The sequence below is a fragment of the Miscanthus floridulus genome, chromosome 15 (assembly GCF_019320115.1).
Source record: "Miscanthus floridulus cultivar M001 chromosome 15, ASM1932011v1, whole genome shotgun sequence".
NCBI lineage: Eukaryota > Viridiplantae > Streptophyta > Magnoliopsida > Poales > Poaceae > Miscanthus > Miscanthus floridulus.
The window spans coordinates 16439875-16511234 of NC_089594.1; the positions used below are offsets into that span (position 1 = coordinate 16439875).

Sequence of the window (71360 nt, forward strand, 5' to 3'; positions counted from 1 at the left end):
GCCCCCTGACTGCTTGTTATATACCTGAAGATTATTTCAGATAAGCCTCGGTTACTTTATCTTATGGACTGATAAACAATGTTCAGAATCTGTCCCCATACATTATTGTGCATATAATATATTCTTCAGAGAAAAAACTATTATCCATATCGTACTAGCAAGACTTTTATCATTCTAATGGGCCCTGCAGGCATGCTGTATGCAAGCCCTGAATGAATGATAACAGAGACAGACTGCTCAACAGCTAAAGGATCCGTCTGTCCAGTGGCTAATTGTTAGTGACTTTTGAGATGCTTAAAATGGGGGAGTTCAGTAGTCAAAGGTGCTAATCACAGCCGCCAATGGGCATTTGATTGAAGCTACAAAGTGAGGCGATCAGGCGAGCCCCATGCATGCATGCACGCAATCTTTGTCTGGACATGATGCTAATGACAATCATTCTGCAGTGGTTGGTGCCCACTCAATTCATTTAAGCCCTGATTAGCCAGGGCGTTCTTATCCTAATTCAGCTAGTAAAGTAATCGGGATGTGAGTGTGACCCGGCCCCTCCACAATGTGTTGTTGGCGAAAAAAGCTAGGAGTATGTGATGTGAACTGCAGGTTGTTTATATCATGACAAGGTTTGATTAAGCTGCTGTCCTTGTTGCTCCTGTTTCATATTTGGCTAATGATTGGTATTAGATGCCCAGGGTATCTCTATCTATGCCTACTGCTGTCGCTGTCAGGTTGCATCAGGTTTGCTGGACGGTGTTGCTCACGCTACAGAAACAGAAGACTTCGTATCATTAGTACCTGCATTTATTTATCATTAGTCTACTGCAAAATACTAGGAATAATTCATTCATAGAAAGTGGATTCAGCAAATTCAGTATTAACAACTAACTGTTTCTGCTGATATTTGTTGTACTAACTGAATGAACAGTTCACCATGCTGGCGCTGCTCCTGAATTTGCTGCTAAAAAATGTTTACGATTTGTGATGTCTGAAGTTTCTTGTGAACATGATTGCATTGCACAGCGAATGCAGCTGTCTCGCCGTTCCGTCCAGCGCGTCCAACTTGTGTTGTCATGATGATTGCATGGAAACGGGGAGATTTGGGTGGATGCAATCAGGAAAGAAAGGCTGCTGCATGGTCAGGCTAACCTACTTCACTGAATGAATAAAGAGGAATCAGCCGCTTTTTCTCTGAAAAAAGGGTCAAGTTGGTCATGAACAGCTGCTCTGGCCCCGCCTTCCTGGTGAAGACCAGAAGATGGGCGCAGGCAACATATGTAAACTGCCACTTTAGGCATACTGCATGCATGTGCTGCAAAGGGAGTTAACAGTTAAGTAATTAGATTGTTGTTTGTTAATAAGCATGCATTCAGGTGTCTAGTTCTGAACTTGTGGTGCGGCAGCTGGAACTCTGAAAGAGTGGTCGTTGTTGAGCTTGAGGAGCAGCCAGGGAAAAGTGGCCCTTAGGGCACTCCCAATGCAAAAACCACTATAGTTTCTATGAACATTAATTGTACTGCCACCTAAGCATTTTGCTGATGTGGCAAGATAGTTATTGAAGAGAGAGAACAAAAATCATAGAAACCGGGTCTAAGATAGAAACCATGTCTACACGAGAACCAAGACATGAATGGATGTGATTGGTAGAGAATGGAGAGAGAGTGTATGTGATTGGATAAAAAATTGTTCCGTAGAAACTATCCATTGGAACATGATTTCTATATACAGTGTCTATGGAAATTAATAGGTATAGAAACTATATGTAGTTTCCAGCATTGGGACTGCCCTTACAACTCTGGATGTCAGTCACACACATCACATGCATGTGCGTTCGTGCAAATGATCGTAGGCAGACGGCCCGGGTTTCGGGCGCTCCTAAAATTCCTATCGCATTGAATGCACATGTACGAAGTATTAAATATAGATTAATTATGGAACTAATTACACAACTTGCGATTAATTTATGAGACGAATCTTTTAAGCCTAATTAGTCCATAATTTGACAACGCGGTGCTGCAGTAAACATGTGTTAATGACAGATTAATTAGACTTAAAAAAATTATCTCGCAAATTAGCCTCCATCTACGTAATTGGTTTTGTAATTAATCTATATTTAACGCTCTTTATTAATATATAAACATTCGATGTGACATAAATTTTAGGAGCGACTAAAGAACCAAGCAACCCCGAAGAGCTGGTGCTTGGATTCTTTTATATATATATATATATATATATATATATATATATGTGCAAATGATCATAGGAAGAAGATGATGGCACAGACTGACAGACCACGGATTTTGCGAGCACATGGAGAATGATGCTGTCGAGTGTGGGACTTTGGACAGGGAGATCAGTTGATGGACGGACGGGGACTGAAGAAGATGTCCATGACCTGTTTCGCTGATCGAGTCGCGCATTCGGAGAGATTTGGGTGGGCCCGGCCCACGAGATTAATTATAGCCCGTGGCCCGCCATGGGCGATATGGAAAGGAAATCGGCCCACCATAGTTAATACTGTAGTTACGGGCCTGTTTATTTTCGTCTTTTCCCTTAAGTTCTGGTTGGGTGGTTTCGATATGGGCCGACTACTTAGGTTTTTACTCTCATATATATATATATATAGGCTAAGCAATTACTCCGGTCTTTAAATGATCTCAGACGAACCAAACACGAGCTACAATTGCCGTATAAACTTCATCTATATGAAAAAGTTATGATCTTTTTTAACCGACAGAGTATAGAATAACTTGCTACTTTGCTAGTACAAATAGCGAGAAATCAAAATATCCGGGGCCTAACATTTCACCATTTTTGATTGAGATGGCGATTTTTAATTAATCCCGAATGAAATGGACCATGCATAAGTGCAGCTGAAACTCTGAAAGAGGGTCCGTTGATCTTGAGCAGGAAACGTAACTGAACGTGGGCTTAGACCGGGTGTAGTGTAGCATCAGATCCAAGCACAAAGCATGATAGTCAGGGAAAGCGGCGTCAGGAATCAGAGATGGTCAGATAGATGCTCGAAACGTGGATACTACAAGTGCATGCAAATGATCTTTGGCAGCCCAAGAGCTAGAGCTAGTTCTTGGATTCGCGAGGATGCACACATATACAACTGACGCAATCCGAATGAGAATCAAGATGATGGTGCAGATTTGCGAGCACTAGAAAGAAATGATGGGGTTTTTGTGATCGGGAATTCTGTTGATGGACGGACGGGTCACGCGCATTCCAAGGGACTTGGGGCGCTCCTCTGCCCACCAGGTCAATTGCCTAAAGAGGCTAGGTCGCCTAGGCCTCGTTGTTTCTACCCTAAACCGAGGGGTTGAAGTGGATTAAGACTCTGTTTGGTTTTTCCGGAACGGGTTGTTCCACGCCCGTAATGGTTCCCGCGTTATTCAAATTTGTGAAGAAATCGTTCGGCTAGGAGAATTGTTTCCATGTAACCGAACCGAGCCTAAGGGGATTAAATCCCCCCTACAAGTGAAAATTCCATCAAACCCCTCGAATCATCTCCAACTCCTTTGTTTGGTGCAGAGGCGAACAAGGCTTAAAGAGGGGGCAAACGTTTGCTTAGGTCAGGTAGACAGTTGGGTCAAAATATTCGGCCTAAGACATGATGTACCGGCGGTTGAATCGAGTTGGGCCATTTCTCGGATTTTTGCACTTTGGGTTGGGCCAGGCCATGGTTTAAAATCATGATCTGAACCCAACCCAATGCATTGGCGAGTCAAGTTGGGTCGGGTGGTCCATAGTAGATCTAGTCGTTAGCAGCATTAGAGAAATCCCCATTGTACTCTCGTCATTCAAATTCAAGACAAAATTTTTGTCTATACTACTAAACTTGTCAAAAATAGCATGGTTTAGCGAATGAGCTTAGTTGGTTAGATTTTCATGCGGTGGAAATGCAACTTGTGTATTAAGTCCTCGACATTGTATGTATATATGTCCATATTTTCCTAAAAAGGTTATTTCATATTCCACGATGATACTTTTCAGTGCTATAGGCGACGAGAGACCGGTGATATTACGGTTTAATATCTGAAAGAGTGGTACGTTGAACTTGTAGGTTGGGTGAAACAGCCAGAGAAAATGGCGTGAGGGAACAAAGATAGAAGAGACCCATGCAACTGTGGATGTCAGTCAGTCACATGTGCATTCATTCATGCAAATGATCATAGGCACATGAAGAACTAGTTCTTGGATACGTGTATATAGTATGTACAACTGACGCAAAGAGCTGAATGAGAAGGAAGAAGATGATGGCACTGGCACAGACCACAGTTTTTTTTTTGATCTCCAGAGACCACAGATTTTGCGAGCACGTGCAGAAGGAGAATGATGCTGTGAGTGGGGACTTTGGTTAGGGAAATGGACGGGGACTGAACATGTCCATGCTCTCGCTCGGCCTGCCCGGCCCACCACCTCAGTGTCCTGTTAAGTTAGTTAGGTGCTTTTGGTGGCCCGAATATTTCGGTTTGTTTTTACTCTCAACAATATAAGCTAAGCAATTATTCCTGTCTATAATAAAATGATCTCAAATCGAATGAAAAAAGTAGTACTATAATAAATACAAAGCCGAGTTACAGACAGTGGCGGAGCTCGGCCAGAAATTTAGGTGGGGCATAATTTGTTAATAACATCGTACGGCCACACATGAATGTCAAATATAATCTATCAATTCAACAAATACCGACTAAACAAGTGTAAAAAAAAAATCCAACTATCCAAGGGCTAAAAGACCTCTGAATTTGAAGAACAAATTAGTTAGTGTGTAATACGGAGTATATGATATATATGATTATCTAATATTAGCACCCAACAACGAGAGACATATCACCCTGTCAGTGGCGAATCTAGCGTTTTAGCTTAGGGTATGCCATCCAAAAAATTTCATATACAATTCGGTAAATCTATTTTATTAATTTGGTAATAATTATAAAATTGACAACGTAATTTGGTATATATGCACTAAGTAACACAATAAGGCTCAAATTCATGGATTAAGTTGAAACCATCCGGTAAATACAATATAAATAGTTCAAAAGCCATACCTAATTAAAATATAGGCATAATAGAGTACCAGACTTAAAATGTTTTTTTTGCTGACGATTTTATTCGGCGCTTTCGAAGGGATATAAAAGTCTTGATTATATCATCTTTATCAACTTGAAAGAAAATATCCCGCTCAATGGAAGTGACTAGACAATCATCCAAAAGACTATCTCCCATCTTATTTCGTAACTTTGTTTTCACTAAAACCATTGCAGAAAATACCCTTTCAATATTTGCCGTTGCCACGGGTAGAAGCAATACCAATTTGAGAAGCTCATAAATCATATCATTCACTTTGTGCCTCTTTGTTTCAACAAGCTTAACTGAGAGATCAACAATATTTTCTAGACCTTCGAAGCTATTATTCTATCTCATGTCATCAATATAATTATGCATCTGCAATTCAAGTTTGAGCAAATTATTATTTGAGAACTCTATTGGGTAGAACTCAGCTCGTCTGCGTAGCTTTTGTGCATTAAAAGAATCAAATGAATTAGAAGGATTGAAGGCCGCCATACAAGACAACAACTCCATATTAATCTTGTCAAACCGATTATCAAGTTCTTGACTTATTTGATCAACGACACCAACATATACTTCTCTTCTGAAGTGGTCATCATTGGTTTGCTTTCGGGCACGAGCTTTCCGAGCTGATTTTTCATAAGGAACATAATCACCATACATAGCAGGAACATCAACACCATGTTTATCACAAAATGGGGTGACCCTCTCAAGAAAATTATCCCAACCATCAGACCTCAATTCTTGCATTCTTTTCTTTGCCACATTAACAAGTGATATTGCATTAAGAATATCTTGCTCCCTTCTTTACAAACACTCGAATAACTCATTTGTGTATCCAATAATAATATACCTTGGGATTCTTAAAGCCAATGTATCTCTCTTGAGCTGCAATATATGCTCTTCGAATTGCATCTTGATTAACAGGATATTTCAGAATGGGCTGTCTTTCACCTGCCATGTGGAAAGCAATCGATGTCATAAACCGGTGGTAGTGAAGACGGTTGTGGCGGTGGTGGCAGTGGCGGTGGCTTAGGATTTACAATTTTCTCAATTACTCTCTCACGAGTCTACTCTTCCACCACATGTTCAACCGGATTAGAGCAACTATTAGAAGTTGCAGCATCAGCCGCCGCCTTCTTTGCTGCATGCTTTTCAAAAAGAGACGCAATATCCAAGTTTCGCTTCATAACTGCACAAATATTAAAAAACATGAGGCTAAATAATTAAATATTTTATTATTTGTGATGTTGGCAATATTTTTCTAAACAAGACAAATAGCATGAGAGATTACATCGTACTCACCACATCTCTGCGATTCTGCGTCTCTGCTCTGCCCGCCAGGCCGTCAGGGAGTTCGGCGGCGCCATGACCGCTTAGATAAGGGGAACTGGGAAAGTTACGCCTACTCGGCGTCTGGCTACTCGCGTGGGGCGCGGGCAATCTGAATCTGCGCGTGCGTAACTGCTGTGTGGGGTGACCAGGGCGTTCATTTCCTGGTCCTTTCGTGCACTTGCCAAGTGGGCCGCCTCACGTAGGCCTTTCATGGAGGGCTGGAGGCGTGATCCAGGATTCTAGATAAGTTTTTTTTCTTTTTCTTTTACAAATACACATGCTTATGCGTATATATAATAGTTTAGTCGCCACTGTCGTAGGGGATTTTTTTAATTTTAACACTTTTTGAAAACTAATTTTAAATCTAACACGGTCGGGTTTTTTTAAAACTAACACTTTTGGCCGCGCCTATTGCCCTGGCGCGGCCAAATGCCTGTGCCGCGCCACGCATGGTGGCGCGGCAAAGGGCTGACGTGGCGGCGACCGGAATCGCTGACTGCTGACGGGGCAGGGCCTACCGTGCCATCGATCTTGGTGTGGCACTGCCGCGCCCTGATCCGTGACGCGGTATAGCTGAATAAATATCGCGAGCGAGCCCCCCACCCGCCGCCAGCCGCCCGCCCGCTCCCAGCGCCCGCACGAGGCCACGCCCGCCCGCGTCCGCGCCGGCCCCGCCCGGCCACTCCCGCCGCGCAGCGCCCGCGCCGGCCGCCCCACGAACGCCGGCGCGTCAAGGCCGCCCGCTCCTAAGGTACCTCCCTCTCAATATCATGTTATTTTGATTATTATTGTTTTAGGATAATTAGTGATTTAGGATAATTAGTAATATAGGATAGTTAGGGTTTTATGATTGTTATTGATTTATGATAGTTAGTGATTTAGGATAGTTAGTGATTTAGGATAGTTAGGTTAGTGAATTTGTTTGTGATTTACGTAGGTAGTTTTAAGGTTTGAGGTTAGAATTTTTGGTTTAGGGATTGATTAGGTATTTATTATTTAGTTTATAGTTAGTTATTTAGTTAGGGATTTTGGGTATAGATACTAGTTTACAAATGTCGGTACTTACTAGTGCGTGATACGTCGATTTTGATTACTTTATGAAGTTTTGTTAAATGCTTATATTCCTAGTGAAGTTGTTTATGTTACTAGTGCGTGATATGTCTGTTAATTTTACTTTGAATATATACATGTGCTTTCATATTGCATAACAAGTAGTTCAAATTTTGCAAAGCTACATAATGTTAATTTGAATTTTGTTAATTTGAATACTCTAACGTTTTGTTTATCAATTTGTAACAGGATGACTCCTCCCACGCAGCACCCGTTGTATCCCATTCTTGAGGTGGAGTACGACGACCAGCATCGAGCACACATCTTGAGTGACAACGATGCAGAGGTGGCCTTGCCTACTTTGAGGCCCCGCACGCACACCAGGGCGCACCAGTAGGACGAGCATTATGCACCGTACATACAGCGTGCTGACTTTCTTGGTGCTTTCCTCTTCCCAGATGCCTTGAGCAATACCATCAGCTGGATCTTCCTTGACATACTACGCCAGCCGTGGGAGAACATAGCGGCGTACAGCTGGGGCAGCATAGTCCTGGCATGGACATATCAATAGCTATGCATTGCCTGCCATTGCACCTCAGGGTATGCGAACCTTGGAGGTTGCTCGTACCTACTCCAGGTTTGGTGTTGGGAACGATGGCCCATTGGGAGGCCACTTAGTACTGATTTACCGGTAAGTACTTCGGTTCATTATATTCTTCGATATGGTTACATATGATGAGTTTATTAATGACTAATTCATTATCCTGTTCAATGCAGCAATGGAACGGGCAGTATACACTCCCTGTAGCTCTGTTTATCTGGACATAATCATAGTTAGTTAGAGGGAATGCGAGGCGCAAGTATAGGGAGTACACGGACGGTCTCGACGTCCTGACACAACACTAGGTTACACTCTCTTTACTATCATACCTGTGCCTTGTTCGATCTACACTATATCACAACCTAACTCAATTACAAAATTTCAGGTGCATTGGTGTCCTTGGGATGCTCCGGAGCTCTAGTACTATCTTAGTCCTGTCACTAGGGATGAGACAGACGAGTATCACTGCGACGTCCCTCTTATTTTCTTCCATGTGGTCGAGATTCACTTGCCCATCAGGGTCTGTAGACAGTTTGGAAGAATGACAGGTTGCCCACCACCGCTTTACTCCACCAACCAAGGATTGCACGGGTGTGTTATCGATTAATAACAAAGCTACAATTCAGAGGTGTGTGTGGTACAACTAACATCGTTTTGTTACAGGTATGACCGCAGGAAGAGGTGCAAGACCAAGGATTGGCTCGTGACACACAGCGTGCACATCCATTTATGGCAGAACAGGGTACGACAGCCGGTCCATGCGGGTCCTCCACACGACCAGCACACCTTCAACGAGTACCTACGATGGCTTCACAGGTCTACGAGGACACATATCAAGCCCTCGTACACTGAGGAGGCGATTGGCGAGGACTCGGAGGAAGATGTCATCGAAGATGTGTACGACGTTACCACTAGGGAGGACACACAGCTACAGAGAGCCCCGCTTTAAAGATACGCGGTAAGATACTTGAATGGTACAATTTGTTATCCTTTTGGTATTAAGTATGTGTACTAAAACTGTCCAACAGTGTTTCTGTACCCAGGCGACACAATTGTCAAGGATGTCCAACGAAGCAGCATTTCGGCTTCACGAGTCTAGAGGGCAGGGGCTAGGCATTCTCGTGGCTTTTGTGGAGGTAAACATAAACTTGTCTGTTCCGAAAATATTTCTTTAGTGTATATGCGTTTGGGAAATGCACTAACTTTAACGTCTATTTATGCAGAAGGTGAAGAAGAGCTACAGGAAGCTAGCACAGAAGCTGAGCTGCATGGACACTCCTTATGAGGAACCGCCACTTCCGGTGCGGTCGGGTGGCACGTCTTCAGCCTCTTTGAGGACACCAGCCGGCTCTTCTCAGCCGATGACATGTGCCACTTCCGTGGTGCGTACACCACCACATCATAGCGTTGGGAAGGACCCTGCAACCGAGGACGACGATGACGACGACGACCCCCCGGGCTTCTGCAGACAGCACGACCAGTGGGACGATTGGCCGTAGGACGAGATCAGCATGTCTCAGCTAGGTGGTGCCCCGCTTGGTACCCAAGGAGCCTCACAGGTACTAACAAAGGTAGTTTCTTTAAATGCGTATGCTCCATGAACTAACGATCATAAATAATTATAAGTAATCGTGTGTATCATATACTTGCAGGGTACGAGCCGTACGCACCGTCGACGCTACCATACCAATATTGGCTACACTCCCAATGTTTTGCCAATAAATCCAAAGAGACAGAGGCGTCCAAGGGATCCTTACACTCCTGAGTCTTAATTTGTTAGGTCAAACGAATATTGGCGTCCGAAACTTACGTGGTTATTTGGTTATGTTATGTCAAACTTATGTTAAATCAATGAAAATGTTATATGGTCAACTTGCGCACGGACTTCATTTATTTGCTTCATATTCGTTTCTATGCGTCGCGGCAGCACTTCCGGTGAGATTAAGTAGCAACTACTTCAGGAACCGGCAGTCCCGCCGTATTTCGCCGCTGATCCTATAATATGGGGCCAAAAAGCCCAAGAAATAAGTTCCCTTAAAAAAATATTCGTTTCAATCCGATCTAATTTTTCGTCAAGCACTACTTAGAATAACTCCCACTATTGGCGCGACGCGTTCCGATTAAACCGTCCAGGTACCGCCGGGCGGGCGGCGGGCGCGACGGTCAGGCGGGCTTGCTGCTCGGGCAGGCGGGACTGGACGCGGGGTTTTATTCGGCTCTGCCGCGCCATAGATCAAGGCGTGGCACTGCCGCGTCAAGCTCGGTGGCACGACAGGCCCTGCCCCGTCAGCGGTCAGCGATTCCGGTCTCCGCCACGTCAGCCCTCTGCCGCGCCACCATACATGGCGCGGCACAGGCATTTGACCGCGCCAGGGCAATAGACGCGGCCAAAAGTGTTAGTTTTTTTTTAAAAAACCGATGATGTTAGATTTAAAATTAATTTTCAAAAAATATTAAAATTAAAAAAAAAATCTCGCAGGGCCGCTGCACCCTGTCCTAACCTGCTGGCCCTGCACTGCAGGACTGAACTGCTGAGGCAGATAGGTAGCAGCGGGCACCAGGCGGCAGCCCTGCAGGCTAGCTTGGCAAGGGGCGCCGGTGGGCCGCACAGGCAGCAAGGTCGTCGGCGAGCGGCGGCACCGTGGTAGGCGGCAGCAAGGGGCGGGTTGCAGCTAGGCGGCGGCGCGACGACTGGGGATCGAGAGCTAGGCAGTGGCCGGTGATTTTCTAGGCTGATGGGCTCTCTCCTTGTATTGGGCCTGTGGCCTTCGCTCGTTGCGTCATGCGCCCCTGGGTCCTCTGCCCCTCTCCAAAAGAACGCGTTACTGTTCAGTCTGTCAGTGTCCAGCCGCGCCGCCGGAGGCCGAACGCAACGAGGCCGCCCCTGGGCCTAACATTTCCCCATTAATTTTGATTGAAATGGTGATTTTTAGTTAATCCCATATGAAATGGATTCAAAAGATCACGTTTCCACAAAAAATGGCGAGAACTTGGTCGGTTAGATTGCGTCCGACCTGGTTTGTCACATGGAACACAATACATCATCGCCCGACAGTGAGAACCGATCAAGGATCGCGGAGGCACGCGAGAGGAAGGAGTCGTCATAGGTGCCCTTTATTTAAAAAATAAAATAAAATGAAAACAAGAAGAAAATATAGGTGCTGGTTCTACGCATTTTGATAGTGTCCCTAGCTATTTGGTACTTATAGTATTGTTCAATCTCTCCTGATGGATGATTCATATATTTTTTTATAACCACAGTAAAACTTGTATTTTGAGATATAACCGAGCAACATCTATAACTATTACTTTTGCTGCTTATCCCTTTCTCGGTGTTTCAAGTTACTCAATTAGGCCTTATTCGTTGATTCCAAAATTAAAGGCATTGGAAGGGACTACAGGAGGTTAAGAAAGATTTTGACTTGTAGAGGATTTAATCCTCTTCAATCCCCTCCAACCCTTTTTTATTATGACATGAAACATACATGCCCTTATTGTGTATCTACTATCTGCGGTACTTGAGGCAACGGTCAATAAATCTAGGGCTGCTTAGCAGAGTCCATCCATCTTGGCGGAGTTTGTACGTTTAGTAAAACACCGGTAAAACTATTGCCCTGTTCGCTTGACAGATAAGCCATGACTGAAATTACTGTTGGCTGATTTGTTGTGAGAGAAAAATACCGTTCGTTGGCTGAAAAAGTACGGCTTATAAGTCAAGTGAACATGGCGTATGTTAGATAAAAACTGGTATAGTGTTCAACTACATAAAGTTGTAGATCTCATCAAGCGCTATAATTTTGATATAGTATTTGTTTTAATTTGGCTTAATATGAAAAAAATATCAAATTTATATACGTATCATTTCAAATTGGTGTTTTAAATAGATTTGAGAACTTTAATGATATTTTGGAACATAAATGATGTTAAACGAAAAAAATTCAACTACAAATATACAGATCTACATCTTTGATGACCATATTTCCTGTGGTGTTAGTGTATATAACAATAACTTAGGGACAAATTTTGGACTCGTTATTAGTTCCTTACTAGAAGAATGCCCCGCGCATTGCTACCGAAATCGCTGGTGAAATTATACTACTTATATTTACTAATACACTAGTAGAGAAATGACCTTTCATCTACTTCGATTTTGGGCTTTAGTCTCGATATTTTTTGCGTCCGGGAGTAGAGGGAGAATTAGTCCCAGTTGGAGCTACCAACCGGGACTAAAGGCTCCTGTCCTGGCAGGCTTTCGCAGCATGCCACATTTAGTCCTGGTTGGAGCCTAAAACCGGAACTAAAGGTTAACCTTTTAGTCCCGGTTGGTGTTACCAACCCAGACTAAAGGTCCTTCAACCTTCAGTCCCGGTTGGTAACACCAACCGAGACTAAAGGGTGACCTTTTAGTCCCGGTTGGTATCACCAACCCGGATTAAAGGTCTTTCACCCGGGACTAAAGGTACCTCATGGGTCAATTCAAAAGGAGAGTGTCCAGGACTCTGTCACATGTGGTGTACAGCTGAGTTGGTAAGGAGTTTATGCGCGAGGAGAGAGGTCCTGAGTTCGAATCTCATACACCGCAAGAGAGGTCTCCCTAGTATTTCGTTTATTTTTTCTCCTAGGGATGAATCTTTAGTCCCGGTTATGTGCCCAGGACTAAAGGTCCCAACCTTTACTCCCGGATTGCTAATCCCGGTTGGGAAACCGGGAGTAGAGCTAGTTCCCAACCGGGACTAGATCTCATGTCTCCACTAGTGATATGATTGAATAAATATCATAATACAGGTTAGTAGTTGATTTTTAGTATTATGATGTGGACAACTAAATATATGTTAGTAAATGATGTGGTTTGCTAATGCGAATGGCTTGAATGAAGATATAATGACATGTGTTAGTTGGATGTGTTAGTGGATGCTGATGTGGACACTTTGCATGATGAGATAGTTGAATGTGTTAGTGGGATGTTCTAGTGGATGCTGATATGGACACTTTGCATAGCAAGATAAATTGTTGGTGGGGTTTCTCTTTATAAGATCTGACAATACATAATGACGTTCGACCCATACCATGCATGGTGTAGGGTTCCATAAGTTCAATAAATACTCCGAATGTCTGCCTTGCCTACTACTCGCTCTATCCCTGAATAAATAGGTTCATATCACAAAAATTTATCCACAAATAAATCAATCTCTAGGAGACTGAATGGTCCACTAACCCATTTATTTTTCTCGGAGTTCCCTCATATTTACTACACCCCTTATTTCTTTTTCACCAATTCAGGCTTGAGTTTCTGCAGTCGGATGTATTAAGGCCCTGTTTGGATCCATAAAACTAACAACTAGTTGACTAATTTTTAGTCCCTAAACATCCAAACAGGTGGACTAGTTGTTATGTCATAGACTAGTTGTTAGTTTACTAGTCCATTTATAGGACCTAATAGGACTAGTTGTTAGTCCCTGTCCATCCAAATAGACCCTAAGTGCTATAATTACCGTGCAACTTGAATGAGTGTGCAACTACTTTAATTAATGAAGGGTAGTATGATCTTTTATCTTTCATACTAATCGGTCCTAAATTTGCTAGGAATAGAGTACAAATAAATTTATTTGGTCGACCTTGCTTTGCCCATCCCTCCAGCGTGTTCTCCACCACTATCTCGCTATTTGATTAAGTTTTCTTACTGTGTAAGCAACTAAGTATATGTAATAATCAAAGCATATAACGACATAATTTGAGATATCGTTGGGATTTACACATCGTTTCTTTGTTTCTTCTTTTCATAAAGCACTCAGGACACCTCCTTCCTTCCTGCCTGCCTTTAAGCTGGACTAGAAAACACAAATAAGCTGCACGCGCGAGGAGTCTGAAATCCTTTGCATTGTGGTGCATGCAGCTCCTCGTGGTCGTCGTCATATCCGTCTTCTTCAAATAAATCACTAAAGAGCTTGTGATTTCACCCAAAAAGGAGTTTGAATTAGAAGGGTCCTGCCCTCATTGCCTGCTGGAACAAGGGAATTTCTCAGGAACCAAATAGTGAGTCACCGACATGATGATCCACCATTTACTCGTACTAGCGTACTATCTCTGTCGCACAAAGGATGCAATTCTGGATTTGGTCTTGTAGGTGAAACTACCTTTAGTTTGACCAAGTTCATAGAAAATAATACCAATATTTGCGACTCTAAATATAAGTATATTCATCAAGTTTATTTGATAACAAATCTAATGATACTTATTTGGTACGATAAGTATTGATATCTTTATATATATATATATATATATATATGATTATCCAATTAGCATATCATCTATAAGAAATTTAAGCCTAAAAGCAAAATTTTATATTTAATCTTTTTGAGATGGAGTACATATATATTTAATGTTTGTGCGATCATGAAAAATGATTCCTTAACCACTCTTATACTAATAATAACAATATAAAATTTTAAAATTATGTTTATATCCATGACAATAATTTATATATATTTGTTACTTTAGATAAATTTATACATTCTAACTGAAACACTACCAACTATTTAAATTCATAGTATAGTTGTGAACTATTTTTTTTTATACAAAAGGAACACTACATATACAATTATTGATAAGAAAATTCAACATATTGAGTAGTGGAGGTTAGTAGGTCTCTCTTGTTTTAATATTCTTGTGGAGAACATAGATTATTAGAGTTAAACATTAATATCCTCTTGAATTTATCCCAATGGCTCCTCCTAGATCTCCAATCTTCATCGCTTGAGGGCTATGGTGCAGGCTTAAACGACCATTTATGTTTGTAGTAATCAAGAGTACGTGCACTAAATCCTAAGAATTATTTTTTACACAAATTAAAAAATGGATGTTTTTTTTGTAAAAGGTACAATAAGCGTATGCGTTTCAACTTAACTTAAGAATAAAAAATTTAGAGCAACTAACCACACTCTTAATCTGGTAGGGCCGGACGGCTAGGGACTAACCAACAAGAAAGTACTACTAAGCATATGCGTTTCAATTCTTGGTTCTATGTAGCACCCGGTTTTAAAAACAAAACCAGATACGCACCATATGTGAGCCCAGAAAGTCAAATCTCATGTATAGCTACAAATAAGGGTAATATCAAAAGACATTGTTTAATATATAACGTACTTAGTATAAAGGATAAAACCTTAGACAACAAACAGCGGCAGGACAACTCCGATCTTCAGATGTAGTCTCCAACACCACAGGGACAACTGACTGGTTGATCACAAGCCTAATTGCTCCAAAATCTAGCAATTTGATACTCATCCGGTATTTTTCCAAAGAATTGAAAAGTAAAGTAAACGTAAGTACATGTCGTACTCAACAAATATAATATGGGGTTCATGGGGCTCAAAAGGCTGACACTAGTTTAACTGCGATTAGCTTTTAGTAAGTCATGATTTTAGCAACTGAGTAGCAACAAGTTTATCATAAGTCCATATAAACACATTATTAGGTAAACATGAATAATGAATAGCATAAACAATTAACCATTAATGATCACCTATTCCGAAAGAGTTCCAAGGCTGTTTGTGACCGTGAGTACGACTGATATATCAGTTTTACACTCTACAGAGGTTGTACATTTTCACCATGAGCCATGATTTATCCATTCGCCCGAGACGGCCAGCCTCTTGACCCACTACCAAGGAAGGTTGGTAGGATTTACTATGAAGCCTTTTAAAGGTTTGTCTAACAAGTTAGGGCCGCTAGGTTTCCAATTGACAAGCACATGTAGGAATCCCCTTTCGAATGGCACAATTCCTTCACGGCTATACAAACAGGAACAAAGGCTATCCTATACCCATCTCGTCAAGCCCTCCTTGCGCCGTAAAGGTAACCACTAACAAGTTAGAAAAGGTCCTTATACTTGACTAAAGTCAGAGCCATGTAGCACTCATGGTTGTACCATAAGTCCCGATGATCACTTATAGATAAGTCTTTAAGGAGAGGAATCTAGAGCACCATAATAACATCCCAATGCTCCCTCTTGAGCCATGTTGCTCAAAAGTATCTTTTAGTGTTTATTGCATACACCATTAGTCAAGTAACAAGATCATGGTCTTTAATTGAGCGCTAGCATCATACTACCCAATGCAATAAACCCATAGGTGACAAGGGATCCAAAATATCAAATAGCTAGAAAAATTACTATGGTTGTCAAGGTAGACACATGCATACAATTAAGTTATTAAGGATAATCTCATGCTATACTTGTCTTAAAGCTCAGATCCTTCTTCAGTCCAATCCAAATCTTCAAAGAATTACTTTTTAATCACCATGTAAAGCTCACCGACTGGACAAGTTCATAAAACACCACACAAGCATCCGAGAATACATGCATAACATACAAATATGACTAAATTAGAGCAGTACACCAATCAATAAAAAGGTTTGAAAGCTAATCTATGTTTTGCTACGAGCACACAGACACGAAAAACACTCTAATCGGAGCTATGGTCACAAGATCACGAGAAACACCGAGAACAGAGCTACGATTAAAAGAAACGACTACTGGAAAATTTATATTATAAAAAGAAAAGAAAAGCATACATGCTTTGTTTTATTTAAGCAAAACCATGTGAAACATATTAATTTAGATTACACAAATCATATCTTAGTTTAGAAACTGATTTAAAACTAATCAAGTTTTATTTACAAATATTGATGTACCATTTAAGCAAGTTAACTTTGCAAAAGATAGATTTATGTGAGCCTCTAATCGAAGTTATATAATTGAGTTTAAACTACAGAAATCATAATTAATGAAAACATATTTAAGTTGTCGTTAATCAAATTAATAAGTGTTTATAAAAGATTGATGTGAAAACCCTAAATTTCTTTTACTTGGAAAACTAATTACATAGATATTAATTAAATTAATATTTAATTAGAAACACATAAGTATGTGGCAAGGGGAACCTTCGCTTCTGGATAGAAGAGTACGTTGCTAAGCTTACATACTCATCAGCGCTTGCTAGCTTGCATTATTGACATGCATGCACGGTGCTATTTGCTTGAAGGTTTGCATATGTTGCAGTAGGAAGACAAAGGACGGATCGCAAAGCAGGCTTGCAAGGCAGGGAAGCAGTAGGTCGGCTGCAGCCATGGCCGGCTGTCATAGACACGGTCGTCGGTTGGACAGCCGAAAGCATCGCAAGCAGGGAGAAGACAAGGCAGCCTGTGAGGTACATGATTGGAGAGCTGGCTGGAGTTTCAGTCTAACCATAAGATCGGCGTAGTGGTAACGTCAAAGTCGAATTAAGAAACGAAATGTGGAAGGCGCAAAGTTTCTCACCGACGGCAGAGAAGCGGTGGATCGACGAAGCAGTGGATCAACGGTGACGCCCGGACTTGTTGAAAAAGACTAGCGTAGTAGAAAGGAGAAAATCTAGTTTACTATCTGGGATTGCCGAACTAGAGGCTCCCCTTACGATAGTTTTGATGTGCTTTGCCTAAGGGGTTGGTACATATATAAAGGGAGAAAAACTCCCCACCTTTACATCAACTAGCAATATGGTATTAATTGATGTTGCACCATCCACCTCCACTAATAGGCCTAAATAATTATTTAAGCCCATTAGTAAATAAAGGCATGGGCTTTGAGAGTCGATGAAAAATTAGGCTCGGATTTTTCTAATTTCAAAATTTATTAATATCATGAAATAAAAATAATTCTAGAAAGTCTAGAATTACCATTTATATCATGAAAAATACTCCGAAGCTTAGAAAAATCCTAGAGATAAATTGAAAGACGAGAAACTCAGACAAAATATTTGGAGCTCAAGAAAAGATTGTTGGGAACGTGGAACATAAAGATTAAGGTCAAAGAGGTACGAATCAAATTCTAGAAAAAAGCTAGAAAATTTCTAAAGATAGATACTCGTCTCATAAACGTATTTAATATATATATATATATATATATATATATATATATATATATATATATATATATATATATATATATATATATATATATATCTTAAGGTAGAAACATGTTGGTTGCAATCATGCCGGTGGCACCTTGTGTTTCTATATATATATATATATATATATATATATATATATATATATATATATAGGCATGATTGCAACCAACATGTTTCTACCTTAAGATAAATTTTAATTTAATAAAAAAATATTATTTCCTATGTTCTCATGAGCATAAAAATACAAAATTAAATAATTTTAGCTCTATTTCATGAGAAGCAAATTTTATGCTGTTACATTTTGTATAGTATTACTAAATATACAATTTATATATGTAAAGTTCAAATATACAAGAAAGTATGCACATTCAAATATACTAAATATACAATTTATATATGTAAAGTTCAAAAATATTTATACAAAAAACAGATTTTACTATTATTTAGGGACTAAACAACAAGGTTGATCATCATTTATGGTTTAAATATTGTTTAAATGGCCCAAATGACCATTTAGGCGAACCGTGCCTAAAATTCGACCCCATGTATGAGCACAACTTGATGGAATAGTTTGTCAAATTTAGATTTTAAAACGACATAATTCAAAACCAGTACTTTAAATCCTTAGATATTTTGAGTAACTCCAAATTTTCACAATTTTATTTTGGATATCAAACTAGAAAAAAAAATGAAGGAACCTGATTTTCAAAACTCTGGATTCTAGTTTTAGGACATTAGAGGAACTGAAGTTAGAGATCCAATTTTGATTTTGTTGAAACAACCAAGCTTTGAGATTTGAAAAGCATTACCAGATTTCAGGGCAGTAAAGCACCGTGGTGAAACCAAATGCACACAAAGGATTATTATTCCAGACAAGCATTTCAGTAATAAACTATACACCACGTAATCTCACATAGAAGATCACAGTGAAGCACAAGGCAAGGTATGTTGATTTTTTTAGTAAGCTGTTCGTAATAATCTGATTAATCTAACGAACGAAAGGCCTCCACTTTGTTCTGGAGCACATGATCCTTTTGGTAAAAAGACCCACCATGGAAAGCCAGAAAGACACATGCATGCATTTTTCTTAAAGCAGCTAATAAAGTTATTAAGGGAAAAATACATAATTAAACATGAACGTGCTATCCATGAGAGATTGGTGAAATGCTTGCAGAGCAAGTTATGTAACATTAGCATGAGCCCCTAAACTCTTTCGGAATATATGCTAACTATAACCTATAACGTAGAGGAGCCATGTGCCGATGTGTATTTAGATCCTTTTTCATCATTATTATTATCTTTATGGTGTTCATCATCTCGATTATTTGCGTAGGCACTGATCATACCAGCTGCAAGTTACACATGGGACATGGCTCATGGCTGTAACCAGTGAGGTCGTTGATGATTCCCACGTAAAAACCTCCCATGAGCGACAGTTTAAAAGTCCAGCAGGGTACCTCTTGGATGGACCGACAAGAGCACACAGGACTCAGTAGCAATGGCAGCGCCTGTGGCAGCAGTAGTGCTCCTCCTCCTCCTCCTGCAACTGGCCTCCTTGTACCCCAGCGCGATCCTTGCCGATGCGGTGCTTGGTCGGAAGGCGGGTCTCCTCGTCATGGACGACGCCGACGAGCCGGCGGAGAGTATTAATGCCCCGGCGGCGGCTGGGCCGCCGGGGAGGTACGCCGTGATCTTCGATGCCGGCAGCACGGGGACCCGGATGCACGTCTTCAGGTTCGACAACAAGATGGACCTCGTCGGGATTGGCCACGCCATCGAGTTCTTCGCCAAGGTATAGCCTCATCAGCACAACGACGAACCCGTTTTCTTCCCTCTCTCGTTTTCTTTTGGCCCGTTGGCTGATAGTACAAGAAAACCAGCTGCCAGTGCTTGTGTAGTTGTGTACACTGCAACCAAAGAGTATATATGTTATTGTTACTGATTGGGCAATGAGCATGCTGCAGGGAAAAATTGGTTGGATGGTCCTCACAATGTACCGTGAGCACCTACCACGGATTCACGACACGTGTCTATGTAAAATCATCCAATACACGTATGTGTTAGATAATTTTGCATGCACACGTGTCATCGATTAGTGGTAGGTGCCAACGGATGTCCCATGAGGACTGTCTCTATCGAAGTTTTTCCCTATAGGAGTATAGGTAGTACAAGTACAATACATTTATGCGTGGATTTAGATAGATAATGTAACATCATGCATGTCCTCGACCTTGTTAATTTGTTGGTGCAGGTGAAGCCTGGGCTAAGCTCATATGCTGGGCAACCCCAAGAGGCCGCAAACTCCATACTACCTCTCGTCAAGAAGGCCAAGAGAGTTGTCCCTTCGCAGCTAATGGAGAAAACCCCTCTTAAGCTTGGAGTACGTGAAAACAAATTCCTACCTTTTTCTTAAGTGAAACACTGTCAATATAATTGAATCATTTATGAAATGCATATATCCTCCTCTGGACTCTAGTCACCAGTTGACAAGGTACAGTAATAAGATTATAGGTGATGTGGTCTACTTACAAACAAATGGATCATCACACTCCTTTTTTTTTAAAGAAAATTGCGCACTAGAATAAATTTGAATAGTGCAATTTGAATAGTGGAAAAACCGAAGAAAACTAATCAAAGCAAAATTGGTGTGAAGCTATATATCCACCAGAATTAGCAATATCAACAGGTTCTTTGTGTATCCCTAATGTTTTCTTTTATTGTACCAATCGAATCTTTAGGCAACTGCAGGGTTGAGACTTATCGGAGACGAACGAGCCGACAAGATTATTGAAGCGGTAATATATTGCATCTTAATTACCTATGGGTTTTGTATCAGCACTTGGCACACACCATCATAGCAGACATGAACATGATAATATATATTAACCGAAGGACTAATTAAAGATATTCCAAATTACATACAGGTTAGGGATCTTGTCCACACCAAGAGCCAATTCCAATACAACCCTGATTGGATCAATGTTATTGAAGGATATCAAGAAGGGTCTTATCTATGGGTATGACTTAGTTTTTGGCAGCCATGCATATATTGACACCCCCTCCACATCATGCACTCACGCACACTCTACACTATTTGTTGTATGTATATATGTCTATTGTTACAATTTGCTAGCGTATGGCATTTGATGGTGTAGGTTGCTCTAAATTATCTGTTGGATAAACTGGGAGGGGATTACTCCCAAACGGTTGGTGTAGTTGACATGGGAGGTGGATCCTTGCAAATGGCCTATGCCATTTCTGCAAATGATGCCGCAAAGGCTCCTAAAGTACCGGATGGAAATGATCGCTATGTTACAAAAGAGTATCTTAAAGGGAAAGACTATAACATCTATGCTCACAGGTCTGAATTCATCGCATTAGCTTGGATAAAAGGCTAGTTTGTCAATTTTATTAATTATATAAGGCGATATATACAAGGAGTGGTCACCGAGAACCTTTAAATTTTCTTGCAGCTACTTGCACTATGGTGCTTTTGCAGCTCGAGTAAAGATTCTAAATGCAAAGTGTGGACAATTTAGTTTCTGCATGCTGCGTGGATTCAAAGGTGTGTATGTTGACCTTGCTCATACAAGCATTTTATTTTTATTTCAAGAATTTTATAATTTTTAAATGTAATGTTCCCTATGTTTTAAAAAAGGTAACTACACATACAATGGGCAGCAATATGATGCAACCGCCTCACCTGAAGGAGCAATGTATGCAAAATGTAGGGAAGAGATAACTAAGGCACTAAACCTGAGTGCCCCATGTAACACAAAGAGTTGCACCTTCAATGGTGTGTGGAATGGGGGAGGTGGAGCTGGCCAGGACAACCTCTACCTTGCATCAAGCTTTCACTTTTTGGCTGCACAGGTATTAATTAAAACTAATAATTCCTCAAATTATGATCGATATGTAATTGGAAGGTGTGCAAGCCACAGTATGTATGTTAACATTTTCTTCTCCATATGAAAAGGTTGGGATCATAGACGGGAAATTCCCCAGTGCAAAGTCGACCCCTTCTGCGTTTAGAGTTGTTGCAAAGAAGGTTTGCCAAATGAGTGTTAAAGAAGCAAAAGCTGCATACCCCAGTGTTCAGGACATCCATGTGCCATACTTGTGCATGGATCTTACTTACCAGTACACATTGCTCGTAGACGGCTTCGGTTAGTAGAGAATTAGTTCTGAATATTATTTACTCCACATGCAAGAAACTTTTTTGTAGTAAAATAGGATGTTACACATCATGCATGTATATATGTAATTCATGTGATTGTTGTGTGCTTGTGTAGGCCTAAAGTCAATAAAAAAGGTCACATTGGTATCGAAGGTGAAGCATGGAGAGTACTACGTTGAAGCTGCGTGGCCTTTGGGTACTGCCATTGAGGCATTGTCACCCAAAAAGGGGCATGGATCTGCATGAGATAGGCTTTGGGCCTACAGGCAACAGCACAACCTGAGAGCATGTTAACAAGGGGTCAACAACTGAAGTAGTGTGTATTCAAGTATAAATTGCTTTTATATCTTTCAATATATATGTGTTCTCCAACGTATTACAATAATTTCATTGTGAGGGGCAGCCATGATTCATGCTGACATTAACTTAGTTCCATCCCAACTCAATCATGATCATCTAATTTATAACTTTCGGACAGTTTTAATTTACAGTTGCCTACTAAGTGTTTTTAGAAGTGAGGCATATAGAACTTGTGGACCCCTTGCTTAATTTGCGCGAGCCCTCCTTGCCACTACGTTACACCAGCTAGACAACCACTTGTGACCAAGTATCGGTGGCCATGGAGGGGCACGATTAGGGGAGGAAAGGAGCAAAAGAGAAAGGTTGAGGTACCGACCGATATGATACTATATTTGTAACAGAGGTAAATCACATAATGTAGTACCGCTGTAGTAGGACTCTAACGATTGATATTTAAGGCCTATGATCCAATCTATGTAAAGCATGAACCTTTTAAAATATGATTTTCCTAATCAATAAAGAAAGAAATATTTTTTTATCAATCTTAAGTATGCGTCAGCCACTGATCTGAACATTGATATGCACTTGAAGCATAGTGGACCTCTGAGAGGAGGGCTCGACACACTGCTGACCATCAATGAGATGGCTACAGAATCGGCACAAGGCTGTTTGACAAAGAGATTCACCAAAATATGCCCATGGAGTAGGTCATTGAGGTGCCGTAAGTGACCTCTAATGTTCAACGGATATGGCTTCGGGTCGCCACTTCTGCTAAGGGTGTTGTTCTAGTAGAGGATACATCTGATAAGTTATAATGAGGAAGTTGTTCCAGATGCACAAGTCACAATTGAGGACACTATCTTTGTCACTGCCCACAAAGACGACCCTATCCATTGTACAATTAAGGTCAAGGCAGAAGAGCCTTGGTTGACAGAGGATTCATTGACAGAGGCAACATGTTCTTTTACCACTACAACTAGGATGGATGATGTGAAGGCCCTATCTTTGTAAACACCGCACATGCACATCAGAACCAACAAATTGTCTCCTTCACCATTGACCAACATAGCAAGATACCATCACAATTCCTACGATAGATCGCCATTTAATCAATGTGCATGCCTTGCACTATATGCGGTGTGTTAAAAGATTTGGGCATTGTTGGGAATGATATGAAGCTCAACAATGATACAATGCAAGACTATACATACCGCTTAATGGATTTTTTGCCACCGTGTCGGACCTTCTCAATCCATCGATAGGTTTAAAATGTCATGCTTTTTGGCGACGCGTGGTGACAAAAATTTCTTTGGCTCTTGGTTAGATGTTGCCTCTGTTGTGATTGTTGCTCATGGTGCAAGCATGTTGTTGTTGGTTCAGTTATCCTACTTAGTTTTTGTAGCTGTTGTTTTTCTGTTGTAATATCCTGTTGTTTGTTCGGTCTTGTCAATTTAATTGGCAGCTCTCATGCCATGTTCATGCCTTGTTCGTTTCAAAATGTCATAGCAATAAAAAACTGGAATAAACCAGATTGGGAAGACCAACAACAGAAAATGATAATGTGTACAACACCAACCAAGCATACTTAGTATTTAGAGAGATATAAATCATTCGGTTGGAAGATTATTTCACACAAGCACAATGACACAAACTCAGCTCAGGTACAGCTGACACGACACAAAGACGCCAGATATAACCATCGACGACCGGAATCGTTCTTAGAGCAAAACCAACGCAGGCAGGACGATTGTTGGCCTCACCTTAAAAGATGTGCTCCACGTAGATCCGTATAAATTGAGACAGTAAATTCTACGACGCAGACCAACATATCCTATTTACTTTTTGATCGCACTGCTATCTCTCTCTCTCCTCAAATGTCGTTTTCAAGAAATTGCTTTTGCATCTTACCCACCAGTAAGGGTCATCCTCCTTTCTCGTTTCTAGCCAGGCTAATGCTTTTTTCTGACGAGACTTTGGGTTCTTCTGCTGAGAGACTGCGAAGCCTCCATCATCCCATTACCTCTCTCTTCCAGATGGCATCCGAGCCTATGTGTCATTGCAAGGCCGCTTGCTATACATGCTGGTGCGTTGGGGACGGCCTAATGGAGGCTTGTCGACTCCTGTGGGACAATCGACTTTTGCATGCATGCGGCTGTTGCGGTGACGTGGTGGGCGCCCACGGGTAGGACTACTCACAGATCTGATGGAAACCGAGATACAACGGTCGACGGTCGGAAAGCCGCACTACACGCGCCGACGCCCACCCAATAAAGAATTGGACCAAGTACAGAGGCGTGTATAGGCAGTGGCGGAGCCAGGATGAGCACCTCAGGGGGGGCTAATCAATAGAGATTTAGAACAAATGTCGAAGATTAACGATGAAATCACGTTTTTTCTACAGTAATATCAAGGCAAAATCACTCTCCCGGGGGGGCTGCAGCCCCCCCCCTGGATCCGCCAATGTGTATAGGGCCACGTTTAGTTGGGCGAATTCGGCGCCGCCAGATTCACTGTTGCGCACTGTAGCATTTGTTTGTATTTGATAATAGTTATCCAACCATTGACTAATTAGGCTCAAAACGTTCGTCTAGCAAAGTAGAATCAAACTGTCCAATTAGTTTTTGATTTCGTCTACATTTAGTACTTCATACATGTACCGCAAGTTTGATGTGACGGGAAATCTTCTTTTTACATAGTGCCAAATTCAGGAGTTTGGGGAACTAAACATGGCCTAGATATGCCCGGCCGAGAAGAACCTCTTGCGACGCGGGAGAGCAGGAGGTTGTGGCCGGATAAGGTCAGAGCATCCGTCGTCAGCTGACAAAGTTCTATTTTTTTTTCTTATACTAGCAAATATATCCGTGTGTTGCAACGGAATCCGATACGCCTTGGAATAGTACTTCATACTATTATTGAACGTGAGTTGTTCTAACTCGTATGAGCACATATCATGAGTTAGATCACATATGGAACACATAGGGCGTAAGACATGGTATGTTTATCATATCGAATTTGGATTAGGTTTATTGACTTGTATGTGGAGGATGAACTCGAGCCCCGAAGTGAGTTTCTAAAAGCAACGGTAAAAAGAAATTTCTCATCTTTAATACTATATATATATATATATTATAGATTGGATGATAAATTATTTAAGATTTCAGCCACGGATTATTTATTATAGAGAAAGATAAATAGTTTAAATATACATAATACTATATATTTGTTATTTATTATTTTTGTTTATAAAAAATGGAGACAAAAACACGTACACAACTGAACGTGGGTTTCCATCTGAGGGAGAAAGACAGAAAGAAACAAAAAAGGAACCAGAAAAGAACACTCGGACGGAATCATATTCCATGCCAAAAAAAGAAGAAGATGGTTCCATGATTGTCGAAGCCGAGACACTTTAGGATTTTTAGGTTGGACGAAAAATTATTAGTAGCAGAAATTTTATCTCTTTGGTATTATGTATAGATATAGATCACAACGACCGAGATCACTTGAATCACAAGTTGAAACAACTGTGTACACAGTCACACAAATACTTGGTTGCACACCAACAAGGGAATTTATTTTTTAAGATACATTCAAGAGGGAAATAAAGTAGCAGTACTAGATACAAACATACACGGACAACCAATCTTGATATTTTGAACAGTAAATAAGGCGATACGACAAGACAATCACGAATATTTGACTGCAATTTGGAATTGGTTGGAGTTGGACCTCGAGGACCTATCATTCGCTGCCTTTAGCTGCTCCAGTATTGCGTGGCATAGTGCACGGTTGTCCTTGTCACCATCGACCGTAACCTTTTTCAGGCTGGTCAAGTGTTCAATGCCAACGAGATGCTTCCCTCCGCCACGTGTCTGGACCTGGAGTCGAAGCCCAGTTCAAGCATCTCAAGCATTGCCATGGATCCTTCCTCGAATTGGATAACTTTGGGTAGATAACCTCCAAGTATCAGGTCTGTGAGCCCCGGAAATTTGTGGATGGCACATGCAACCAGCTCATCACGGTCCTTATAGCATTCCCAACCCACGCACAAAGTCTTGAGGTTGGGCAGCATACACAGCACGCCAAAGAGGTCATCGTCAATAAGGGTTGTACGCACCATAGTAAAACTAATAAGATGTGCGAGTGACCCGATCCACCTGGGCAACCCATTGACGATGATCCAAAGGGTTCGGAGGAGTCGTGGTGGTGTTGGCAGGTGATGGAGAAAGTTCAGTATCTTGCCATCGTCGTCACTACTTCCAGGCCGTCCTATTAAGAGCCACCGAAGGGAGTGCATCTTACTTATGGACAGAGCAAGCTCTTCGAGAACCTCCTCATCAATGGTCTTGTTGCTGTCGATGGTCAAGTCTAAGGGGCCGTTTGGTACAGCTCCCTGGGCAGCTCCCGGAGCCATTTTTGCGCTTCTTCAACCAAACGGGGGCAACACAAACGGCTTCGCGCTTGGAGTCACGGATATTCCGCTGAGAGAAGAGGAGAGAGAGGGTGGGAGCTAGAAAATCGTAGCTTCCACCGGCTCCGCTTGCTCCTGTGGGCCCAGCGCAGGGCGACGGGCGGATTTGCCCTCGCTGGGACGTTCGGGCGCCGCCAAGCGCGGAGACGCCGGGGCCGCTGGAGTCGCCGAGGGGCGAGCCCTCGGGGGGCAGGAGCCACGCCGCTGAGCGCAGGGACGCCGTGCGGGGCCGCCGTTGTGCGAGCGCTCGTTGGGGGCGCAGGGACGCCACGTGGAGCCGCTGGGCGCATGCCACTGAGGTCACCGATGCTGTCGGGCGTGCCGCGTGAGGATGCGGATGCAGGCGGCCGTCGGGCGTCGGTGGTTGAAGAGATGCGGATGGCTGGATGCAGATAAGGTCGTGGGGCTGCGGATGGTTGGATGTGTCGATGGTTTGATTGATGAGATAAGGTTGGGAAAAGAAAAGGAAAAAGAAAAAGGGTATTATGGACATTTCATCCTTTTGGACTACTAGAATAAGTTGTTTTGCCAAACGGTCATAGAAACTGCTCCAGCTCTCTGATTGAATCTGCTCTACAGGTGAAGCCATAACTGAAGCTGTTTTGACTGGAGCCGAAGCTCTACCAAACAGGCCCTAACTCTTGCAGTTGATCTAGTTCACCTACATCTTGGGCAACTTTAGAGTCATTCCCAAGACATATCCTACATAACACACGTAGGGCCTTCATTTTGTTTATTCCTCAGGGCATAGTCCACACAGTACCCCAAAAATCATCCTTGTTGGAGAACCGTATGTCCTTGAGTTTGTCTAGCTTTGTGATAGTTTCTAGCAGCTCAGTAAGGAGCGTGTGAGCTAGATCAAGCATTTGTAAATGTTGTAGATTGCCGATCTGCCTAGGCACCTTGCTTACATTTGTGCGTCTCAAGCTTAGGAACCTAAGTAGGTATAAATTGCAGGCATAGCTCACATGCTTGTTTGATACTCCCTCGCAGTCTTCTAGGTCAAGCGCCCTCAAGAGGATGAAGTTGCCTAGATTTTTTAGGAGCTTGTGTTGCCTATGGAGTTGTAACAAGCTCAGTAATCGAACATGCTGCATGTTCAAATTATCCTCGCCTCTGCGGCCTTTAACATTTCTCTTTGCTACAGAATCAACACTTTCTGTGTCAGCATGGATCGAGAGGAAACAGATCTTGTCATACAACATCCCCTTATACTGCCCTGCATGCAAATACTACCGAAAACTTACTTCTTTGCCGAGTGTCACTAACGGACACTCGGCAAACTCCTAATGGCCGGCACACTAACTAACAGATGTCTACGTGGCGGTTTTTTGCCGAGTGTCTCTGTTTTGCTGAGTGTTCTTTTTTCAGCACTCGACAAAGATATTGGTATACCGAGTGCCGTTATTTTGCCGAGTGTGGTTTCTGAAACACTTGGCAAACAACTTTTTTGCCGAGTGCCCGATGAAATGCACTCGGCAAATCTTTTGACACTCGGCAAATCTACTGTTTCCGGTAGTGAAACTAAGAAAATTAGCCTCCAAAGACTTGGACACCATGACCTCAAGAAGCATGTCATGCACCCTATATCTTTGCTCCCTCCACTCATGACCCTCCAAATGGCCTGCTTCTTCAATCATGTTCCTACTCAAGAGTTCGTCCAGGTAAGATTCTGCAACCTCCCACATAGTCAACCCCCGCTTCTGATGAACCAATCCTTCAGCCATCCATCTATTCAGTAGTCGATCCTTTCTGATCACATAGTCCTCTAGAAAAATGCTAAAGTACATCATGCAGCTCTTAAGATCATGAGGGAGGTGATTATAGCTGAGTGTGACTATATGCTTCATCCCCTCAAGGGTAGGGTGGATCTCCATATGAGAACCAAGTGATTTGCAGACTCTATCCCACTTATCTTTGCTTCCAGGTGATTTGTACCCTACCAAGACACTAGTAATGCTGGCAATGGCCAATGGCAACCCACCACATTTTTTCAAGATGTCGCCCATGACATCTTCAAACTCCTTGGGGTACGTGGCATCCATGGAGCCAAACACTCCACTAACGGAGGCTTGTGGACTCCTGTGGGACAATCGACTTTTGCATGCATGAGGCTGTTGCGGTGACGTGGTGGGCGCCCACGGGTAGGACTACTCACATATCTGATGGAAACCGAGATACAACGGTCGACGGTCGGAAAGCCGCACTACACGCGCCGAAGCCCACCCAATAAAGAATTGGACCAGGTACAGAGGCGTGTATATATATGCCCGGCCGAGAAGAACCTCTTGCGACGCGGGAGAGCAGGAAGGGTGGCCGGATAAGGTCAGAGCATCCGTCGTTAGCTGACAAAGTTCTATTTTTTTCTTATACTAGCAAACATACTCATACGTTCAACGGAACCATGAATCTGATACACCTTGGAATAGTACTTCATATATTGGACACGAGTTGTTCTAACTCGTATGAGCACAGATCATGAGTCGTTAGATCACATATGGAACACATAGGGCGCGCGTAAGACATGGTATGTTTATCGTATCGAATTTGGATTAGGTTTATTGACATGTATGTGGAGGATGAACTCGAGCCCGAAGTGAGTTTCTAAAAGCAACATAAAAAGAAATTTCTCATCTTTAATACTATATATATATATTATAGATTGGATGATAAATTATTTAAGATTTCAGTCACGGATTATTTATTATAGAGAAGGATAAATAGTTTAAATATACATAATACTATATATTTGTTATTTATTATTTTTGTTTATAAAAAATGGAGACAAAAACACGTACACAACTGAACGTGGGTTTCCATCTGAGGGAGAAAGACAGAAAGAAACAAAAAAGGAACCCGAAAAGGACACTCGGACGGAATCATATTCCATGCCAAAAAAAGAAAAAGAAAAATAGATGGTTCCATGATTGTCGAAGCCGAGACACTTTAGGATTTTTAGGTTGGACGAAAAATTATTAGTGGCAGAAATTTTATCTCTTTGGTATTAGATATAGATATAGATATAAATCACAACGACCGAGATCACTTGAATCACAAATTGAAACAACTGTGTACACAGTCACACAAATACTTGGTTGCACACCAACAAGGGAATTTATTTTTTAAGATACATTCAAGAGGGAAATAAAGTAGCAGTACTAGATACAAACATACACGGACAACCAATCTTGATATTTTGAACAGTAAATAAGGCGATACGACAAGACAATCACGAATATTTGACTGCAATTTGGAATTGGTTGGAGTTGGACCTCGAGGACCTATCATTCGCTGCCTTTAGCTGCTCCAGTATTGCGTGGCATAGTGCACGGTTGTCCTTGTCACCATCGACCGTGACCTTTTTCAGGCTGGTCAAGTGTTCAATGCCAACGATGCTTCCCTCCGCCACGTGTCTGGACCTGGAGTCGAAGCCCAGTTCAAGCATCTCAAGCATTGCCATGGATCCTTCCTCGAATTGGATAACTTTGGGTAGATGACCTCCAAGTATGAGCACCGGAAATTTGTGGATGGCGCATGCAACCAGCTCGTCACGGTCCTTATAGCATTCCCAACCCACGCACAAAGTCTTGAGGTTGGGCAGCATACACAGCACGCCAAAGAGGTCATCGTCAATAAGGGTTGTACGCACCATAGTAAAACTAACAAGATGTGCGAGTGACCCGATCCACCTGGGCAACCCATTGAAGGTGATCCAAAGGGTTCGGAGGAGTCGTGGTGGTGTTGGCAGGTGATGGAGAAAGTTCAGTATCTTGCCATCGTCGTCACTACTTCCAGGTTGTCCTATTAAGAGCCACCGATGGGGGTGCATCTTACTTATGGACAGGGCAAGCTCTTCGAGAACCTCCTCATCAATGGTCTTGTTGCTGTCGATGGTCAAGCCTAAGGGGGCGTTTGGTACAGCTCCCTGGGCAGCTCCCGGAGCCATTTTTGTGCTTCTTCAACCAAACGGGGGCAACACAAACGGCTTCGCGCTCGGAGTCGTGGATATTCCGCTGAGAGAAGAGGAGAGAGAGCGTGGGAGCTAGAAAATCATAGCTTCCACAGGCTCCGCTTGCTCCCGTGGGCCCAGCGTAGGGCGACGGGCGGATTTGCCCTCGCTAGGATGTTCGGGCACCGCCAAGCGCGGAAACGCCGGGGCCACTGGAGTCGCCGAGGGGCGATCCCTCGGGGGCGGGACGCCGTGCGGGGCCACCGTTGTGCGAGCGCTCGTTGGGGGCACAGGGACGCCGCGTGGAGCCGCCAGGCGCATTCCAACGAGGTCACCGATGCCGTCGGACGTGAGGATGCGGATGCAGGCGACCGTCGGGCATCGGTGGTTGAAGAGATGCGGATGGCTGGATGCAGATAGGTCGTGGGCTACGGATGGTTGGATGCGTCGGTGGTTTGACCGATGAGATAAGGTTGGGAAAAGAAAAGAAAAGAAAAGAAAAGGAAAAAGGAAAAAAAGAAAAGAGAAAAAAGAAAAAGGGTTTACAGACATTTCATCCTTTTGGACTATTAGAAGAAGTTTTTTTGCCAAACGGTCATAAAAACTGCTCCAGCTCTCTGATTGAATCTGCTCCACAGGTGAAGTCATAACTGAAGCTGTTTTGACTGGAGCCGGAGCTCTACCAAACAGGCCCTAACTCTTGTAGTTGATCTAGTTCATCTACATCTTGGGCAACTTTAGAGTCATTCCCAAGACATACCCTACATAACACATGTAGGGCCTTCATTTTGTTTATTCCTCGGGGCATAGTCCACACAGTACCCCAAAAATCATCCTTGTTGGAGAACCGTATGTCCTTGAGTTTCTCTAGCTTTGTGATAGTTTCTAGCAGCTCAGTAAGGAGCCTGTGAGCTAGATCAAGCGTCTGTAAATGTTGTAGATTGCCGATCTGCCTAGGCACCTTGCTTACATTTGTGCGTCTCAAGCTTAGGAACCTAAGTAGGTATAAATTGCAGGCATAGCTCACATGCTTGTTTGATACTCCCTTGCAGTCTTCTAGGTCAAGCACCCTCAAGAGGACGAAGTTGCCTAGATTTTTTAGGAGCTTGTGTTGCCTATGGAGTTGTAACAAGCTCAGTGATCGAACATGCTGCATGTTCAAATTATCCTCGCCTCTGCGGCCTTTAACATTTCTCTTTGCTACAGAATCAACACTTTCTGTGTCAGCATGGATTGAGAGGAAACGGATCTTGTCATACAACATCCCCTTATACCGCCCTCCATGCAAACTAAGAAAATTAGCCTCCAAAGACTTGGACACCATGACCTCAAGAAGCATGTCATGCACCCTATATCTTTGCTCCCTCCACTCATGACCCTCCAAATGGCCTGCTTCTTCAATCATGTTCCTACTCAAGAGTTCGCTCAGGTAAGATTCTGCAACCTCCCACATAGTCAACCCCCGCTTCTGATGAACCAATCCTTCAGCCATCCATCTATTCAGTAGTCGATCCTTTCTGATCACATAGTCCTCTGGAAAAATGTTGAAGTACATCATGCAGCTCTTAAGATCATGAGGGAGGTGATTATAGCTGAGTGTGACTATATACTTCATCCCCTCAAGGGTAGGGTGGATCTCCATATGAGAACCAAGTGATTTGCAGACTCTATCCCACTTATCTTTGCTTCCAGGTGATTTGTACCCTATCAAGACACTAGTAATGCTGACAATGGCCAATGGCAGCCCACCACATTTTTTCAAGATGTCGCCCATGACATCTTCAAACTCCTTAGGGTACGTGGCATCCATGGAGCCAAACACTCCACTGATGAACAACTTTTTGGAATCTTCAAGCTTAAGGGGTTCCATTTTATGAATGCAATGGCCACTAGCAGTACCAGGACTGCATGCATTGGCCACTGTTTCTATCCAAGTGGTCACGATGATTCTACTACCCTTGTTGTTCTCTGGCACCTTGGATTGGATTGCTTCCCATGCTCGTGCGGTCCAAACATCATCAATGACTATGAGGTACCTGGTTTAAACATGCATAGTATAGTTAGTTTAGTCCTATATCCATAAGGCAATTAATGACCCTGCATGTGCAAAATGTATGGGAACGTTTAGTGGAGTCTCTTTATTTTTCCAGAAAAAGGTTATCATAATAGCAGAGGTGGGTAATTTCGAATTAAATTTAAGGTGCAACTTTCGGCTATTTTCACAATGTCAGATGTGGTAATTAGAAAATTAGAATAGATCTAATAGTGACAATTATTAGAGGCGCTATACTTCCAATTAGGGTTGATGTGGACTTTTAAGAGGAAGACTAATAGTAAGATGCTGTAAATATGGTATCATTAGAATTACCATGGGAAGTCTATTTTTGTAATGTGCGTATTAATTGGAAGCTCCTTTAATTTGAAGCCCCGTGTTTAATCCATGTTAGAAAAAAATAATCATTATAGATTCTTATAAGTATTCAGAACATAATACCATTTGTCGGTGCAGAAAGTGACCAACACGTAAATATTTATAGTTTTGACGTACGTTGTGATCGGATGTGGCCTAGCACTCAATGACACATGGTTTATACTGGTTCAAGCAACGTGCCCTACGTCCAGTTTGAGTCGGTCGGTGACTTTATTCCTGAGCCCAGGTGCTCAAAGTTTGCAGTGGGGTTACAAACGAGAAGGAGAAAGATGGGGGTACAAGAGGTCTGGTTAGACTCTGGTCAGATGGGCCGAGAGTGACGGAAGCTCCGCTATGTGCTAAGTGTTTGAACGTGTGCTTGTGGTTGGAACCTGGTGGTTCTGTTGTTGTGTACTAGTGAACTTGATCGATCCTTTGTTGGAAGAGAGCGCATCCCCTTTTATAGATGAAGGGGATGGCCTTACAAGTGAGAGGGCGAGAGAGTACATATGCTGCTAAGTCTTGCTGCCCACGCCGGCGGGTACAAGATGATGGTAGGCGTCCACAATACTGTTTAATGTCAGATGCACGTGGGAGGTTGCGTTGTCTTCTTCCGGCATAGCAGATGTCGATGCCTGCTATATTGTTGATGCCCAGAGGCATGTGAGGGGTTTTTACCGCGTTTGTCTAGTAAGGTAAATGCCAGCGCCCACAACACTGTTGATGCCTAGAGGCATATAGGGGGAGCCTTACCGTGTTTGCCTGGTAAGGTAAATACCGACGCCCATAACACTGTTGATGCCCAGAGGCATGTGGGGGGAGCCTTACCGTGTTTGTCTGGTATGGGAGTTGATGGCGCCCACAACACTGTTACAGAAAATGTCGACGCCTACAACACTGTTTGGATTATGTCGTGCCAGGAGGGTAGCAGGGTATTGTCTAGCAGGTGCACAGGGTACGGTCCCTGGTATTGTGGTTTGACTTATGCGCCCTGCCCTACTTTCTCCGTCCGTTTCCTAGTCCTTACCGAGCGGACGTCCCTGGTCGGTCGGTTGGTCCCAGTCGGCTCTGATTGGCTAGTTGGAGAAGAGCAGTGAGCAGGGGTTCGGCGTTTTCCCGATCGGAGAAGCGGGTTGGAGTCGGAAGTGGTGTTTTGGCTAGGCCTTCCGGTCGGAGAGGCCGTCTGGAGGCGGGCTGGAGACCGAAGCGAGCGCTCCGGTCGGAGAGGCGGGCCGGAGTCGTAAGCAGGCGCCATTCCTCCTCAGTTAGGCCTTGCGGTCGGAGATTGGATCACCCTTCTAGCCTGTCGTTTAGATTCTTGGGCCGGCCCAAGAGTTGCGCGTTGGTTCACAACGTTGTCTGCTGGGCCGAGCCTTTGCTGGAAGCCGGTCCATGAGGGACCCCGGGTTTATGAACCCGACACCATTTAACTCATAATCGCCATTTACTACAATAACCATTAGATCTAACATATTTCTAATTTTTCTACTGTTAGATACAAAAATGAACTCAAAGTTCCCAGACACATGCTTGTGCAAATAATCAACGTTTCATTATTAAAAAAATGGACCTAGTTACTCGATCCAATATTTGCTTTTAATAAATTACCTACCTATGCATTTATGCATAAAAGCTAGCTTAAAGAACACATACCTACTTCAAACATACATACTCCCTCCATCCCAAATTGTAAGTCATTCTAAGAATCTTAGAGAGTCAAAACATCTCAAGTTTGACCAAGTTTATATAATAAGATAATAACATTTATGATACCAACTAAGTACCAATAGATTCTTTGTTAATTATATTTTTATAGTATACCTATTTGATGTCATAAATCTTTGTAATTTTTTTTTATAATTTTGGTCAAACTTGAGAAGCTTTGACTCTCCAAGATTCTTGGAATGACTTATAATTTGGGATGGAGGGAGTATATACCATTATAATAACAAAATTAATCAATAATGCTGATACCATGGACCATTAATTCCATATGCTCTTCACTTATTAAAATATTAATTTAGGTCCCATTTTTTCAATTATAAGTGGAAGTGGTGGGTAAAACCTGAAAAGAGATACATATTTAACCATCGTGACCATAGATAGAGTAAAATGCATCATCGGTGGTCCTCGATGTTGGATCAAGGTTTAACTTAAATAGTTCTCCATACTTTGAATAAAAAAAATTCGTTTGAAGATATACTATTATTAAAACATTAGTTTTTTTGTTTAAATAATAAAACTGTGTTGTCCACAGCTTTTTCTTAAGCCTGACATCCACCCAAAAGCTCCAGAAACTAAGCGTCGTCCTTACTGATAGAAATCGTGGGAGGCGACTTCTATTCTTAAAGTCTCCCAATTTTCTAATAGCTCCAGGTATCAATCAGGAATTCAGGATGCTGTTGAAAGTGACTAGAGAATTTGTAACTAGAAGAAAAAGAATTAAGCTCTGTATATAGTCTATATACCTCTTGTCCGCGAGAAGCTCCTCGAGTTTTTTTGGCTAGCCCGTTGTCATCCATGTCGTGGATTGCACCCAGGGCAGCCTCTTCGCCCCTGTCGTCAGCTGTTTCGGGCTTGACGACCTGCCGAAGAAAGTTGGTGAGCAACAGCTTGAGGTCCCTGGTCGGCTGGAAGGCCTGAGACACCGACACCATCGCCTGCCACGGGAACTCGGCTTCCAGCAGCCGGCACACCTCTGCGGCCAGCGTCGTCTTGCCAAGGCCGCCGAACCCGACGATGGAAAAAACAGCCTTTGCGTTCACCCTCGTCGCCAACCGGCGCCTTGAGCCGTGCAGCCAGTTTATGAGCCTGCTCCGCGATGCCGACCAGGAGGCGGTCGGCGGCGTCGTTAGATGGAGCGGACACTGACACTGGCATGGGGGCAGCAGGCAGCAAAGGAGGGGAGCAGCGGCGCAGAGCGTCTCGGTTGACGCCGAACCGCGCCTGGCGCTCTCTGATTGCTACGGCGCGGGCACGGAGGGCGCCGATCTGGCCGGCGAGGCGGCGGCGAGACAGGAGCGTCCCGAGCAGGCGTCCCAGCCAGGCGCGCACGCCGTCGTTGGGCCGCCGGGACTCGATGCGGAGTGTGTAGAGGTCGATGCAGTCCTCCGCGTCGTAGGCAACCTCGCGCAGCTGCCTCATGCACACCTGGAGGAAGCGGTCCACGGCCCCATCCTCTGCCTCGGACTGCATGATGAGGAGGGCGTTGATGGCCTCCAGTTCGTCCCGCAGCTCAAGAACTTGGCCGCCGACGCCACGGAGCTGCTGGTACTTCTTGCTCAGCAGGCGCCCGGCGTTGCTTAGCAAGGTTTGCGCCGCGCCCTCCATAGCTCTCTCTCACTGTCTCTTTCTCCGTGTCCGTGTAATGTAACAAAAAGAGCCACAAGCAGTGTGCTGTGCCGCACAACCGAACGAGAAGGGGGAGAAATTTATGCTGCTGGCCTGGACACTGGAGCTGAGCTGCTGAGGAGTGGAGGTCTCAGTCTAACGGCCTTTCGCGATGAGACTGGGGTGCGTGGACTCGCAACTCAACACCGCGTGGGCGTGGCTGCCCCGATCAAAATACGTGTTCGTCCCACCGGCCTGTCCTGTCCTGGCGTCCAGTCATATGAGCCCCGTGGCGACTAGGGCAGGTGCCTCGAGCTATCTGCCAAACGCCATGAGCGGCGCCGCGTTGAGACTTGAGACTGTCACGTGAAACGAATATCCAGAGCATCTACGCGCGCGTTGAGGTGGTCGGAGGCGAGGCCGCAATTATTTTTAGGCTAAACATTCAATAGGCTAGTCCTAAATTGAAACTATGATTAGTTTCCATAGCATTTAGAGCATGTTTGATCCACACGGTGAGTTACTAGTTGGACTAAAATTAGCCAAAATGATCTATAGTTGACTAGCTAATAACTAGTTAAAGACTCTAAAAAATTAGTTCATCCATTGGTCCTCCTATTTGGATGGACTAGAGCTAATTTTTAGCTAGCTAGTAATTAGCCCTTTGATCCAAACAGCCCTTAACAGGTTCTCATGTCAGCAAAAAGTTTAATATGATTAGTGATTTAACGAAGAAAAAGAAAAAAAAAGAGAAAATTGTTTCTCCCTTGAGAAACAATTTGGGCTTGCTATCTAAGGGCCTGTTTAGTTCCTAAAACTTTTTGTGTAGTATCCATCACATCGAATCTTGCGGCACATGCATGGAGTACTAAATGTAGACGAAAAAAACTTATTGCACAGTTGGGTGAGAAATCGCGAGACGAAGCTTTCGAACCTAATTAGTCCATAATTAGACACTAATTGCCAAATACAAACAAAAGTGCTACGGTAGCCAAAACCCAAAAAATTTTGCATCTAAACACGCCCTAACTACTGAGGGCTTGTTTAGTTCCCAAAATTTTTTGCGCAGTACCCATCACATCGAATCTTGCGGCACATGTATAGAGTACTAAATGTAGACGAAAAAAAACTAATTGCACAGTTGGATGAGAAATCGCAAGACGAAACTTTCAAACCTAATTAGTCCATAATTAGACACTAATTACCAAATACAAACGAAAGTGCTATAGTAGCCAAAACCCAAAAAATTTTACATCTAAACACGCCCTAAAGAAACCAGGAGTCGTTTCTTCCTCGAGCTTGGCTTCTTCACTATGGCATACGCCGCCGCCCACGCTCGATCGGCCCTTCACCACCAGGCACCAACCCTACTTGGCTACCTATGTCCGTCCGTGGCCGCCTCTGCTCTAGCCTTTTTTTTTTTTTGCAGTTTTCTCTTTAAGTGGGAGCCAGTCAATGATGTGTAGTCTACTTGGGTTCATAGGCACTCCGAGATATTTCAAAAAGAAGATGCCAACTTGACAGTTAACTAGATTAACATATTGATGATCCCAGTTGTTATAATCATTAATCACAACCACCTTGCTTTTGCTAAAATTGATTTTCAAGCCAGACATGATTTCATAAAGATATAAGAGCAATTCATGGAAATGGGAGATGGTGGCTACATATATGGTAACATGCCTTTCTGGTATCTTGTGTCATGGAGTTTATTTGTTGGCTTCATCATTTCAGTGAAATCCAAAAGGCCAATTGTTTGATATGTTCTCAAATACATTAACTCTCTTGTCTGAAATTTTGCTACCGGACATGCAAAGTGACCCCTCTTTGCTAGCGGACACGCAAAATTTGGCGATTTGCTGGTGGACACTCTGGTTCCTTACAAATTTGCTGGTGGACACCGGACCGAATAAAATATTCATTTCTGGGCTTTCGAGGAGAGAGAAGCACAGGAAATGTCCTTTCTGCCCCTGGCTGTTTCTTCTACCTTGGTCTCCTTCCTCTGGCCACGGCGGCACGGGGCCCACGCACGGTAAAACTGTGATCCCTGAGCTTGACTTCAGCTGATGTGGCATTTGACGGCTACGTGACGCGATAGGATTGGCTCATATAGGTGATGTGGCCTCACCTTTGACTGGTTGACCGGTGGTCAACATAGGATCTGAACTGCCCATCTCAGATCGGACGGTCATGGTTCGCTGCTTTCGTGTCCAGGAAGACAGAAGCAACGGCGATGGCTCGGCTTGGAGCTCCGGCGAGGACAGGGGAAGGTGCTGCGGCTTTGAATCGAGGCCTTTGAGGGGTTGGGCGGACGTGCCATGCCACTGCAGTTCCAATGGAGGAAACGGGGTGGCGAAAGGAGGTGTGCACGGGGAGATCGATGATCTCGAGCTGTGGTCGGCCATGGCGGCGGCGATTCGAGGCACTGGAGCAAGAGAGGAGGCTCGAGGAGGGGAGGCGTGGTGGCGGCGTGCGATCACGGTGCCGGTGCTTCCCTTAAATAGGGCGGAGAGGGGAAGGATGGCCGGATCGCGGAACTTAAAAGCCGGTCGTCAATGGCGGCCGCGGTGGCAAGTGTGGTTGCTGCGGTGCGGGAGGGAGCTCGGGAGGGCGAGGCAGACGCGGCGAGCAGAGAGGAGTCCGAGGGCGCTCTTTATAGGGGCGGAGGAGAGGAGGAGAGAGTCGGGTCGCGAGCTTCACGTGCAGGCCGTCAATGGCGCCGCAACTCTGACACGGCGCGTGCGGGATGAACAGATTGAGTGAGGGCGGGTGCGGCTGGCGGGTGTAGGCTCGGTCCACACGGGTGTGGTGGACGCGGGGAGGAAGCCTGGGTGGCCGCGCCGCCCCAGCAGCGCCCCTAGCTGCAGCAGCCACGGTGGCCATGCCGGTGGTGGCCCTGCTTGGCCATGGTGCTGCTTGGAGGGGGAGGGAGGAGGGAGGAGGGAGGAGGGAGGACACGGTGCGGCTCGGAGGAGGGGCACAGCCGCCGTCGACGGTGGCGCTGCGGGGCCGAGGTGCTGCTCGGAGAGGGAGAAGGGAGGACGCGGTGCTGCTCGGAGCAGATGGGGAAGAAGAAAGGGCAGGGGCAAATTTGACATTGTACCGCCCTTCTCTCTCCACAGCAGCTAGAAATTAATATTTTATTAGATGGGGTATCCACCAGCAAATTTGTAAGGAACCAGAGTGTCCACCAGCAAATCACCAAATTTTACATGTCCGCTAGCAAAGAGGGGTCACTTTGCATGTCCGGTAGCAAAATTTCCCAAAAATCCTTACCTTTTATTTATCTATGACGACCATCCTTATGGGCATCAATCATGACCCATTGAAGAAAGGCAATATATCAGGTGCAAACTAAGCAACTTGTGAAAACTTAGAAACTACCGACCAATGGATGGGGTGAGAGGCGACACGATTTTTGCGCTTAAGCTCCCCACCTACCGGCTTTTTTTTCAAAAAAAATCCCCTGCCTCCTCCTGTGCAAATTCACGATCAAGGCCTGCGCCGCACCCAGGTGATTCGCATCTGGTCGCGTCAGCCCTACGCCGCCAGAGACCTGCGCTGCCCCTAGGTCCGGGAGTTAAAATACGCCGCCAGAGACCTGCTACCGGCGACGGCGAGTTAAAATAGTCCGCGCGTGTTCCACGCAGGGGGTGGGCAATTGGGGCTGCGTTTAGTAAAAAAAAAATGCTACAGTACCCATCACATCGAATCTTACGATATGTGCATGGAGCATTAAATGTAGATGAAAAAAAAACTAATTACACAGTTTGGTTGAAAATCACGAGACGAGCGTTTTGAGTCTAATTAGTCCATAATTGAATATTAATTACCAAATAAAAACGAAAGTGCCACAGTAACAAAATTCTCAAATTTCATGAACTATCACCTTATGATACTGTGAGCTTGATCCTGCACTGACGACGGCCAGGCCTCTTGGCAGGCAGCCAGGCAGCACTTTGTCCTGGATGCCAGCCGGATCCCTGTAGGCTGTAGGAGTAGCTATCAGCCTGTCAGTCGTCTCTGTCATCTCTCAGCCTGTTCGCTTCCTCGTAAACGATCATAAATTTCTAGTCAAGAACAAAATCAACAGTAAATAATCCACGATCGTTTACGGTCTTCCGAAAAGGCTGTCTGTCAGCCTGGAACACGCGCGGACTATTTAACTCCCGGATCTGGGGGCGTAGCTATCAGCCTGTCAGTCGTCTCTGTCATCTCTGTAAGCCTGGAACACGCGCGGACTAGTCTGTGTTTAAGTTCCCAAAAATTCTACGGTAGCCATATCAAATCTTAGATAGGTACATGAAACATTAAATATAGACGAAAAAAAATAATTACACAGTTTTGTTGAAAATCACGAGACGAACGTTTTGAGCCTAATTAGTCAATGATTAAACACTAATTGCTAAATAAAAACGAAAGTGCTACCGTAGTCAAATTTCTAAATTTCACGAACTAAACACAGCCTTTTAACTTCCGAACCTGGGGGCAGCGCAGGTCTCTGGCGGCGTAGGGCTGGGGCGACGAGATGCGAATCACCTGGGTGCGGCGCAGGCCTCCGACGGTGAATTTGCACAGGAGGGGGCAGGGGATTTTTTTTTGAAAAAAAAGCCGGCAGGTGGGGAGCTTAAGCGCAAAATCGTGCCGCCTCTCACCCCATCCATTGAATTGACATCCTGTGTCCCTAATCGGTAGTTTCTAAGTTTTCACAAGTTGCTTGGTTTGCACCTGATATGTTGCCTTGAAGAAATGAAAAATCATGACTTCTTTCTTATTCTTACTTGTGTTCTTGGATTAGCCTTTGTATCGCGGTTAATCGAGCAGCCGCACTGTTGGTAACTATAAAAGATGCAGTGTTGAGATTATAAGGTTCATGTATTTGTGATCAGAAGTTGGATTGTGTGTTAAGTGTCCACCAAAACGAGAGTTACTACAATGAGGTCCCGTTTGACATAGCTCCACCATTAGCTCATAGAACTGTTTGGAGCTAGTTTGTGTCAAATAGGGTAAAACAAAACAGTTCCACCTAAGGAGCTTTTTAAAATTTGCTCTCACAAAGGATTGGTATAAGGTGGGAGCTAAAAATGGTAGATTTACCCCGCTCCACCTTGCTCTGGTGGATCCGGTGTGGGATTCTGTGTGAGCATATTTTAATGAGTTTCATATGTTGAGCTGTTTTGTCAACAATATTATCAAAACAACTCTACCTGGTAAAGCTGCTCGTAGAGCTGAAGCAAAAAAAGAAAGAAGAAGAAGAATAGCTTCACTGATAAAGTGGAATCGTGCCAAGACGACTTAAACCAGCACGAGTTTATATATGTGAGTGAAACTTATATAATGCGAACCTCTCTTTGAAACTATATATTGCGAACCTCCCCAGACAAAACTTGTGGTTTATATATGTGCACGTATTGTTCGAATAAAGAATATATATGTGTGTGCACGTGCTCGAATTGGACAAACAGAAACAACCGACAGTTCTCCAAGTCTCCACTGGGCACTGGCAGCACTAGTTATTCGATTAGCACCCCATCCCTTGTGAAATTTGTGTCACAGTAGGTAGTACTACGCCACCTCTTGAGAAAAAGTTTGCTCTGAGGAAAAAGAAAATGTATGATACTTGAGGTACTAGCCTGCAAAGCTCCTCCCCATCAAGAATAAAGCCATGAAACGTACGCTGCAGCTCATAATCCAGACACGAGTGAAGTGACAAGTGAGTGGCCGACGGCTCCTCCCTGCTGTTGCTCCATCCACTGGCCATTGCAGTGGCAGTGGCAATGGTTCGCCTCGCCGGCAGCGTTGCTGCCTTTCTTCTCGTCTTCCACCTCGTCGTCTCCGCTGCCTCTGGAAGCAGCAGCGTCGTTCTTGGGCGAAAGGGCAGCATCGCCGCCGCCGAGCAGTCGCCGGCGGTGGAGGAGGCGGTCTCGAGGGGACAGCCAGCGGGGAGGTACGCCGTCATCTTCGACGCCGGGAGCACGGGCAGCCGTGTTCACGTCTTCAAGTTCGACAAGGAGCTCGACCTCGTCCCCATCGGCGACGACATCGAGTTCTTCTTCAAGGTATGTAGGTGCTCAGTTGTAGTTACCACTTCACTTCAGCTTCAGAAAGGAAATATAGACTCAACAAGAGCGAACAATATTTGACTTTAAAAAAACAAGTGACAATATGCAACGGAAGAACACGAACAGTGCATGATGACCGTATGTGGCATTCCGAAAACGAGCCAACACCCCAGTAAAAGCTTGTAACCGGTTGGTGGTGGACCTTATCCTTATTATGCTGAACGCCGATATACAAGGGGCTCACACAGCATGTGACCTGTTGGGGTCCTCACATGGTCCTCAAATTTGGATGCTAGTGTACACTTTAGCAATAACAGTTAAGAATAAGAAAGACGGAAAATAAATTTGAAACAACATTTCTTTCATTTGCCCTCTTTATATGCAAAGCAAAGTTACTGAGTGGATTATTGATGAATTACTACGTGTCCATGTTTGTGACTTGTTGATGATGCAGATAAAGCCCGGGCTGAGCTCATTTGCGGGGAAACCTCAAGAGGCTGCAAACTCTATACTCCCCCTTCTTGAGCAGGCTAAGGAGATTGTCCCTCCCAGGCTTCAGAAAAATACTCCACTCAAACTTGGGGTAATAAATTGTTTTCTTCATCTAAGTTCATCATCTAGTGAAAAGAAAATCTCAGGACCTCCTCCATATACATTTGTAGCTGTCCATGTTTCAATAGACCTGTCACTCTATTGAAAGTCCTGTTCGGTCTCGAACTGAAGTGTTTCCATAAAAATTGCAGGCAACAGCTGGTCTAAGACTAATTGGAGACGAGAAGGCAGAGGAGATTCTTGAAGCGGTAGCTTACCATCTTACTAACCAAATTATGCCTTGTGTGTATTCTAGATATATACAAAGTTTTCTTTTTTCTTAATTTTTTTCTAAATGCAGGTCCGAGATCTTGTCCACACCAAGAGCAAATTCCAGTACAATCCCAAATGGATCACTGTTCTCGAGGGAACTCAAGAAGGATCTTACCTATGGGTATGTACATTATTCCTAACTTCTGTGTTATCTACTAATTTCCTTGTTTTTTTTGTCAGAAAAAAATGTGTAATATATCTCGTGTACTCAGCTTGTAAAGTATGATGCATGTGGCACATGTATGTGTTGTAGGTTGCTCTGAATTATCTGCTAGGTAAATTGGGAGGGGACTACTCGAAGACGGTTGGTGTGATCGATTTGGGAGGTGGATCAGTGCAAATGGCATATGCCATTTCCACGAGTGCTGCTGCAAATGCTCCAGCTGTGCCTGATGGGAAGGATCCATATATTACAAAGGAGTACCTCAAGGGAAAAGATTATAACCTCTATGTTCACAGGTTTAGCAAACATTATGTTCAAACTTTAACTTACCTAGCCTTTCAATAACTTTTACATTTTGTTGGAAAGAGTAAACTATGATGGCACTTACTACATCGTTTAGTGTTTGCAGTTTTTTACATTACAGTAATAATCGTCAAACCATGACGATTCAGTAAAAGAATTATTAAACCATGATGAAGGTTTTCTGTATCAAATCATGAACTAATCATGTATGCTCTGGTTTGTGACCAATGCAAGTAATCTTCCTTGTTTACCTCTGCAGTTACTTGTACTACGGCATGTCTGCTGTTCGAGTAGAGATCCTGAAGGCAAAGAATGGGCCATTTAGCCAATGCGTATTGCGTGGGTTCAGTGGTATGCTGGCATACATGCATAATCAGCCTCCTTCTTGTTTATCAATTCATCGTTTTTCCAGTAACTAGCAGACTTTGCTATCATATCATTCATTAAGGTACATACAGCTACAATGGGAAGGACTATGACGCAACGGCGTCACCTGAAGGCGCAGTGTATGATAAGTGCAGAGAAGAGATAGTAAAGGCACTAAACCTGAGTGCACCATGTAAAGCAAAGAACTGCACCTTTAACGGCGTCTGGAACGGAGGCGGTGGAGCTGGCCAGGACGATCTCTACGTTGCATCTTTCTTCTTTGACAAGGCTTCACAGGTATATATAATATAAGTTAGCAACTCCTGATCATGTATATATAAACCTTCACAACTACCAGAGATGTTGAAAATGGAGTTTGAGCATCATCCAATGATTCACATGACTCACTTTGCAGGTTGGCTTCATTGACAGTGAGGCACCCAGCGTGAAGTCCACCCCATCGGCATTCAAAGCTGCTGCAGAGAAAGTTTGTTTGCTGAGCGCCGATGAAGCCAAAGCAGGGTACCCTGATCTCTATGATGTGCCATACATATGCATGGATCTCATCTACCAGTACACATTGCTTGTAGATGGCTTTGGTAAGTGCAGATAAAATGCATGTTTAGATATCAGGAAAATCTCCATGTCGGATGGTCGATATTCGCTCAACAATTGACACTCAGGTGTTTGGAACAAACCAATTAATTAAATGTGGTTTACACAGGTTTGGCTCCAACGAGGGAGATTACTTTGGTGTCTAGAGTGAAGTATGGGGAGTTCTACGTTGAGGCAGCATGGCCTCTAGGCACTGCCATTGAAGCTGTTGCACCCAAGAAGATGAACCAGGATGCATAAGCTAGTCTTTTGTAATAATCTCTGATGTGAAATCACTCTGTCGTGCCGATGTTCTGAAATAATTTCAGTCTAGTTCATGAGGATAAACTTTATAGGAGCTAAGACTGATGACGAGAAGCTCTTCTAAGAGAGAATAATAATGCAGATCATTTTGGTGCCCATTCATCTTGAGTTTCATGATTCAGTTTTTACATGGATTTGACATTGGCTGAACAATTCGTTTCAAAGAAGACACTTGTGCAGTGCGAGAGAGAGTCTGCTCGCCCCCGCTCCACCGCCGGTGGCCACTCCGGCCCCGGCGTCCACCAAGCACATCGCCGACTCCGGCGCGCCTCCTTCGTCGGGTCATGGCAAGGCGGTGCATCGGCGCCGTTGCCGCCTACCGTGTCATGGGGGCTTCATGGCCGACGTGCGGAGGGATGCTGGGTCTTAGGCACCTCAGCCCCCTCGGCTCGCGCCCATCGTCGTGCACCCTCCGCGTATGTCCGTAGCGCCGGACGCCGAGGGCTTCCGGCAAGTTCAGAGCAGGAGGCGTTGGCGTCGCGCCCCGTCACCACATCCACTACCAGATTCAGCTTCTTTGCCGAGTACCTCAGGCACTCGGCAAAGGCCGATATGCACTCGGCAAAGCCTTTGCCGAGTGTTACACTCGGCAAAGGGCGCTCGGTAAATAATTTATCGGCAAAGACCTCTTTGCCGAGTGCTAATCTAACACTCGGCAAAAAAAAGTCGCCGTGACGGCGAGCGCCACCGTGACGGCGGCTTTGCCGAGTGTCAAGGTCAAGCACTCGGCAAAGGTCGCCGCTTTGCCGAGCGCCGTTGGCTTAGACACTCGGCAAAGGTGGCCACTGTGCCGAGTGCCACTGACAAGACACTTGGTAAAGGTAGCCTATTTGCCGAGTGCCTGGCCCGTGGCACTCGACAAATCTGTGATGTTTGCTAAGTGCAATGGCCTTTGCACTCGACAAAGCATGTTCCCAGGTAGTCACTTTGCCGAGTGTCATGGCTATTGCACTCGGCAAAGTGAAAATAGCCTTTTTTATTTGTTTTTTACATCCCATCCAAACAAACAGAAGATATATATAACAAACATCACCAACATCACATATATATCATCAACATCACATATATATCACCAACACCACATATATATCACAAACGTCACATATATATATCACAAAATTTGTTATTTGTGCCATTCGGGATAAAGATTACAAAAGAGTTACATGATGAGCAACTCCACACCTCAATTCCTGGATGGTCAGAAGCAACCAGTGTAACAAAACCTCTATCAACTTCAGCCATTGATGACCTGAGGCCCACCATAGGTGCCTGGCTGGCTGCTTTGGGGGTGTCCATGAGAAAATGACACCATCAATACTGAAGCTGAAACCTCATCAAGAGGCAATGGGTTGTCATCAAGCAAATGGCTGAAAGCACTGGAAATCAAAGAAGAACGATTAGCTGGTAGAAAAAAAAAAGAAATGTGAACAAGAAGGCATTACAGAAACAAAATAAACTAAAAAGAAAGGGCAAGTGCATTACTCTGAACGTAAGCGAAGGTTCCGTGCTATTGCACAGAGAGCAGCACGGGCTGCCTTACCCAAACATCTGAAAGCATCAGACATGCAAGCAGGTGACAACTCTCCATCATCCAGAGCCCTGTTATACAGTAGATTAACGCAAAGGTATTGCAGACAGGATAAATGCAAACCAAAAAATGATGAAGATGGCATTGATAAGGGCATATGGTGAATCAATAAGTGAACATATTTTGTTTGGAAAGCAAAAAACTATGTTACACATAAAACTGAGATTTTGTTGAGAGAGATAGCTATCCCATAACAAGTGCACATAAGGTACTATGCAGTAACCACTAGTTGGGTACAACTGGGATGCCTTGTGTAATTATATACAGGAAGCTGGTTGGATATGAAGCACACACAACAACATGTGAACACATTTCAGATAGTGACATTGCCGAAATTCTTTACGGATGATTCACAAGCATGATGCTTCTAGCAGTAATATATAGGGTACAGCACACAGTTCCAACAGACATCTCACATCTCAGTGTGCTATCAGCATACTAACTCCATTCAAGTTAAAGGCACCGGAGCATTCCCACATTGCGCAGTGTGATACTACTTATTACAGCATCTAGAAGTCCTGCTGCTGCTACTACTAGAATTTTATAGTAAAATCGCAAAGTAATAGGTGCAACGGGAAAGCAGCTGCTGCAGCAGCTCTCCATCCAGTGAAGTGAGGTGACAGAACAGAAGGAGCAGAATCGTATTGAGATTGGCTGCGCGTACCTCCCGGCGCGGTAGACATAGAGGCCGGGGCGGGACCGGAAGAAGCCACGGGCGGACTCGAGGGCGCAGCGGACGACAGCGGCGTCCGCTGCAGGGAGCTCGACGGCGGCGGCGCCGTGGCGCGTGAGGGAAGCGGCGACGGCGTCGACTGCGCGCGCGTAGGCCGGAGTGGAGGCGCCGTCGAACGAGGCCAGGTCGTCGAGGTTAAATCTCCACTTCGTCGAGTGTGCCGGTGTAGCACTATTTTTTAAATTTTTTTAATTCTCTGTCGATTGTCACCTGACCTGCCACTCGACAAAGAGTTTTTGTTTTAAAAAATATTTATCGAGTGTCCCCGATCTGACACTCGGCAAAGTATTTTTTTAATTTTTTAAAATTCTTTGTCGAGTGTCACCCGACCTGGCACTCGGCAAAGATGTTTTTTTTTAAAAAAATTTAAAATTATTTGCCGAGTGCCAGGACAGCTGCCACTCGGCAAAGCGACTCCTTTGCCGAGCGCCAAACGCACACTCGGCAAACCGTTTTTATTTTTTTTCTTTCTGCCCTCAAATTTTTTTTTCTGTAGTCTTCGTACAATACCAGGTACTGCATGTTCCAATGTGGCATATTTCTCAGACTTTTTCTATATTTCTTTAATTTATTTTATTTAATTGAATTTTCTTGGATAATTTAAATTATAACTGCTAGTCATTCGAATAATGAAAAAAATGAATAGGAAAATAATATTCATGTTATTTAGTATAATGTGAGGCCGTATACAGGAACATACCATCAATTTCGAGCATCTTGTTCACGAAACATGACCATGAACTTGCGATCGAGTTGTTTTTAAATTCTATAAAAAACAAACGAAGACCGAAAATCTTGAAACTTGTCGAGATGTCATGATATCATATGTGAAGGCTGTGATAAAAAATTGAGGAGGTTTCGCGCAAGTTTATCACGTACGATGCTTACCACCTCGTCGGCCTCTTCACGAAATCATGAAACTTCTTCGAAGATTCTTCGGTTTGCAAGCATCGTACGTGACAACTTGCGCGAAATCTTCTCAAATTTTTATTACAGCCTCCACATATGATATCATGACATCTTGACAAGTTTCATGATTTTCGAACTTCGTTTGTTTTTTATATAATTTAATAACAACTCGACCGCAAGTTCGTGGTCATGTTTCGTGAACAAGATGTTCGAAATTGGTGGTTTGTTCCTGGATATGGCCTCACATTATACTAAATAACATGAATATCATTTTTCCATTCATTTTTTCATTATTTGAATGACTAGTAGTTATAATTTGAATTATCCAAGAAAATTCAATTAAATGAAATAAATTAAAGAAATATAGAAAAAGTTCAAGAAATGTGCCACATTGGAACATGGAGTACCATGTATTGTATGAGGACTGCAGAAAAAATTTAGAGGTCAAAAGTGAAAAAAATATGGTTTGCCGAGTGTCAAAAAAATGACACTCGGCAAATCACCGCTTTACCGAGTGTTAGGAGAAGACACTCGGCAAAGGGTTAACAGCGGCTGCCGGCCATTAACGGCGACGGTCCTTTGCCGAGTGTTCTGGTTTACCGAGTGCCTGACACTCGGCAAACCTGGTCTTTGCCGAGTGCTAGTTGTTTGCCGAGTGCTTTCTCTCTGGCACTCGGTAAATAGCCTCTTTGCCGAGCGCCCGATAAAAAGCACTCGACAAAGTCTGGGACACTCGGCAAAGAAACCGTCTCCGATAGTGATCGGCCGGTCCCATCGAACCTCGTCGGGAAGTGCTTCAACTGCCTTGCCGGTGATCACGTGCATGCCGATTGCACTTTTTCGGCGAAGTACTACAACTGTAGGGATGCCGGGCACCAAGCGAGGGACTACCCTCGCCCTCCCGCCCCTAGTCACCGGGGGTGGCAAGCGCGGACGCTCTCCGCCACGTACATTCGGTACTCGCGGGGGTGCTCGACGTCGTCGGTCCTCTCATAGTCGCCATGCATCGCCAATGGATACAGCTTCGGCGCGTTCGACATCGAGTGGGAGGGAGCCTTCGGTTCCTCCTGTGTGCCAGCCCTCCACACCTAAACCCCAGACGGCAGAGCCAGAGGTCATTGAGCCGGTGGGTGGACCTCGTGGTGCGTAGGACTAGGGGGCACCAGTCATGGACAATATCGGCAGCCACGACACTGCTGCAGGTGGTGCTCCGGATCACCCAGACTCCCTCGAGTTGGACTGGCCCCATCAAGCGCCGCGCTCCTCGGTGCGGCGAGGCCAGTCACTACCGAAGACGGCTTCTTTGCCGAGTGTCCCAGACTTTGCCGAGTGCATTTTATCGGACACTCGGCAAAGAGGCTGTTTGCCGAGTGCCAGAGAGAAAGCACTGAAAGCTCTAGTTTAGTTTTGGTTAATTGATGAAACCCTAAGTGCTAACCTAGTTTATCAAAGTGATTATGAGATAGGTAGCACTACTCCAAGTGGCGAAGCAATGGCGAAGATCATGACGATGGTGATGGCATGGTGATGATCAAATGCTTGAACTTGGAAAAGAAGAAAGAGAAAAATAAAAGGCTCAAGGCAAATGTATAAATAGTAGGAGCCATTTTGTTTCAAGTGATCGAGACACTTAGTGAGTGTGATCACATTTAGGATCGATAGTCGTACTATTAAGAGGGGTGAAACTCGTATTGAAATGCGGTTATCAAAGTGCAACTAGATGCTCTAACTCATTGCATATGCATTTAGGATCTAGTGGAGAGCTAACACCCTTGAAAGTATTTGTGAAAATATGCTATCACATGTGCACAAGGTGATACACTTGGTGGTTGGCACATTTGAGCAAGGGTTAGAAACTTCACCGGCGGAGTCACCGGTGCCCTATACAGAAAAGACAGGGGTTCACGCAGTGACCGGACGCTGGTGGCGCAGTGACCGGACACTGGGGTCCTGCATCCGGTCAGTAGCAGCAGTGAGCACGTGTCTCGGTCTTGTGACCAGACGCTGGCGCGAAGAGTGACCGGACGCTGGCAGGGTGCGTCTGGTCAATGCTGACGTACGCTGATGTGTGGCGCATAGTGGAGACATTGAGTGACCGGACGATGGGTGAGTCCGGTCGAGCATGACCGGACGCGTCCGGTCGTGATTTTGCGCGAATGGAACCTTACTAAAAATGACCGGACGCTGAGGTCCAGCGTCTGATCATCACTTAACCATTGGGATCGGGCGCTCAGTATTTGAAGAGAGGGGACACGTGGCGTGCATCGCACGATCGGACGCTGAGGTCCAGCGTCCGGTCAATCTGATTGGAGCGTCCGGTCGACCCGTGATTTAGTGCAGTGAGTAGCCCAACGTCTCTATTTCATGGGGGCTTCTATTTAAGCCCCATGGCTGGCCTCAAGCTCACTCTCTTGGCCATTTGCATTGACATAGCAATCTTGTGAGCTTAGCCAAAGCCCTCCCACTCATCTTCATCATTGTATCATCATCATTGTGAGATTGGGAGAGAATCCAAGTGCATTGCTTGAGTGATTGCATCTAGAGGCACTTGGCATTCGTGTTTCGCTGCGGGATTCACTTGTTACTCTTGGTGGTTGCCACCACCTAGATGGCTTGGAGCAACGAGGATCGTTGAGCGGAGGTTGGTGATTGTCTCCGGCTCCGATCGTGGTGATTGTGAGGGGTCTTGTGCCTTCCTGGTGGAGAGCCGAAAGGTAACTCTAGTGGATTGCTCGTGTTATTGAGTTACCTCACTTGTGGGTAGGTTCTTGCGGTGTTCAATTGTGTGGACGAGGTTCGTGCAACACCTCTTAGCCGCCGAACCACCAAGTGTTGGTCGACACAACGAGGACTAGCGTGCCGGCAAGCACGTGAACCTTAGGAGAAAAATTGGTTGTCTCTTGCCCTTTGATATTCTCCCGGTGATTGATTTTGTATTCATCTTGTGATTGGTTCACTCCTCTACATGGTGGTATAATTATCGTACTCACTCATTTATATTCTTGCAAACTAGTTGTGGCAAGCTCTTTAGTATAATTAGAATTGAGAGCTTGCTTTGTTATTTTAAGTTCATCTAGTGGAGCTCTTTAAAGTAGCAAGATTGAGAGCTCTTAGTGAGTAGTAACATTGCAAGTTATGTGCCTAGTAATCATTGCAACTAGAATTATTGGATAGGTGGCTTGCAACCCTTGTAGAGCTAGAGCAAGTTTACATTTCGCTATTTGTCATACTAATCAAATTGCTCTAGTTGATTTGTAGTTTTTAAATAGGTTATTCACCCCCCTCTAGCTATATTAGGACCTTTCAAGTGGTATCAGAGCCATGGTCACTGTTTGATTGAAGGTTTAACAACCTCGGTGTCAAATTATGGCTCAAGTTGTGTTCAACCATGTGGGAGGCAAACCACCGTTCTTTGATGGCACATGCTATGATTATTGGAAGAGAAAGATGAGGATGTATCTTGGTTCAATCAATGATCAAGTATGGGAGGTGACCGAGAGTGACTATGCTATCATTGATTCTGACAATCCCACCAACAAAGACAAGACTAACAAGCAATGTAATACAATGGCTCTCAACACCATATACAATGTCATTGATTCCAAGGTGTTTGAGCAAATTAAATATTGTGAAAGAGCTAATGAGGTATGGTGGAGATTGGAGGAAACATATGAGGGCACACCGGCGGTGAAGAGTGCCAAGTTGTACATCCTCAAGGATAAGTTAACAAGCTTCAAGATGAAGGATGATGAGAGCATTCTGGAGATGTTCCATCGATTGCAAGTCATTGTCAATGATTTGAAGGCATTGGGAGAGAAGACCAAGGATGATGATGTCTCTCATCGGTTCTTGATGTGCCTACCTCCAAGATTTGAGATATTGAGATTGCTCATCATAAGAGGAGGATTGAAGGAGATTACCCCTAACAAGTACTAGGTGATGTCATGACACAAGAGACATACCATGTGGAAAGGGAAGGGGATGATAAGGATGACAAAAAGGAAGAAGAAGACAAGAAGAAGAAGAGTATAGCATTCAAGGCTAACTCATCATCATCCAAGAACAAGGGCAAGTCCAAGAAAGAATCAAGTGATGATGATGATCTTAGTGATATTGATGATAAAGCTATGGCCCTCTTTGTACGCAAGATGGGAAAATTCATGAAGAAGAAGGGCTATGGTGCAAAAAAAAGAAGAGATCACACCAAAAGCAAAGAATATGTGAGAAGATGCTACAATTGCAAGAGTCCCGATCACGTTGTAGCAAACTAGTTGTGGCAAGCTCTTTAGTGTAATTAGAATTGAGAGCTTGCTTTGTTATTTTAAGTTTATCTAGTGGAGCTCTTTAAAGTAGCAAGATTGAGAGCTCTTAGTGAGTAGTAACATTGCAAGTTGTGTGCCTAGTAATCATTGCAACTAGAATTGTTCGATAGGTGGCTTGCAACCCTTGTAGAGCTAGAGCAAGTTTGTATTTCGCTATTTATCATACTAATCAAATTGCTCTAGTTGATTTGTAGTTTTTAAATAGGCTATTCACCCCCCCTCTAGCCATATTAGGACCTTTCAAGCACTCAGCAAACAACTGGCACTCAGCAAACAATAACACTCAACAAAGAGGTGGTTTGGCGAGTGCTCGTCACTCGGCAAACAATAACACTCGGTAAAGAGGTGGTTTTGCCGAGTGTCAGGATAAGACACTCGGCAAAGGGCCGCCTCCGTTAATGGCCGACAGGCGCCGTTAATCCTTTGCCGAGTGTCTTATCCTGACACTCGGCAAAGAGGCTCCTTTGCCGAGTGTCATTTTTTTGACACTCGGCAAACCTTTTTTTTTTCACTTTTGACCTTCAAACTTTTTCTGCAGTCCTCATACAATACCTGGTACTCCATGTTCCAATGTGGCACATTTCTCAGACTTTTTCTATATTTCTTTAATTTATTTCATTTAATTGAATTTTCTTGGATAATTCAAATTATAACTGCTAGTCATTTGAATAATGAAAAAATGAATGGAAAAATGATATTCATGTTATTTAGTATAATGTGAGGCCGTATCCAGGAACAGACCACCAATTTCGAACATCTTGTTCATGAAACATGACCACGAACTTGTGGTCGAGTTGTTTTTAAATTCTATAAAAAGCAAACGAAGTCCGAAAATCATGAAACTTGTCAAGATGTCAAGATATCATATGTGGAGGCTGTGATAAAAAATTATGAAGGTTTCGCGCAAGTTGTCATGTATGATGCTTGCAAACCGAAGAATCTCCGAAGAAGTTTCATGATTTCGTGAAGAGGACGACGAGGTGGTAAGCATCGTACGTGACAAACTTGCGTGAAACCTCCTCAATTTTTTATCACAGCCTCCACATATGATATCTTGACATCTCGCCATTCTGCAGTGGTGAGCCCCTATGCTGTCTCCGCCTGATGGATGTGGATGCATGAATAGATTAAGATGTCCTAGTTAGGGTGCTTTCGTGGACGCTGGTTATGGTGCATACTTGCAAATTTGAGGTTTAGAATGGATGGATCGTGGATGCATGGATTGATGTTTGTCATAAATTAATATAGCTTATGGAATATATTAGTAATGGGATACAGATCCTGAATTTGTAATCCCTGATCCTTGCTTATCCTGATTACGTTGCTAGGTGTTCCTTACATAATCTTGTGCATGTCAGCCATCATGCCGTTCATATATATGTGCATGTCGGCCATCGTGCCATTGGTTTTCTTGTAGGTTTTGGAAACCTCACCGTGCAGGGGAGGTGCTGCCGAAATTTTGTATTGATAGTTTTATGTTTCTTTTTTTACAGAGAAGAGCCCGTCGGAGCGGAGCCGGAGTACCTCGGTGACCCCGATCGCCTTCCTCGCCGCTACGGGTCTGCCTGCACCGCATCGCCTCGCCACTGCACTGACCCACCATGGCCCCGCTAGCCTGACTCCACCGCCACCCTAGGTATAACCCCTCTTTCCATATCATGGTCGTAGATCACGTAACCCAGTTAGGCATCTCCCGTTCGAAAGAGATACGATTGGAAATATGCAGATATTTCCATATCTAAAACCGTATCTATTTCGAATTGTCCACGTTTTTTGGACAGCCCGCGGATGCGTTGGTGGGGTTAGTATCCATGGTCTGCTCTGATCCAAGACAGAGTTTCGGCATCATCTCCCTTTTGTTCTCTGGATACACACTCTTCCTAGCAGAACATGTATTTGGAGAACAGCGGGGAGGTGCTGCCGAAATTCTATCTCGGATAGGAGTAGAGCATGGAAACTAACCTCATCTATGGATCCTCGCATGGGATTAGGACCTATCCTCACCTATTAGATAGTAGGAACATCGTGTAGATGCAATTGATGTTTATATTACCCGTTGCTATATATGTTAAAGGATGGAGGACCGTGAGTGGATGTACACTGGCCGCGCAAGTCAGGGTCAGGTCACCAATGAATGGATCGACAAGACCGATGCTTTCTTGGAATGGGCATTTGGCATGGCTGCTAAAGGAGCGAGTAAAATTTGTTGTCTTTGAAGCAAATGTGCAAACAAGAAAAGACAAACAAAGAAGGTCATAGGGGAACATCTTTGGAAGAATGGATTTATGGCAGACTATACCCGGTGGGTCTACCATGGTGAAGCCGATCGTATGAGAGAGGAGGTGGTGAGACCACGCGTCGAGGATTATGATGCTGAGCTAGGGTAGCAGACATGTTAAATGACTATCACGAGGCACAGTTCGCTGAAGGACGTACGGAGGAGGAGCCAGAGGCAACCGCAAAGGCGTTCTACGACATGTTTGCCGTGGCACAGACAAAGGTTTCTCAACTGGATGCCATTGGACACATAATGGCATTAAAGTCTCAGTATAGCCTGAGTCGAGACGCCTTCGATGGTATGTTGATAGCTATTGGCAGCCTGCTTCCGGAGGGTCACCTTCTGCCAAAGACCATGCACGAGTCATAGAAACTCCTTCATGCACTTAAGATGTCGTATGAGCAGATACATGCTTGCCTGAAGGGGTGCGTCCTATTTAGGAAAGAATACGTGGAAGCAAAGTACTGTCCAAAGTGTAAATCCTCTCGGTTCCTGGAGGTAGATTCTGGTGATGGCCAGAAGAGGCAGCTTGATATTCCTGTGACAATCCTATGGCACCTTCCGTTCATACCGATGATCCAACGGCTATACATGACCAAGGAATCCGTGAAACAGATGACATGGCACAAAAATGACAAACGATACAATCCTGACAGGATGGTACATGCATCCGATGGTGAAGCATGGACCCACTTTGATGACATTCATCATGAGAAAGCTAAAGAGGATCATAATGTACATGTTGCACTGGCAACAGATGGGTTCAATCCTTATGGAATGATGGCTACCCCATACACATGTTGGCCCGTGTTTGTTATCCCCCTCAATCTCCCCCGGCGTATGCTTTCAATGATAGAACGTGTTCTTGTCATTGATAATTCCTGGACACCCGGGGAATAATATGGGTGTGTTCATGGAGCCTGTGATTAATGAATTGGTCCGTGCTTGGGAGGAAGGGGTATGGACATATGACCGAGCTACAAAGAAAAACTTCAAAATGCATGTTTGGTACCACTACTCCCTGCATGACTTCCTGGCGTATGGGATATTCTGTGCTTGGTGTGTTCACGGGAAGTTCCCATGCCTAGTATGCAAGGAAGGTCTGAGGTTCATTTGGTTACAGAAGGGTGGCAAGTATTCATCATTCGACCAACATCAACAATTCCTCCCTCTTGACCATGCATTCAGATAAGGCATCAAGAACTTTACGAAAGGTGTCATAGTGACAGATCCTGCACCACCAATAATGACTGGTGCCGCGGTTCGTGAACAGATAGATGGTCTCGTGGTCAATCCAGAAGGTGGTTTTGTGGGAAATGGAGAGCAACATATGTGGACTCATAAGTCGGGCTTGACTCGGCTCCCCTATTTTGATAACCTTCTCCTTCCACACAACATTGATGTAATGCACACTGAAAAGAATGTCACCGAGGCACTTTGGGCAACAATCATGGACATTCCTGATAAGTCAAAGTACAACGTTAAGGCTAGAGTGGATCTGGCAACGTTATGCGATAGACCAAACCAACATATGAAGCCTCCTAGTCACGGCAAGACATGGAGAAGGCCTAAGGCCGATTTTGTCTTGAGCAAGCCCCAAAGGAGGGAAGTACTGGAATGGATCCAGACGTTAATGTTCCCTGATGGGTATGCAGCTAATCAGAGGAGGGGAGTGAACTTATCTACTATGCGAGTCTTAGGGATGAAGAGTCATGACTACCACATATGGATTGAGCGGCTTCTTCCTGCGATGGTTCGAGGTTATGTCCCTGAGCATGTCTGGCTAGTGCTGGCAGAGTTGAGCTATTTCTTTCGCCAGCTTTGTGCCAAGGAGTTATCTCGGACCGTGATTGCTGACTTGGAAAGAATGACACCTGTGTTGCTCTGTAAGTTGGAGAAGATATTTCCACCTAGCTTCTTCAATCCAATGCAGCACTTGATTTTGCACCTCTCGTATGAGGCACGAATGGGGCGGCCCGTGCAGGGCCGTTGGTGCTATCCAATCGAGAGATGTCTAAAGGTTCTTTGAAAGAAATGTAAAAATAAATGCAAAATCGAGGCTTCCATTGTAGAGGCATACATTCTAGAGGAGGTGGCGAACTTCACAACAACATACTATGGTGACAACCTCCCTAGCATGCATAATCCAACCCCTCGTTACAATGCTGGCGAAAATAAATCAAACCTTAGCCTTTTTCGAGGGCAACTCAGAAGCGCAAGAGCATCGACCCCCAAGACCTTGAATCATGAAGAGTGGCGCCATATCATGCTATACGTGTTGACCAACCTTGACGAAGTGGCGCCTTACATGCAGTAAGTTCTCAACGAACTTGTTAAATACGTTGTCACTATTCTGCATCCAACCCCTTGTTTCTCGTTGGTACATGGAATTTCTTCATGAATTCTAGCATCAATCAAGGGATCCTACCGTGCAGCAGCTAGATACCCTTCTTAGACAGGGTGCGGGAAATGGAATGCCCAATTTCATTTCTTGGTTCAAATGGAAGGTACCGTCCAATTTAGCTTATACTTAGTTTGACATTCGAAGTTACTCATACGTGTGAATAATATAACAATGTATCCTGCTTGAGCTTGCATTGCCAGAGGGATGCGTCTATGCGTGCCGAGTTGAGACAGGTTGCCGATGGCTTTGCCAATGGGGTCAGGTCATTTTCTGGTTATGACATGAATGGATATCGCTTTCGCACAACAAGCTATGAGCAGAGTCGGCCCAATCGAAGAACCACAAGTTCTGGAGTTTTTACGCCCGGCATTGATGAGGTCAAGTATTATGGAAGAATTGAAGAAATATACGAACTCAAGTTTCATGGTTCCAAACCTTTTAATCCCGTCATATTCAAATATCATTGGTTTGATCCTGAAGCAACGAGACGGACATATTGTAATCTTGGTCTAGTCAAAATTTGATAGGATTCCGTCTTACTAGGAGACGATGTCTATATTGTGGCCCAACAGGCCATGCAAGTTTATTATCTCCCATATGCATGTCAAACCAAAAGGCATCTTAAGGGTTGGGATATTGTGCACAGGGTATCGCCACACGGTAAAGTGCCTGTCTCAAATGATGAAGATTACAACTTAGACCCAAACACATATGATGGAGAGTTCTTTCAAGAAGAGGGACTAGAAGGGAGGTTTGAGATAGACTTAACCGAAGCGATCAGAATGGAAGTAGACAATGAAACAGTTATTGAAGAGGACGCAGGAGATGAGGTGCAAAATGTGAAGGACTTACAAATGCTTGAGCGATTACATTTAGACAATGACAATGGCAGCATTGCTCATTTGGATAGTGTTGATTATTTCGACATGATTGATAGTGATGAAGAGACTTACGATGCAGCTAATCCTGATTATGAAGATTATTCATGTATGGTTTATATTTATCTTGTCTCACACATGTAATCTCTTCTTTGTGCAGAATCAATCGGCGGCATCGAACGATCCTCATGCTTCAGCGAATCCTTCACCAAATCAGTCATGATACTTGTGGTTGTTAATGGTACTTCTATTTGCAATTGTGGTTGATGATGATGGAGCACTTGGATTGCTTGTGAACTTATTTGTGATATATTATGAGACATGTGACGTTTGTGATATATATGTGGTGTTGGTGATATATATGTGCTGTTGATGATATATATGTGATGTTGGTGATGTTTGTTATATATATCTTCTGTTTGTTTGGATGGGATGTAAAAAACAAATAAAAAGGCTATTTTCAGTCACTTTGCCGAGTGCAACGGCCATGACACTCGGTAAAGTGACTACCTGGGAACTACCTAGGAACATGCTTTGCCGAATGCAATAGCCAATGCACTCGACAAACATCACAGATTTGCCGAGTGCCACGGGCCAGGCACTCGGCAAAGGTGGCCTGTTTGCTGAGTGTCTTGTCGGTGGCACTCGGCAAAGTGGCCACCTTTGCCGAGTGTCTAAGTCAACGGAGCTTGGCAAAGCGGGTACCTTTGCCGAGTGCTTGACCTTGACACTCGGCAAAGCCGCCATCACGGTGGCGCTCGCTGTCATGACCACTTTTCTTTGCCGAGTGTTGGATTGGCACTCGGCAAAGCCTTTGTGGAGTGCCCGATAAAGTGCACTCGACAAAGAGGTCTTTGCCAATAAACTATTTATCAAGTGCTCGGCAAAGGCTTTGCCAAGTGTATATCGGCCTTTGCCGAGTGCCTCAGGCACTCGGCAAAGAAGCCACCTCTAGTAGTGAGTCACCGTTGGCTTCATTGAGGTCGCGAGCAAGGAGGCCTCTGCTCGAGCTTGTCGTTGTCCCCTGGTCTCCGGCCATCCAAGCGGCGGAGGATGCATTGTCCCTGGCTCTGCTGGCACTTGTGGTCGGCACTAGATCGGCGGTCACTCCAGCCATGGTTCTGGCTCATCTCGTTGAGCGTTACGGCGTGATGGATGACCGGGTCACCGTGCGTCGTACGAGGACGGACGACTTCATCATTCGCTTCAGTTGTCCCGAGGACCTAGAGATAGTCCTTTGTTCCCCGCTGCTGGAGGGTGCTCCCTTGGTCCTTCTTTGGTGGAGGTGGAGTTGACTGATTATGGGCTCGGCAGGAGCGTTTCGATTCAAGGTGCTCATCAGCCTCAAAGGTATCCCGTCGCACGCTCGTTCCAAGGAGACTACGCAAGTCATCCTTGGGTCCTCTTGCATCAATGTCGACATTGCCAATCCGGAAGCCGTTGTGGACCCTAATGATGAACGCAAGCTCCTCGTCACGGCATGGTGTGCGCACCTTGATCTCGTCCCTGATGAGAAGATTATGGTTGTGCCTGAGCCGGAGGAGGAGCATGATGGCAAGCCACCGTTGTTCCTGCGTTCGCATGAAATCATCCATGATGAAGTGCCCGCATTCCGATACCCCGTTTGTCTCCAGCTGATGGAGTACCAAGATTGGCATACACCACCACCGTCGTCGGACGATGGCATGGACTTCATCAGCGAGGACAGTGATAGCGGTGATAGAAATTACAATGGCTATCACCCTGGCTTCGGTAGCCGCGGCGTTGGCGGGTCACGCCCGAGGACGACGTGGTTCGGCGGCAACAACAACCCCCGGCTGGGCTGTGGCTTCGGCCTAGCTTTTCGGGCACGGGAATTGAGGGGGTCCATTGTCATCGGTGATGTGACGTGCCCCTTTCTGGAGCCGCGTGGCGCCATGCCCTATCACGCAGACGTCAGCGCACCGGACACGGTGCAGGCAATGCATGTCGACGATGCCCTGGTTCAATGGTTTGACTTTGAGCCCACACGCTACTGCTCGCCCTCTCCTATCAAGCTGATGGCCCTCTAATCTAGTCGCCCAGGTCTCCTCATTTTAATGGGCCAGAGATGTTCATAGACTCTTCTCCGCGCATGGTCATTGACGACATCATGATGGATGCATGAGGCGGTGCTGCAAGTAGCGACGATGCTGGTCGAGGAGTTCATCTCCACTTTCAGGCTACCGCTTTCGTAGCTGGTGGTACTATCGACACCAAGGCCGAGGATGACTAGGGCCGAGAAGGCACGGGTAGTGGAGGATGATGAGCTAGTCCCAAAGAGGAGTGCACGCTTGGTGGCCAAGAGCAAAGACAGAGCAGCACGGCCGAAGGCACAAGCGAGGAAATTCATGATGAAGCGTCTTGGTATGGAGGTCGAGACAAAACTTCCTGATGAAGCATCCTTCGAAGAGTTCTAGACAGCCTTCAAGCTACTCCTTTCGCCTTCAACGCGGGAGGTATATATGGCCAATGGGCCGGCCCGGCACGGCATGACATGGGCCCATGAAAGCATGGCCCGATGGGAGTCGGGCCGGCATGGCACGATGTGCCTCCTGGGCCATGCCTCACAAGACCACGGGCCTGGCCTCCGGCCCAGGCATGGCACTATGGGCCGATTTTCATGCGGGCCCGGGCCGAGAAGCATGACCAATTTCATAGACCGTGCTAGCCCAAGGCCTAGTGGCTACCGACAGAGAGAGAGAGGGGAAGGGCGACGCCGCTCGAGAGGTGTAGGGGGTCGACGCTGAATTCAGAGGAGGCCAGCACGCTCGCCACTCGTTGGATCCATTGCACCGGTGCCGGATCCACCGCCGCTGTTCACTAGATATGCTGGAGAAGGGAGGGAGGGAGGACATGGGGAGCGGATCTGCCACAGAGGAGATCCGCATCGTCCCGCGCTGGATCTACGCCGTCCCTGCCCAGAGACGTCCACGCCAGAGGAGAGCCGCCTTGCTCTGTGCCGCCACCTCCTCAGGCTGGATCTCGCTGACCGCTTGCAGGGGAGCATCAAAGCTACAGGGGAGCGCCGGATCCCGCCACCTCCTTGCGAGAGCACCGCTGTAGGGGCCACGTGAACTCCGCCGTGGGGGGCCACGTGAGCTCCATCATGGAGGATCGCTGCAGGGGTCATGCGAGAGGGAGGGAGAGGGGCACCGTTGTTGCGCCGGGAGAGAGTGGAGGGAGGGCCAAAGGGAGAGAGAGTGGAGGAGGGAGAGATTGATGGCGTGTGAGGGAGAGAGGGCGCTGCATCCACGTGGGTAGGATTTAGGGTTTGGGGTGACGTGGGAGGAGGCGGCCGAGCAGAGTCCCCGCTTATATATGCGGGGCGTAGAGAGGCGGCAGGCCAGGCCGCTAGCGGGCTGGCTCGACTATAGCGAGCCATGCCATGCCGGTCCACATGCCTAGGGTAAGGCCTAGGCATGGCCTGCTCCTCCGGGCCAGGCCAGCCCGAGCCCGGTAGCCTCTGTGCCGGGCCGTGCTTGGGCCGGGCCAAAAAAAGGCCTTGGGCCGAGCCGATGGGCTCAGGCTGCATGGCCAACTATGGCGGGAGACAATGCAAGTGCTTTTCCCAGGCAAGAAGCAGTGGGTCTCTCAGACCATTTGCTCCGCCTAAGCTATCTATCTGAGTCGCTCCAACATGTTACCCATGTTAGGTCAGAGTCTTTTTATTTGGAATGTTCGCGGCCTGAATTCGTAGGCCCGTCGTGATGTTGTGCGCTAGTTCTTTGTCCAAGAACGCGTGTCTGTTGTTTGCCTTGTTGAGACAAAAATTGATGTACTACGACCACTCATGGTCTCTGATCTAATGGGTACAACATTTGACTATGTCTGCTTGCCTACTGCTGGTGCCTCCAGAGGTATCATAGTCGCTTGGCATCGTGATGTATGGTTGTCTTTTGGCCATGATTGCCGCCATTTCTCTATGATGGTATGTTTGCAGCAGACCTCGTCATGGATACCGCCGTGGTCGCTGTCTACGGTATATGGCCCGGTTGCTGATCGTCTCAAACTAGAGTTCCTGGATGAACTTAAGGAGGTGCATGCGGCCTGCCCTGGGCCGCTGTTGATTTGCGGTGATTTCAACCTGATTTATTAGGCAGCAGACAAAAACAATGATCGCTTGAACCTCAGATCGATGCGTCATTTCCGCCGCGCCCTGGACCACATGGCCGTCGACAAACTATACACTTGGAGTAACGAGCGACGTTGCCCGACCTTGGAACGCATTGATCGCGCGTTCACGACCGTGCAGTGGCTAGACATGTTCCCTAACCACCATCTATGGTCGCACTGTCCTCTGACTGCTCCGACCACGCTCCACTCCTTCTACAGCTATGCACGGAGCCATGGCTAAGCCACGCTTTTGTTTCGAGACCTTTTGGGTGCGCCTTGATGGCTTCAAAGATGTCGTTCGCTAGGCTTGGGATTGCTCGCTGTCAAACATTGACGCGTGTAGGGTCCTGGACTTCAAGCTCAGGCGCACTACCAAGGCATTGCAAACCTAGAGCATGCGTAACATTGGAAGCATTCATATGCAACTGTTAATGGCCAGGGAACTCATAGCCTAGTTTGATGCTGCCCAGGAATCCATCGCTCTCTGACGAGGAGCTGTCGCTGCGAGGAGAACTGAAATGTCGCAGTCTGGGGCTTGCGTCGTTAGCTCGGACAATTGCGCGACACCGCTCGCACATCCGCTACCTTGAGGAGGAGGATGCAAATACTAAGTTCTTCCACTTACAAGCCTACCATAGGAATTGGAAGACTACATCCCATCATTCCTCCATGAAGGCAGAAGTTTTTCTGCCGAAGATGAAAAGGAAGACCTCATCTACAATTATTACAAGGGGATCCTAGGCACACCATTCCAATGGCTACACTCGCTGCGCCTTGATGATCTCCTCCTACAGCTTGACCTAACCGAAATTGATGCGTGCTTCTCGGAGGAGGAGATTTGGGCGACCATCAAAGAATTCCCTCCTGATCGCGCACCAGGGCCGAACGGGTTCACTGGTTCTTTCTACAAAGCTACTTGGGGAATTATCAAGCTCGACGTCGTCAACACGTTCAATGCTTTGTGGGTGTTGGATGGTGTTGAGCTATGATCCAAATTCAAGCTTGGGCCGAAGCGAAGCAGCCCATTAGCGTTAAGAGAGACTACACTATCTATCAGTTCCGTATTGCTAATAGACAAGGGTGTGGGGTTTTTTCTCCCTATATATATGGACCACCTCCCTCATGGAAAAGATGTATCATAGACTTCTATACGGGAAGGCCCCCCAGGTTAGGGTATCCCCAAGTTTTAAATGCCCGACGTTTGTAACCTCACCCGATATAGTGAAGATTTGCTGGCTGGTGCCCGTGGTTTTTTCCCTTCCACCTTGGGAGGGTTTTCCACGTTAAAATCTCGTGTCCCTGTGCTTGATCTACTGTTCTTCATCATTTATATTGCCTATCATTTCTAACAAGTGGTACCAGAGCTCGGTTTGACCTTAGGGTTTCGCGATGGCATCGCTGAAGTTTGATCTACCGCTGCTGGATTACAAGACGAGATTTGCACTGTGGCAAGTCAAGATGCGGGCGATTTTGGCACAATCTTCGGATCTTGATGAGGTGTTGGATGGTTTCGGAGGAAAAGGGCAGAAGTCATGGACCGCTGAAGAGAAGCGGAAGGATTATAAGGCTCTGTCTCTAATTCAACTTCATCTACATAATGATATTTTGCAAGAAGTGCTGTAGGAGAAAACTACCGTAGAACTTTGGCTCAAGCTGGAATCGATCTGCATGTCCAAGGATCTAACCAGTAAGATGCATGTGAAGATGAAGTTGTTCACGCACAAGCTACAAGAAGGTGGTTCGGTGATGAACCACTTATCGATCTTTAAGGAGATCGTTGCCGACCTAGTGTTGATGGAGGTAAAATATGATGATGAAGATTTAGCTCTTCTACTGTTATGCTCACTGCCTACTTCGTTTGCAAATTTCCAAGATACCATACTATTAAGTCGTGATGAACTAACCCTTGCGGAAGTATATGATTCCCTCTAGACGAGGAAAAAGATGAAAGGTATGGTTTAGTTTGATGTGTCGTCCTCCAAGGGTGAAGTGTTGTAGGTTAGAGGCAGACCCGAGCAGAAAACCTACAACAACAACAATAATCGAGACAAGAGCAAGAACGGTAAAGGCCGTTCAAAGTCCAGAGGCAGGGATAAGTTCTGTAGGTATTGTAAGAAAGATACTCATGTCATTGAGGATTGTTGGAAGCTACAGAATAAGGAGAAAAGAAACGGTACATATAAACTGAAAAATAATTCCGATGGTGATGGTAAGGCCTCTATTGTCTCCGCTGTTGATAATTTTGATTCAGGAGATGTTCTGGTTATTTTTGCTAGTTGTGTTGCTGGTCGTGATGAATGGATACTTGAATTTGCATGCTCGTTTCATATATGCTCTAACAGAGATTGGTTCAGTTCTTACAAGTTTGTGCAGAGTGGAGATGTCGTGCGTATGGGAGATAACAACCCATGTGAGATCATGGGCATTGGCTCCATTTAGATCAAGATGCATGATGGCATGATACGCACACTAAAAGATGTGAGACACATACTAGGGATAGCCAGAAATCTCATCTCCCTCAGCACACTTGATTCTGAGGGGTACAGACACTCCGGTTCAGGTGGAGTGTGTAAGGTATCAAAAGGCTCTCTCATTCATATGATAGGTAATATGAATTCTATAAAGTTATATGTTCTTAGAGGAAGTACTTTATGAAGTTCCATCACTGCTGCTATTGTTTCTAATGATGAACCAAGTAAAACTAATCTCTGGCATATGCATCTTGGGCATATGAGTGAACTTGGTATGGCAGAATTGATCAAGAGAGACCTGCTGGATGGCTGCACTGTGGGTAAGCACAAGAGGGTAAAATTCAATGCATCTATTCATACCACCAAAGGTACACTTGATTATGTACATGCTGATTTGTGGGGGCATCTCGTAAGCCCTCTTATGGTGGTGCTCGTTACATGCTTACCATTATTGATGATTACTCAAGAAAAGTGTGGTCTTATTTTCTGAAAAATAAAGATGATACTTTTGCTGCTTTTAAAGAGTGGAAAGTTATGATAGAAAGGCAAACTAAAAAGAAGGTAAAATTGCTTCGTACTGACAATGGTGGTGAATTCTGTTCGGATGCTTTTAATGATTACTGCAGGAAAGAAGGCATTGTCAGGCACCACACCATCCCACACACTCCTCAGTAGAATGGTGTGGCTGAGCGCATGAACCGAACCATCATCTCGAGGGCTCGTTGCATGCTGTCCAATGCTCGTATGAACAGGCGTTTTTGGGCTGAGGCTGCTAACACCGCCTGTTACTTGATCAACCGGTCACCTTCTATCCCACTTAATAAGAAAACTCCCATTGAGGTATGGTCTAGTATGCCTGTTGATTATTCACAGTTGAGAGTTTTCGGTTGCACTGCTTATGCTCATGTTGATAATGGAAAGCGGGATGGTGTGGTGCCTGACAATGCCTTCATAGTTGAGAGTTTTCGGTTGCACTGCTTATGCTCATGTTGATAATGGAAAGCTAGAACCTAGAGCCATTAAGTGTCTGTTTCTTGGTTATAGTTTTAGAGTTAAAGGATATAAGTTATGGAATCCTAAAACTAAAAAGATTTTCATGAGCAGGAGAGTTGTTTTCAATGAATCTGTTATGTTTAATGACAACTTGTCCACAGATGTTTTACCAGTTGGTTTTGATGAGGAGTAGGAACATGTTAGCGTGCAGGTGGAGCACGTAGATGATCAGGAAACTGAAATTGTTGATAATAATGTTCATGATATTGTTCAGCACTCACTTCCTGTTTTGCAGCCTCAAAACCAGTCTATTGCAGATCGTAGAACAAAGAGGAATTATGGACCTCGTCCATGTTTAATTGAGGAATGTGATATTGTTCATTATGCCTTTAGTTGTGCTGAATAGGTGGAGAACATTCATGAGCCGGCTACGTACACTGAAGCTATTGTTTCTGGTGACCACGAGAAGTGGATTTCCGCTATGCAAGAAGAGATGCAGTCACTTAAGAAAAATGGCACATGGGATGTTGTGCGCTTGCCTAAACACAAGAAGGCCATTCGTTGTAAATGGATCTTCAAAAGAAAGGAGGGTTTGTCTCCTAGTGAGCCTCCAAGATTTAAGGCAAGGTTAGTAGTAAAAGGTTTCAGTTAGATTCCTGGCATTGATTATAATGATGTGTTCTCTCCAGTTGTAAAGCATAGTTCAATTCGTACATTTTTCGGTATTGTTGCTATGCGAGATCTTGAGCTTGAGCAGTTAGATGTAAAGAATGCGTTTCTACATAGAGAGCTCGAGGAGGAGATATACATGGACCAGCCAGAAGGGTTCATAGTACCTGGTAAGGAGGATCATGTTTGCAAATTAAAAAGGTCCTTATATGGTTTGAAACAGTCTCCTCGTCAATGGTATAAAAGGTTTAATTCTTTTATGATGTCACATGGTTTTAAGAGGTCTGAATTTGATAGCTGTGTGTACATTAAATTTGTTGATGGATCACCTATATATTTGTTGTTATATGTTGATGATATGTTGATTGCTGCCAAGAGCAAGAAAGAAATCATTACGTTGAAGAAACTGTTGAGTAGTGAGTTTGAGATGAAGGATCATGGTGCTGCTAAGAAGATTCTAGGTATGGAAATTACAAGAGAGAAATTCTGGTTTGTTATTTTTTAGTCAGCAAAGTTACATTAAGAAAGTTCTTCATCGTTTCAACATGCATGATGCAGAGTCTGTTAGTACTCCTATTGCTCCTCATTTCAAATTATCAGCTTTACAATGTGCTAGTACAGATGAGGATTCTGAGTACATGTCAAGAGTTCCATATTCTAGTGTTGTTGGTTCTTTGATGTATGCCATGGTTTGCTCTCGTTCTAATTTATCATATGCTATGAGTTTGGTTAGTAGATATATGGCTAATCCTGGTAAAGAACATTGGAAGGAGTGGATTTTCAAGTACCTTCGTGGTACAACAAATGCTTGTTTAAAGTTTGGCATGACTGATAAGAGACTCATTGGCTACGTGGATTCAGATTTTGCTGTTGATTTGGATAAGAAGAGATCTCTCACAGGTTATGTGTTCACTATTGGTGGTTGTGCTGTGAGTTGGAGGGCAACATTGCAGCCCGTTGTTGCCCTGTCTACCACTGAAGCAGAATACATGGCTATTGCTGAAGCATGAAGAATCAGTTTGATTGAAAGGTTTGTTTGCTGAGCTTTATGGAGATGATTCTTGCATTAATTTATTTTGTGACAGTCAAAGTGCTATATGTCTCACCAAAGATCAGATGTTCCATGAGAGAACGAAGCACATTGATGTCAAATACCATTTTGTTCGTGATGTGGTCGCGCAAGGTAAGCTGAAGAGTATGCAAGATAAGCACACATGATAATCCTGCTGATATGTTGACAAAGCCAGTTCCTGTTGCTAAGTTTGAGCTTTGCTCAAGCTTATTTGGTATAACTGTTTAGCCCAAGAGGCTATTTGGCACCGGAAGTATTTCTTTGTTGTTTCAGGGTGAAGGTTCATTTTATGCTATAAGAAGGAATTTGTCTCAAGATGGAGTTTGTTGAACTATGATCCAAATTCAAGCTTGTGCCGAAGCAAAGCGGCCTATTAGCGTTAAGAGGGACTACACTATCTATTAGTTCTGTATTGCTAATAGACGAGTGTGTAGGGTTTTTCCTCCCTATATATACGGACCACCCCCCTCATATAAAAGATATATCATAGACTTCTATACGGAAAGGCTACTAGGTTATGGTATTCCTAAGTTGTAAATTCCCAACGTTTGTAATCTTACCCGATATAGTGAAGATTTGCTTGGTTTTTTTCCTTCTACCTTGGGAGGGTTTTCCACGTTAAAATCTCATGTCCCCTATGCTTGATCTAATGTTTTTTGTCGTTCATATTGCCTATCATTTCTAACATACTGCAGGAGTTTCCACCTCCTAAACGATGCACTGATGATACTCTTGCGTAAGAAGGAGGATCCGTCGAGGATGAAGGACTATAGACCGATTAGTCTGATGCACAGTTTCAGCAAGCTTTTCGCTAAATGCCTGGCAAAGCGATTAGCACCTAGGCTCAAGGAGATTGTCGCGCCTAACCAAAGTGCTTTCATCAAGGACCGACCATCCATGATAACTTCATGGCGGTACAGCTGGCGTGTCGCTCCACAGCAAGAAATTCCCATCAGTACTGCTGAAAGTGGACATTGCAAAAAGGCATATTTGATTCTGTTGCTTGGCCTTTCTTGCTACAAGTCTTGCAGCACATCGACTTCCCACGTCGCTGGAACAACTGGATCTCCATCCTTCTTTCAACAGCAAGCACGAAGGTTCTCCCGAATGGTAGGCCGGGAAGAAGAATTACCCATGCCCGTGGCTTAAGACAGGTTGACCCGATTTCACCTATGTTATTTGTCATCGTCATGGAGGCTCTAAACTCTTTGATCCGTGGGGCGGACCGTCGAGCGGCACTGACGCCGCTGCCTGGCCGTGCAATCTCGCACCGTGCCTCGCTATACGCCGATGACTTTGTGATCCTCGTCGCCCCAACGTCTGATGATCTCAACTGTGTGCAGCAGATCCTGAGCCTATTTGCTGGGGCGTCTGGTCTTATCACCAACATTGACAAGTGTGTCACCACTCGGATCCGTTGTACGGACGCGATGATTGCTGCTGTCCAGGAAGTGTTCCCATGTGTCGTCGCCCCATTCCCGTGCAAGTATCTGGGAATACCGCTATCGCTGAGGAGACTGGGGCGGTCTGAAGAGCAGGCGTTAGTGGACACTGTCGCGGCAAGGATTCCAACCTGGAAATCCAGTCTTCTTACACACGCGGGACGTGTGCTGCTCACTAAAGTGACCCTCTCGGCTCGGCAATTCCGGTGCACATGAGCATTGCCTACTGCCTGTCGGCGTGGGCGATTGCACAGACCGACAAACGACGAAGGGCCTTCCTCTGGTCCGGTACTGAGACGACGTCGGGCGGTAGATGCAAGTGTTGGATTTAGGCCCATGTTTGGCCTGATCTGAAAATTCCAAAGCATGTACAACCTATAGTTTCATATTGCTAATTCAAGGAGAGGTTGCCTTGCTTAAATATGGGAGTCTCCTCTCTATGCAAAATAGGTGAAAATGAGAGAGAAGGAGACTGTTGCTACACGCACGTGCAGCTCACGCGCATTTTTCGCGTGAAAAATCGCGTGACTTGTGACTTGTGACGAACGCGTACGTGTACATCAGGCTATTATTTGTGCAGTTTCTATTTTTTATGCTGAGCGTAATGGTGCTTCAATGTGATTGAAACTGTCATTTTAAACAGTAATAAGGTGTGTCAGTTTCTGCTGTTTGATTGCAGCAATTTCTGTCATTAAATTAGGCAGTTTTTACTGCTTGATGAAGGGAATTGATGCACTATGAAGGCCTATAAAACCAGGAGACGTCCTGGTTGAAGGGGACGGATTCACACGCTCACCTTCCCACTCGCTGTGCTGAGCTTCTCGCTGCTGCGCCTCGTCGACCTTTGAGTTCGGCGTGCACCGGACTTGAAGAGAGCGGGATCTCCGAAACCACTGCCGCGAGACTCCTGCATGGGACGGCAATCAGGTTTTTGGGCAGCGTCTACACGCGACCGCTTGGTGATCTGCAACATCTACTTCAACACGTTTGACTACGTTTTGCGCGGGATCATTGAGTAATTTCCTTGCGCAATCCTGTTCTAGTCAGTATGTTGCCTGTTTACTTGTGTTATGTGCTTGCATCATTTTTTATCTATGAGTTTTTCCTCCCAACAAAATCTAGAATATATATTAGGCACTTATTTCCAACAGCAAGGTGGCCTGGCCGGTAGTCTGCCGACCGACGGAATTGGGGGGCCTTGGCATTCTTGACCTCCGTTTCTCCGGGTTTGCTTTGAGGCTGCGATGGGAATGGCTGCGAAGAGCTGAGCCTGGGCGTTGCTGGGCTGCGCTACCCGCAGAGATGGAAAAGCCAGTCGCTGCCATGAGCGCCATCAGTATGACGGCGAGATTGGGAGACGGCTCCTCCACTTTGCTTTGGACGGACTGTTGGGCTACTGTTGGTCCTCTCCATCGTATTACCCCAGCGCTATACAGGGCGTTGAGCAGGACCGGCAAGAAGAGGACGGCCTGTTTCAGAACAGATGGGCGCAGGGTTTACAATTTCGGCGAAATATCGTTTTTTTCGCTGAGGTCCGAATTTTTTTTATATCGGTCAAAACTTTTCAGTTAAATTCATCTTTCACTCTAAAATTACACCAAACCACACTAAAATGACCCTCCATATCATCTAGTCTTATCAAAGCCCTAAATTTCGTCAAATTTATTTAATTTTCTCACTCACACATTTAACGACACTAGTATATGCAGCTCGCCCACCGTCAGGCCACTGTATTACTGCGACTCTACTTCTATGATATATTGTGTTATTTCGTCGATATTATATAAATTTATGATGGATGATGGATTATAGAGTTTTTCTAGTGAAATAATGCCAAATTTGTTTAAAACTTAATTTAAATTTATTTAAATTTGAACCGATATTTCCGATATTTTCGAAATTTCGTATTTATCGCTGGGACCGAAATTTTTTTCTTACCGGTATTGGTATTGTAAACCCTGGATGGGCGCGGGACATCGTCGGTCGGTGCGTCGACAACGCAGGTGCTTTGCCAGTACCTGGTTGTCTGGCAACTATTGCGCTCGGTGCAGCTGAATCCGCTCCAAGCTGACCGCTTTGTGTGGGAGTGGTCGGCGGAAGGCAAATATTCGGCGTCGTCAGCATATCGAGCCTTCTTCGCCGGCTCGA

At 44.7% G+C, this 71360-nt stretch overlaps 5 protein-coding genes and 1 pseudogene across 5 annotated transcripts; 2 read left to right on the top strand and 4 right to left on the bottom strand.

The window, feature by feature from the left end:
- Positions 1-19504: 19504 nt before the first annotated feature.
- LOC136509209 (probable apyrase 3) lies at positions 19505-22455 on the top strand. Its single transcript, XM_066504032.1, has 9 exons — positions 19505-19798; positions 20258-20386; positions 20745-20801; positions 20931-21023; positions 21162-21367; positions 21480-21571; positions 21665-21879; positions 21983-22172; positions 22299-22455. Exons 1-9 carry the CDS (start codon positions 19505-19507, stop codon positions 22427-22429), a joined length of 1407 nt encoding a protein of 468 aa, XP_066360129.1. The 3' UTR covers positions 22430-22455.
- Positions 22456-30183: 7728 nt separating this feature from the next.
- On the bottom strand, positions 30184-30900 carry LOC136507088 (uncharacterized). Its single transcript, XM_066501926.1, has one exon. The coding sequence runs from the start codon at positions 30898-30900 to the stop codon at positions 30184-30186; it is 717 nt and encodes a 238-aa protein (XP_066358023.1).
- A 174-nt stretch (positions 30901-31074) lies between these two features.
- On the bottom strand, positions 31075-35914 carry LOC136509148 (disease resistance protein Pik-2-like). Its single transcript, XM_066503972.1, has 2 exons — positions 35782-35914; positions 31075-32939 (listed from the first exon to the last, which is right to left on the bottom strand). Exon 2 carries the CDS (start codon positions 32771-32773, stop codon positions 31583-31585), a length of 1191 nt encoding a protein of 396 aa, XP_066360069.1. The 5' UTR covers positions 32774-32939; positions 35782-35914; the 3' UTR covers positions 31075-31582.
- Positions 35677-36643, bottom strand: LOC136507089 (disease resistance protein PIK6-NP-like). The gene is made up of 3 exons (XM_066501927.1): positions 36092-36643; positions 35782-36027; positions 35677-35712 (listed from the first exon to the last, which is right to left on the bottom strand). Exons 1-3 carry the CDS (start codon positions 36641-36643, stop codon positions 35677-35679), a joined length of 834 nt encoding a protein of 277 aa, XP_066358024.1.
- Positions 36644-42349: 5706 nt separating this feature from the next.
- Positions 42350-45411, top strand: LOC136508229 (probable apyrase 3). Its single transcript, XM_066502873.1, has 9 exons — positions 42350-42702; positions 43160-43288; positions 43449-43505; positions 43598-43690; positions 43823-44028; positions 44295-44386; positions 44484-44698; positions 44817-45000; positions 45126-45411. Exons 1-9 carry the CDS (start codon positions 42421-42423, stop codon positions 45254-45256), a joined length of 1389 nt encoding a protein of 462 aa, XP_066358970.1. The 5' UTR covers positions 42350-42420; the 3' UTR covers positions 45257-45411.
- LOC136507090 (uncharacterized) lies at positions 45289-49589 on the bottom strand (annotated as a pseudogene).
- Between the last annotated feature and the right edge of the window lie 21771 nt (positions 49590-71360).

What these genes read in the sequence shown, in the direction of transcription:
- LOC136509148 (XM_066503972.1), bottom strand. Translation starts at nt 32,773, where the DNA reads ATGGAACCCCTTAAGCTTGAAGATTCCAAAAAGTTGTTCATCAGTGGA.
- LOC136509209 (XM_066504032.1), top strand. Translation starts at nt 19,505, where the DNA reads ATGGCAGCGCCTGTGGCAGCAGTAGTGCTCCTCCTCCTCCTCCTGCAA. An exon ending in CCATCGAGTTCTTCGCCAAG is followed by an intron (nt 19,799 to 20,257) that starts GTATAGCCTCAT and finishes TTGTTGGTGCAG; the next exon opens with GTGAAGCCTGGGCTAAGCTC. An exon ending in CATGCTGCGTGGATTCAAAG is followed by an intron (nt 21,572 to 21,664) that starts GTGTGTATGTTG and finishes GTTTTAAAAAAG; the next exon opens with GTAACTACACATACAATGGG.
- LOC136507089 (XM_066501927.1), bottom strand. Translation starts at nt 36,643, where the DNA reads ATGGAGGGCGCGGCGCAAACCTTGCTAAGCAACGCCGGGCGCCTGCTG. An exon ending in CTGCACGGCTCAAGGCGCCG is followed by an intron (nt 36,028 to 36,091) that starts GTTGGCGACGAG and finishes GGCCTTGGCAAG; the next exon opens with ACGACGCTGGCCGCAGAGGT. An exon ending in GAGCTTCTCGCGGACAAGAG is followed by an intron (nt 35,713 to 35,781) that starts GTATATAGACTA and finishes CACTTTCAACAG; the next exon opens with CATCCTGAATTCCTGATTGA.
- LOC136508229 (XM_066502873.1), top strand. Translation starts at nt 42,421, where the DNA reads ATGGTTCGCCTCGCCGGCAGCGTTGCTGCCTTTCTTCTCGTCTTCCAC. An exon ending in ATACTCCACTCAAACTTGGG is followed by an intron (nt 43,289 to 43,448) that starts GTAATAAATTGT and finishes TAAAAATTGCAG; the next exon opens with GCAACAGCTGGTCTAAGACT. An exon ending in TATAACCTCTATGTTCACAG is followed by an intron (nt 44,029 to 44,294) that starts GTTTAGCAAACA and finishes TTACCTCTGCAG; the next exon opens with TTACTTGTACTACGGCATGT.
- LOC136507088 (XM_066501926.1), bottom strand. Translation starts at nt 30,900, where the DNA reads ATGGCTCCGGGAGCTGCCCAGGGAGCTGTACCAAACGCCCCCTTAGGC.